We start from the raw sequence: 59576 nt of genomic DNA, 5'->3' as shown, positions 1-59576 counted from the left end.
ATTTAATAATGACATTTATTTATATTTTACATATATTATTTGTTATATAAAGTACTGCCAATTAGTTTTTCCATTTGTATGTAATTTTCTAATCTTGATCGATTTTGTAAAATCTTTTACATCAATGGAGGTTAATTGTTTTCGAATTCTACATAAACATTAAGTTGAATTGATATGGAATTTACTGGTGAGTGTATATTAACAAACTCAACCATTTTTTTAGGAGTACGTCAAAATTCTTATGTCAAAATGTTTGTAGCAATTATTAGCATACACCTATCTCTTAGTAATACCGGGGGAAGCACGTTTTTGTCATCATTATTAAAAAAGCTATTATTTTTTTTAAGAAAAAGTTTCATAAAATATTATTTTATTGTAGATATTTAATTGAGTTTAAAAAATAATTATAAAATCTAAATAATAAAGTAAGAAAATGGGATATGTTATAAGAATAGAATTAGTAATCATTGTATGTTAATATCTGTGACAAAATTTATTAATGGTTATAAATGTCAGTGAGTTATAAATTAATATTTATTTAATTACACTTGGGTTGTGAACTCATTTCAATTAGGAAAAATGGATGATAGTGTGTATAACGTATTTTAATAAAATATGTATGTTAATAAGTCAAGGTGGCGATTGAGTATTTTTTAAATATTTCTGGTAAGTTATATTCAACGTATTTTAAAGATGCAGGTTATATTAGAAAACTTATTATAAAACTGTGTGTGTGTATATATATAACATGAATTATAAATTTAGTGTTAAACTTTCGTTTTGAACGAAATTGGAAGACATTTTTATTTCTGCTGTATTATTTGTTGATAAAGAAAAAAGTTACTATAATAAGAAAGAGTTACAACAGTAATCAAAAGGAATTACAATCTTGGAGTAAAATTTTAAAAAAATGTTATAAAAAATTAAGTTGATATCAATTTTATACATCAGTATAGACGTATAGATATAACATTCATGAGTTTCATACTTTACCAAGATACAAAATCAAACGTGATATGTAAAAAAGTAACAGAGGAGACTGCATTTAAATACTAAAGTATATAAATATGAAGATAAGGACTTTTAGTATTATTAAAAATAAAATAAAAATGAGATTTTCAATAAGAAGAGAAATAATATTAGTAGTTTTTAAATTATTTTATTATTTACAGGAAGTTATATAATTTATGTTAGATAAAAGATTATATAAATTTCACTTAATAATTAAAAATATTCTTCAAAGTTTTAATTATTTTAATTCATCTAATTAAATGTTAATTAATCAATTACATTTTTTTATAATATTAATATAATTAAGTATGTTTTTCATAATTCAACCTTTAATAAAAACGGATTAAGATTTTTAGTTTTATTTATCATAACTTAATATGTTCTAAATTTATGATAGACCGAGACAAAATTAATCATATTAGTCTACTTTGCTATCCATAATTAGTATTAAATATTTATTTATTATTAACATTAAATGAAGTTGATGGTAGTATATTAATATTATTTATTAATTTTTCTTAGTTGAAATTTGACAATATAAAATAAAAAATTTATCAAACAAAACATATTATAGAAAGCAGTGGAAAAGTATAGATCAGATAAATATTTTAATTTTTTTTTCTCTTAATTTAGTAATAAATGAATATTATTATATTAATTTTAGTCTTCAAATTTGCCTAATATAATAAAAAAGTACGAGCAAATTTCAGCCAGCAATGCAAACAAATTCAACTAAATTTCGGTTAGAACCATCTGAAATTAATTCTACTAAATTTTGATCGAGGTTTAAATTTAACCAAATGAAACCAAGTTGACTTGGATCAAATTTTGTCAAACTTAACTCCAATCATAATTCGATTGAATTCAGTTAGAATTTGATTGATTGAAATTTAATCTAATTCAGTTGAATTAGTCCAATTGAAGACAAAAATCGTGTCAAGACGACCTGTATTAAAGTTCTAAATCGAACCTTTCCAAAATACTCACTAATTTAATTGGAAATCATAAAAGACCGTCTGTATCGGAAATTTAATACTATACTTTTCATGTTTAAAAAAAAAAACTATTTTGGTGCATAGGATTTTTGTCAACATTCTCACCTTATAACTTTTTTAATGGGAAGTTTTTGTTCTTGGTATTTTATATATCGAACTGGACTAAATCCTGTGGATTGAACGAAATTAAGAGCTCTACTTCTCAGTTAGTCCTATTAAACACTTTCAATGAGATAAGTTATTTATAAACTTAAAATTTATGATTAAAGTTTATTAATTAATAACTCATTTATCTCCAGCTGTATAAACTAGTTTTGCAAAACACATTTCAATGCATCATCTATTATTTCTCAAAATTACCAAAAGTATGTGACGTTTGTTTCATTATTTAATGAGCCTGAATTATAGTTTTAAGAATTCAATAAATTCCTGTTATATTAATTAATAGGATTGAGAAAGAATACAAAGTTAATTGAAGTCTCAAAGTTACAGACCCATTAAATACTAATTACACTTAATTATCTCCCTAAAGTCCGTTACATACAGCTAAGAAATAATACATATCTAAAACAAAAGTATTACCATATCAGCACCCTCATTTATTAATAATAATAACAATATTATTATTATTATTATTATGGTGGAAAAGTAATGTGTTTGACAGAAAAAAAAAAAAAAAGTTCTTATATGACAGGAGGAAATGAGAAAGTACAGTGAATGGTGATTGAGTGAGTGGGGTTATACAAAATGAAGTAACCGTCAGTTCCGAATAGCAGAACCGTTGTTTGAATTAACTCGTTAACTTTGCTGGCTGCATGGAACCTTCTCCTTCTCACTATCTCTCATCACTAACATCTATCTAATGCAACCAAGCGTTTCTTTCACAATGCCAATGCTCATTTAAATCTCTCTCTCTCTCTCTCTCTCTCTCTCTCTCTCTCTCTTCCTCACTGTTCATCTTTTTCTCTCTTTCTTCTCCCTTTCTCTCTCTCAATTCACCACCTTTCAAGCCATGGACTCGCACTGGAGCTCTCGCCAGACGTACCATCTCCACCACCCTCACTTTTCTTCTGTCCTTTTCTCTCTTTTTCTCATCTGGGTCGTCGTTATTTTTCTGATCACGTTTTTTACTCTCTTTCTTTCAAGGTTTGAACGCTATGTTTATGATTATCTTGTCAAACGAAACATGCACCGCACTGCTGAGGTTTTCAGGAACGAGACCAACCTTCATCTGGATGCCGCTGCTTCTTCGACTGATGGTATATATAGCATTTCTTACTTCTTATTTTTTCTGCTATGTTTTGTTTATTCTCGGTGCTTCTTCCTTTGGTTGTTGCTCTTCTGGGTGGATTTCTTCCTCTCTGCATGTTATCTGCCATTTTTTGGAAAAAGTTTTGTCCTTTTTGTTGTTCATGTGTTGGGTTTTGGTAGAAGAAATTACTGAAGGTTTTCATGGTAAGTGGTTATGTTGTTGGTTCTCTCATGAAATCTCTTTAATCCAATTCTTGTCCATCAATTTGAAAAACACGTTTTCTCTTTGTTTTTTTTTTTAGTTCTGGGCGCAGAAAAGGAGATAGGAAGAAGAAATTATTTTATGTTCCTGAACCACAAATTTTCAATTAACAGAAAAAAAAAAGTTAATAACTTGTTAGAAACTGTTTTACAAAATGCACAATTTATGAAAACAAGTAATCTGCCCGCATGGTCACGTATCATTTAATAACCATTGATTGAAAAGTCAAATGTTGAAATTGTTATAAAAGTAAACGTACCTGGGAAATATATTAATTAAGTTTAAAATCTCAATTCTTGATTTTTAATTTGAGAGTTACTGTTTCATCATCCTAAAATGTGGACCTTAGAGGAATCGTGTTTTTAGATGCTGTGATAGTTACATGTTGCAGGGAAATTTTAATAACAGATTAGTCAAATCCTCAAATGGATACAGTTTGATATGTCATCATATGTTGGTATATGACAAATATTTTAGAATTTAGACTACGGTTACAAAAGTAATTAAAGCATTTAAAGTATATATTGATATATATTAAATTATCACAGTCCAAAATTACATTTATTGTTTCCATTAAATGTTTCTCTCTCATGAGTAATTGCCAAACAAGATCATTTGAGGTGTTATAAGTTATAAAATCAATATCCATTTGGATATTCTTAAAGTATGCTATAAAGAAATCCTTTCATGTTAAAATTTACAGTACGAGTGGTCTAGATTTTGATTCATATGTATTTTCAACAGATTTAGTCATTGTTTTCAATGATGAACCATCCGTATTAATACTGGTTATGAAAAAAAAAATTATCCCTCTCTTTCTAAATGTTATAGGCTATTTATCTACTAAGCGAAAGATATCTATTGCAATATGTGTACAATTAATTAATTAAACAACAAAACTTCTATGTCTACCTCTCCACGACACCCTTTATTTATTTCTCTTTTGGTTGTAAAAATAGCATTTCTCAAAAGTAAAAAGAAGGTTCAGTGAGAATTAAAATTGCAATGGTTTTGTAAACTAGGAATTTTAACATGTTGGGTGTTCTTCAAAATATGATTTTTTTTACTGTATGTAATGTAAGAATGTCCTTTTTTTTTACGGTATTTTAACAACAAATGTTAGCACTTGCAATTATTAAACAACCAAATTTTTGAAAAATTTAATATTATTTTATTATTCGAGAGTTGAGACATCTCATTGAGTTTGTGGAAAAAGATTGACTTTTGGAATTGTAGTTTAGTTGTTTTGATTTTTGGATTGTCCAAATATCCTTTCAATTTAACAGTTACGAAGTTTGACTTAGTTGGCAAATTGAACGTCATGTGAGGAAACTTTGTCTGTTCTGTTTCTTATCTGTGCTGCTTTTCTTGAAGAAGTCTTATTGAGGGAATGATCCCATTATTTAGGGAATGTTTGGAAGAGTGTATTTAAGCCCTTTCACTACACCCAAGAAAACCCTGCAATGGCTACCACCACACACGACTGTTCGTAGCTGGTGAAAAACTACGATATGAAACAGAGGGTATTTGTGATTATTTTGTTTTCTTGATTAAAAATGTAAATATTTTTTAGTAAGAATTTCTTGGTGGTAGTTTCTCTTTAGTAATTTTTGTTCTTTCATATACTTTCTATTGCTTCTTTTAGGTATTAGTCTGGGGATTATTAATTGTTGTGTGGCAGTTTTTGTGACTGGAAAATGTGGGATTGATTTTTTCAGCTGTGGATGTCCCAGAAGGATTTTTGCTGGAGTGGTGGTCTGTCAACAATGATTTTGACTTCTTCAGACAAATGCATGTGAGTTACCCTCTTCTTCTTATTGTAGCCAACTCAAGTTGGTTTATCGATGAAATTATGTGATAAAATCTCACCTGGGATGGAACTAGTTGCAGGAAAAACATGGGTTTTTAGGAGGAATGCAAGGACGTAATGCTTTTCAAGAAGTAGGGGCTTCGATAAATGTTCAACCAATGTATCAATTTTCTAATAATTTTAATCCTGGTACGTTTCTTGCTCTGCTTCATTAGGCCACATTAGAGTATCTTAAATTGAATGACCTAGAAAATGTTGAAATCGTCTTGCCTCAAATGTGGTACTCCCTTTACACGACACCCATTTTAAGGGGGTCTTCAGTGAAAGCACCAATTGTCTGGAATTGAGCACAAGATAACTAAATCCAAAAACCTAGTTTATCAAGTGAGAGAGTCTCAAGACTTTAGTACTATATCAAGTAGCTCATACTACTTAATGTGGAATTTCTAACAGGAATAGTCAGAAAATTATGCATGACAAGAGTAGGTTCTGTCTACTTTAGCATTAAGTGTTGAAACTGGATGTTAGTTAACTGACAACAATCTATACTTTCTGTGGATGACAGTTATGTCTGTTAAAAATAATTAATAAATTTCTTCTTCTCATCTGATTTTTTACATAAAAAATCCCATCTCTAATATTTTACAACTTAGAACTTGAAAGATACTCATTTTTTCTATTAATTCACTTGTGTAAAGTATTTAAATAAGCTAAAGAAAGGTCATCAATATCATTTGAGCTTAAACATCTGAAAGATTAGCATGGTAGAAACCTTCATGATATCCTTAAATATGTTCTTGGTAGTTGATTATTTGAATAGAGGACAAGTAAAACTATTATTTCACTGATAACTTGGATGTTTCATAATAAAGTTTGGGTGACATATTCAGGGTCAATGCAAGCTCATCGTTCTCCCACCCCCCTCCCTTTACCTGCTACTCTCTTCTTCATATATATTTTTCTTTTTGTTGCAGTTCAAGCACTCAACATAGGAAGCAACTTGATGCCATCACGTGTAATGAACATTACTTCATCTAATATATTTTAGTTTGCTATAACTTCTATTGTTGGATATTTTAGTAAAGGCATTTTTTGGGCAGGTAACTGGTGAATGGCCAGTATTTTCCTCACCTTCTGCTCACCAAAAAGTAAGTGGTAAACTGCCACAATTTCTGTTCCCATTTCCCCGTCAAGAGGCGTTTGGTCAATTGCAACAACTTTCATCTTCACATCAAGACGTGGTGATGACACCAGTTGAGAAAAAAACAGAGGTTTCTAATGTCAATAGTGCAGGCGCAAATTCTGGATTTGTTGAGGTAATCTCAATTGAACTGGCTAAGTTAAAATTTACGCCCGATTTCATGTAATTATACTTCTAGTAGTCTCATTACCCTGGGAGAAATGTGATAGAGTTGCCAATGACTGCTTGTGTTTTTATAAATATAAAGTTTCTATACAATATTTTTACTATCAAGAGCTTAACTATTTATGTTAATAAAATATTTTTGCAGGAAACAGATCCGCTCATTGAGAATTTGTTAAAATCTTTTTGGTTGTTTGAACCAGATGAACCAAGCCTGTTTGACAAGTCAACAGTAGGACAGGTATTACATAATAGAATAATCCAAATTGGTGTATGTGTTATACAACTTGATTAATCATGTCTACTTTATATGGCAAAATTTTAACTCAATCTGTCGAAGTAATATACTCTATCATACACAAGGGATGATTTAGTGTATGCCTGGTTCAATTTAATTTGGAGAAATAATATACTTATACTTATCTCCTAGTTTCTTGAAAGAGCTTTTGGAAAAAAAGAAGTAATTATTCTCCAAAGAAAGTTGTACCCAAACGAAAGAATGTATTACTGTAAGGTATTCAAGTCAATTCATTACTTTCTTGTGGCACACATTCTTTGGAAATAAGACGTTTTTTGTTTCAAATAAAATATGAAATGTTTTCAAATTGTGAGAATTTGGTGATGTGTCTATGTGCATTGAGAGGTATAATCTATTCATCCTCTCAATAATTTTCTCTTCCCATTGTTTATTGGTTCTAGTTTGCTTCTCAATGTCTCATCAATGGAAGAATAGGTCACTAGTTATTGTTTGTCAAGCTTTAGTGTCGTTTGAAAGGCCACTTAAAATCTAAAATATTGGACATGCATGTGTTTCTATATGTATATGTAAACATAGGTTTGTTGATACCCTTGTATAATTTACTAAAATTAAAAATAGAGGTAGAAAAAAACAATTTTGGTATTCCCTATAATACAAAACTTGTATTATCTCGTGCTTTTGGCACTACAGAGCAGCAGAAATGCAGAGAATTTGGTGGAACGTGGAGTTGGAAACACTAGTATGAATACAATTGCTGGTTCAGCACAAGCACTAGAGGAGGAGGATAACAAAAGTGACACAAGTGATTGTTCCAGCAGTTTCGAATTTGTTCTTTCTGATGCAGATGCCTCATCAGGTAACTATATTTTTAAGGGAGGATTAACTAACTTGAATGCATTAGTTGGTATTATCTTATTGCAGTCTGTATAACTTAATTTTTACATTGACCTCCCTTATGATTAGGACTGATTACAATTTCATCCCTGGTGATTGAAAAGTTACACTAGCTCCCTTACTTTTATGTATTATTATTAACGCTAACAGTTGTATCCCTAATTAATGTTGAATTGTCCATACAAATAGAGATTAATATAGTCAAGTATTGAATTAACATATTAATTGCAACAAGATATTCTTATTCTCCAAATTCTGTGGGAGATCAACTATATCCTCCAAGTTTTAGTACAGACAAAGAATGAGTTTTTGAGGCAACAAAGCATAGCATGCAATCAAATTAAAGGATTCATCATTAACAATATTGTCAATAACGCGGCACCTTTGTTACTTAAATGATTTCAACTATTCATATTTACATACACACACACATACCTGTGTGTGGACTTTGCGTGTCATACCTTATTCCTGTTTCGTTCTAATTATGGAAAATTTGGCTTGCAGACCCTCAGTTGGAATCCAATGGAGAAACATAAATCAGTATCTTCAAGCATGGAATGTGATTTGTTGTCTGCAATAATGAATTCCCTTATGTAAGAGGATTTGTTACTATGATTTAATCAATGTGCAATACTGCAATGCTACTAAATAAGCTTTATTTTAGTTATATCCTTCTCTTCAGTTTTATATTGTACACTTATGCTAGTTACCTAAAATATCTATGTTGTTTCTTCTTTTGTCTTGTCCCTTTTGGGTGGAAAGAGGGATGAGCAGATATCGGATTTCAGGACTGGGAAATACTACATATCCATAGACTTTAGTTTCGTGTATGCTATCTAATAAAATTGTGATTCATTTGTTGAAATCAATTGAGATATGAGATTCTCTCTAGTATTGTATGATTATCTCTTTATAACATCATGTTAATACATTTATACATAGTGATGATAAGATTATTTGTAAATTCATGCTATCTGGTATTTGGTAACAAAATACAATATGAATATACATTTTGCGTACACATTACAGTACTTATAATCTTTTGGACAAGTTTTAATACAAGGAGGAATCAGTTTAGTTTGTCATATAGAAAACTTGTTTGAGAGTAAACTAGAAAATTCTTCTGTTAATTATTCCATAAAAGAAATATTTAATAAACCATTTAGACCAAGGATTAATTAACGTAGTTCGGTACTTTTTTGTTGAGAATCCAAATGTGAGTTTAAGTCTCAAATTAGATAAAAATGAGAAACTTGAGCACCATATAAGGTAGAAGACATATAAACCCATTGTTTTAAGATTTTGGGTTGAAGGTAGTGTCATTCTTTTATGCGGTTTGACTCAAGTCTCATTGGTGTTTTGTTTCTCCAATGAACCTACTTTCTTGACAAACCCATTAGTGGTATCAAAGTTGATGGTTAGTCTTGGTGACCAGCTCAGAGTGCAGTATGGTCGCATCGAAAGTCTTCCTAACAAGGGTTTCAGGTAAGCGTGTCCCATTAAAAATGAATGGCGATACGAAAAGGGGTACTGATGGTTGGGAATGCTTCTATCTTGAGGGGGGAACGTTCCACTGTGGAAGAGAGTCACCCTTGAGGGAAAGATTGTTGGGAATCCAAATGTGAGTCTAAGTCCCACATTGAGTAAAAATGAGAAAGTTGAGTACCATATAAGATAAAATACCTATAAACTTATTGTCTTAAAGTTTGGGCCTGAAGGTGGTGTCATTCTCTTATATAGTTTGAGTCAAGTCTCATTGTTATTGTGCCTTCCCAGTGAACCTCTTCCCTCGATAAATAGACCAAACACAACTTCCTTAGTTAAGTCATTGTCATTTTCTCCTCATTAAGTGTTACTTTAACCTTCTTCAGGATATATTTGTGGATGTCTACTCATCCACCTCATCATTTTTAACTCTGCTATGCATATTTCTTTCACCTACAACCATTTATGACTGTAGAACATCGATAATCTTTTAGCTTTCTTATAGGACATCCCTTTGATCTCAATATGAGCTTTGGGATCTCAATTTATGCTTGAATTTACTTATTTTCTTACACAAGAAAAGCTATCCTTTGGAGAGTTAAGATGTTCATATGACTCTCAAAGTCTCAAAACAAGGGAACTCTTCCAATAAACTTTATAACAATAGAGAAGATCGTGGGTGAATCAACAATTGAAGTGTCATAGATAGACCAAATCTTCGTTCGAAAAGTGAAGGATGGAATTTTAGGTACAAGTCAACAGGGAACTGTGAATATTTTGGCTTTAGGATAGTGATAATGGCTATTTTACCAAGACAAAAAAGACTATTTATGGCAACTAGTTTTTGTAAGGAAAAAGTGCAATGCAAATGAATTCATGAGAGATTATTTGCATAATAGCCCCATTGAACAAATAAATCCATGATACAAATCTCCTCTATTTCTTGATTTCCTTGACCTCTTACCCTGAAGGAAGTCTACTTTTAAGAATTATCATACTGATATGACTCTTGAAGCTTGAGAAGAAGGGTATTGTTCCAACTACATGATAATGATGGAGAATATTGTGCAGTCAATCAACAATTGAATTGTCATTTATGGAATCAACCTTAGATGGAAAAGTTTATGAAATTTTTGGTGCAACTCGAGATTTGGTTGGGTACTGTGAAATTTTTGGCATTGGAATAACAATTCTTCCCATTTCATTGTGATAAAGAAGTCGTAGTCTATCATAACTAGTTCCTCCCAACGAAAATAGCTCAACAAAGATAAATCCACTCGAGACTATTTGTAAAGTAGCTCCATTTAACTAATAGATGTACTAGTCATATTACCTAGCTCCTTCTATAGGAATTGAATTAGAGGAGGCCCATTTAACTCAATGGTGAGTAATGGCATGGTAAGGTGTAAGTCATCTACTCAAATCTAGTATGCAAAATCACGTGGAAACATATTGGAAGGCTTAAAGGTGCCTTGGTAAAGGAACAAGTACTCAATTCTAAGGAGTATGTTAGTATCTATGTGTAGATCTAAACTATGTAAATAAGCATGTGTTTGGGTACATGAAAAGTCACATGGAAACAAAGAAGTCTCAAAGGTTTCAGACAAAGAAGCCTTCAATGCCTACAAATAGACTATTAGTCAAGTTTGAAGGTAAATCAAGTAAAAAATCCTTAACTCAAGTTTCCTTGAAAAACATTACAAAGGGATTTTAATCGGAAGTATGTAATATTCAAGTCAAACACAAGGTATGATATAACGCCGTAATTAAGTTTCCAAATTTGCCAATAGACATTAGTAGCAAGTTTATATTGTTATTGCTTAGTGCAAATTATTATATAACCTTGGCCTACAAATTATGAATATGATATGAAAAATATTTTTTGGTATTCATAAAAGCAATAAAAGGTATATGCACAAGGTCAATGTGTTGGTGCGAAGACAAAACATGGAAAATCACAAGGGGTTTGTGATTATCCAATCCGAAACCTAATCCGAATAATGCTATTTTTGTCACATTAAATCTTAAGCAAGTCTCTTCAACTATGGCCAATTACCTTGGTGTAACCATCAATGTATCGGTTAGAAGTTGAGTAAAATTTTAATCGATCATTTTTTATCGTTAGGAAAGTTTTCAAAACAAGTAACAACTTTCAAATATTTGTTTGATACACGATGGTAGGCAACACATGCAAGGAAAAGAATTCACAGAAAAACAAATTAACAATGAAAAAGTGTCATTTTTAAAACCTTTCGATGAGAAAGATGGAATCATAATAGATTGTCTAAGGTAAGGTCCTTCCAAGGAAAATATGATGTAGATAAAGAAAGAACGAGGAATGTGATGAGTATAGATACACAATTTATATGGGTATGTAGTTCATTCTTTTACACTACTATCCTAAGACCTCCTTTGAAATGAACCTAAAACATTGTTGATGTGATGTAAATCAATATGTGAGATGTTAAGGTTGTTGGAAGCTTTCAATCACTATGGTAAGGAACATACTAGGACACCTCACCCATTCCTCCTTCAATAAACTTGAAGATTTGAATCATAGTTTTTAATGATTCTAAAAAAATTGTCATTTTTCAAAACTATCAACAACATAGATATAATCACGACCAAAGTCTACGACGAGGTCCTTCTGAGGCTGATATGCTATTGGTAAAGAATGCAATTTCTACTTTCAAGGAATGCTATAGATAAAGAAAGTCATTCATTCACATTATTATGAAGGGGCTTTCATTAAAATGAATCTAGAATCTTGTGGTGTCATGGTGAATTCCATATGCAAGATGTAAGGCTGTTGAGAGATCCAATCACCATGGTGGAAGGAATATACTAGGAAACCTTAGCCTGATGCTCCTTCAATATACATGAGGTATTGAGTCACAATGTGGAATGATTCTAAAAGATGTCACTTTTCAGAATGTATCAAGAGGGATGCAATCATGAAAATGTCCATGGTAAGGTCTTTCTAAGGCTTATATGGTGTAGTTAAAGAAGGAATTCATGGTTGTGAAGGAAATGGTACAAGTATAGATTCACAATGTATCTTTTTCCTTGGTCAAAATACTTTATCTAAATTGAAGCCACATTGTTGTGTGATGGTGAATCAGTACTCAAGATGTAAGGATGTTGAAAAACCCAATCACTATGGTAAGGATCATATTAGGAAACCTTGGCCTAGTGCTCCTTCAATAAACTTAAGGATTTTAGTCACAATGTTCCAATGACTATCTTGTAGAATATGTAGAAACTAACTAATCACAAAGCAAAAGGGATTTTTTAGTTTGGGTATTACTTTGTCCAATTAGAGGTTTGGAAAATAACCAATCACATACCAATAACAAGTTGGTCATCAAGAGTATGTTACCTTTTCTCTTAACAGAAATGAGAATGCTATACCATCATTATGTTGTATACCATCATTATGTTGTTTACTATCCCAACTATGTTGACACCACAAACAACATCAATCATATGCAATCACTAACCCTTAATAACTAGAGAATATTGAAGATGAACCAAAACCTTTGTCTAACCCAAAATAAGGTAATATGTGTTGTTTGAATTTAAAGTTACCATCAATCATCACTTATGAAAATAATGACACCTATATATGCTGGCTAAAAATTAATTGTTAGGTAACTTATGTGGAGTAATCTATCTTCAAAGCATACAAGTGAGAACTTGCCTAAGCAAGGACAAAATACATAGAATATTAAGTTTCTCAAAAGTAGTTTTTAACATGCATCTTTGGGTCTAATCTAACTTTGTGGGGCAGTTGATGGGAAGGTATCATTGGAAACTAGTTATGATTGTGATTTTATGTGCTGGCCATGCCGATGAACAATTATTGATGAAGTTAGGGTGATACCTAGAAGAACTCTGACACTTAACTTAGGCAACTATTCATTGAGTAACAATATTGAGAACGGGTCTTTGTAACTATGAGAAAGGACCTCATCATAGGTACATGGTGACCTTTTGGGATCATGCCCTTGGGTTCCCCCCTACCCTCCTTCACTCTCTGGACCTTATCTTACAACAATTGCACTAACTTGTGTCACAATTGATAGGGAATCTATATGTCCTACTACTATCTTGGGCATTCACAATATTTTTCTTTAGGCTGAACAAAGATGCAACAAACAATGTGTCCAATAAGAGTAGTATGTGATTGGAAAATCAGGTTTTGATACCAATTGCAATATAAATAGTGAACAGAAATAGAGAAGGGAGGGAAATATAAGGAGATCAAACTTTCATTATTTCTAAAATATTGAACTACCTTCAATTGTAAAGCAAGGGATTTCTGAAGGAAGTGTTCAAAGATGAGGATTCTATCAATAGGTCTGTCATTGGTTTTGTCCATGATTTCCTTAATAATGGTTTCCTTATTTGGTATGTGTGATTGTACATAGCTTTAACACATTTATCTGATTTTGAATTTTTTTAAGGAGGATATATTAACCGCTTTTGCAGCATTAATTTCTTTTCCGATGTTGAATAAGATATATATGGACAGTTTTTAAAACCATCAAAACCAAGATCCTCTTATTTTTGTAAAACAAGACATTTTTGTTTTTATAGTTATTGCCTTAAAGATGCACAAGCACCAAATCTAGCATAGTGGGAATGAATATGTCCTACTTTTTGTTAAGGCTTTCCTATGCTCTTAAGCAACATATATGGTATTGTTTCCTTTCTCTTTGCTCATTCCTGATTTCTCATTGGTTGGACTTCGTTTTTTTGTTTTTTCTAGAACACGAATCTTGTCAACAACAGAGGTATCAAGGCTAATTTGTGATGAACAACTAGCATGCAGAAAAGGCTTCTGAACTGTTTTGTCAACTAGGAAAGAAAATGCTGTGTCCAATTTTGTTTTGAAGTTTGCATAGATTACCAGCTTTCCCAAGTAAGCTCTTGATCACTCAGCAGAAGGAATAAAGGGAAATTTCCACAGTATTAAAAGGTGATTTGTTTTCCTGAACATGTTTTCAAAGCTTTTTTTCTTCTTCTTATATACTACAAATTTTTAAGGCTAATAATGTGGTGAAATTTTTACTTTCAGAAATTCCTTTGTTTGTAGTATATAATAGCTGAAGTGCGGGCTATTGCATTAGCAGTTTAGTTTCTTAGTTTAATCTTCAATAACAGTTTGTTGGCTTCACCATTTTGTTTTAGTTGTCATTTTGTGAATCAATCAATCTTTTGCACCCCTAATCAGCCTTCTTTTGTTGTCTTCAGTGCAGCACTTGGTGATCCTTCAGTTACCATAAGACTATTTTTTCTTTTTCTTCCCATTACATGCTGAAACAAATGAACAACAAAGAAGACATTAAAGAGGCTGACTCACTAAGATTCCTATTCTGTAAATCATCTCATTTGTAGCAGGTAAGCATCTCTTTAGAGCTAACACTGTCATAGTGGTTCTTTTTTGTTGACATTAAAGAGGCATAGCTCAAGGAAAACAAAGAAAATCCTAGCCTTTTGGAAGGAACATACTACATCAGCCATTATCACTGTAGAAATAGGAGGAGGGAGCAACATTAAAAATATTTACTTGTTCCTGAAGAAATAGTCCGCACTTAGCCGAAGTATCAGCAACCTGAACATGGGCACCCACAATCTGTTGGTCTCAGAAATGTTATTATTTGCTGCAACCAAAGAAAGTGCAGGATAAATCCTGTCAACCAATGTTTGTCCTTGTATACATTGGAATCTGAGTAAACTATGAACTTCCTAAGCCTCTACTCCAAGCAATATTAATACCATTGTGAATAGCCATATTGGTCATTTATATATTAGCGACATTTTTCTGTATTTCCGTTTGTTAGAATCTGTTTTATTAGCTGTGTTATTTTTGTCAGGATTTGTGTTTTATTTTTTTCTTATTTAGCAAATTATAATTAAAGTGTATGATGGAGATATCCCTGAATCATTCGGATTTGGTTGTCTAGGTGCTATTATTATACTTCCTAAAATAGCTTTCTAGTCTTGTATATATGAATTGTATTCTCAACATAATAGATTAAAAAATTCTACCCTAAATTATAACTTGGTATCAGCGCTCTCAAATTTTAGGAGCCGCCTCATACTGCACCCACCAAAACCCTAGATGGTAGCCTTCATTGCTGCCACCACCGCTTTCAAGACAACCTTCATTGTTGTCGCAAACCAAACCCTAGCCGCAGCCTTCATTGCTGTCAATCGTTTTTTTATTTTGGGTAGCCTTCATTCACTGCATTACGGTCTTTGTACTGCATGGACATGGCAAACCAAATTCCTAAAGTGGTGAATACTATGTCACAGCACACTTAGGAACAACTGAAGCACCTCAACATTGCCTACCGATGGAATGGGAAGAATTATTTGAAATGGGCCCAACTTGTTCGCTGAACTTTGAGAGGTAAAGGGAAAACTAACCACTTGACTAAAGATGCTCCTAAAGAAGAAGATCCCAGATTTACAAAATGGGATGAAGAGGACTCTATGATCATGGCATGGCTACAGAACTCCATGATCCCAGAAATCACTGATACTTGCATGTTTCTTAATTTTGAAAAGGAGATTTGGAATGCCATGGAGCATACATACTCCAAGGTAAAGATGCTGCTCAAATATATGATGTAAAGGTGAAGACTGTCACTGCAAAATAAGGAAACAAGATTGTTACAGAGTATACCAATCAACTCAAATCATTCATTATGGATGGAATTAGACCATTACAAGGTCATAAAAACCAAGTGCTCAGATGATTGAGCAATGCTCAAAGAGTATATTGAGCAAGATAGAGTCTGATTTCTTGGTGGGGCTTAACTATGATTTTGATCAAGTGAGAGCCCAGATCCTTGGAAAAGAAAAAATTCTAGGAATTAATGAAGTAGTAGCTATGGTCAGAAGTGAAGAAAGCAAAAGGGGAATAATGTTGGAAACCCTAGCCATGATAGCTTTTGGATCGGACATGATGGTAGACCCGAAAAAGGGGGAAGGTCTTCCTACATCACTGTCGCCTTGGATATCCTTCCTTTAGGGTCATAAAATCGTTATTCCACTCCCTCTTTAGCAAATTAGATGTAGCAAGTCTCAATTGTGAAGTGTGAGCTTGCTAAGCACAAACATGTTCCTTTTCCAGTTAGTAATAATACGAGCACTTTTCCCTTCTATTTAATTCATATTGATGTGTGGGATCCCTCAATTGTCCCAAATGTTTCTAGTGCCCGTTGGTTTCTTACCTTTATAGATGATTGTATTCGTGTCATGGGTTTGCTTACTAAAACCAAAGTTCGAAATCAGCTATGTGGTTCAATGTATTTTCTCCATGATAAAAAATCATTTTGGTGTTAGCATTAAGAGGATTAGATTCGATAATGCTAAAGATTAGTTTAATCATGGGCTTATTTCCTTTTTTCATGTTAGAAGTGGACTTTAAGTCTAACTCAACCCCACAAAACCGGCTTGTAGGGTGAAGTTTGCACCCACTTATAAACTATGAATTGGCCTTATCTTTAGTCGATGTAAGACTTTCAACACACCCCCTCACGTCGAGGTATATACATCTCGAGCGTGGGATTAGACATTTTTAATGGGTGGTCCGATAGCGGCCCGATAGCGGATGGAACAATATGTCCAGCAAACAACAAATACCATGTTAGAAGTGGACTTTAAACTTAACTCAACCCCACAAAACCGGCTTGTAGGGTGAGGTTTGCACCCACTTATAAACTATGAATTGGCCTTATCTTTAGTCGATGTGAGACTTCCAACATTTCAAAAAGAAGGTATCATTCATGGGATTGCTGAGAGGAAAAATGGGCACCTTCTAGACCAAACTCGAGCTCTTCTTTTTCTACATAAGGTTCCTAAAAGGTTTTGGGGGAGGCTTCACTGCGTGCTACCTAATTAATAGACTACCTTCTAGTATTCTAGCTTCCAAAAACCCTATGAAGGTTTTGTCCTCTTTTTATCCTAATGTGTCTACATCCAACCACCTTGTTCCAAGAATATTTGAGTGTGTATCTTTTATCCATATCCATAGCAATGATAGAGGTAAACTTGATCCTAGAGTCTTAAAATGTGTTTTCATAGGATACTCATCAACACAAAAGGGATATAAATGCTATCACCCACCATCCCAAAAATTCTTTATGTCGAGATATGTCAACTTTTTTTAGCACAAAAGTTACTTCAACAAAGATTAAGGGGAGATTGCCAAAAATGAAGATGATCTCCTTATGCTCCCTGACTTAAGTTTAGGACCAGAAATATGGACTAAAAGTGTAACAATTGAGAAGGAATCCACTAAATCCACTCAAGATGGGGCTGATGTAAGATTCGGTAAAAAAACTGGTATATACAAGGAAGACAAAGGCCATTCTAGAATTTGTCCATGTCCAACCATCCAATCCAACATTACTGGATGTAACTACTCCTAATCCTTTAATGTAGACTGAATCAGCCTTTAATTTTCCAAATGTACATGAACTCATGAATCCAGTTCAGCACCACTTTATGAGGAGCTAGATATTCCAATTACCCTTAGGAAAAGAGACTAGGAAATGTACCACCACGCCACTGTACCCTCTAGCCAATTACCTATCCTTTAAAAACTTCTCACCTACCCATAAAGCCTTCCTCACAAGCCTAAACACTACAACCACACCCATCTCTTTATATGAGGCATTGAGTGATAAAAAATGGAAACAAGCCATGGATGTGAAAATGGAAGCATTAGAAAAGAATAGTACCTGGGATTTGGTTGCTCTCCCAAATGGAAAGAAACCAGTAGGGTGTAAGTGGGTATATACTATAAAATACAAGGTTGATGGATCCATTGAGAGGTACAAAGCAAGGTTAGTAGCTAAGGGATTCACTCAAACCTATGGAGTGGATTACATGGAAACATTTGCTCCATTGCAAAAATGAATACACTTAGGGTGATATTATCCCTAGCAGCTATTTATGGTTAGAACTTGCAACAATTTGATGTTACAAATGTCTTCTTCCATGGAGAAATTGAAGAGGAGATTTACATGGAATTTCCCCCTGGATATGGTGGAAAAACAATTGCCAACAGTGTTTGTAAGCTAAAAATGGCATTGTATGAGCTCAAACAATCACCACAAGCATGGTTTGGAAGGTTTACTAAAGTTATGATAGGTTTGGGCTTTAAACAAAGTCAAGGAGACCACACTCAATTGACTAAACACTCTAAGTCAAGGGGAGTGACAATATTACTAGTTTATGTGGATGATATTATAGTGATAGGTGATGAGGAGGAGGAGCAACAACTCTTAGGCCAACATCTAGCCAAGAATTTTGAAATTAAGACCTTGGGAAAATTGAAGTATTTTTGGGAATTGAAGTGACCCATTTTAAAAAGGGAATATTCATATCTCAATAGAAATACATCACACATCACTGATTTGTTGAAAGAAACTAGTAAGACAAAATACAAGCCTTCAAGTACACCAATTGATCCAAACCTGAAATTGGGAAACACATAAGATATTGTATAGGAAATGTATCAAGGGCTAGTTGGCAGACTAATATAATTATCTCACACTAGAGCTAATGTTGCATTTGTTGTGAGTGTAGTTAGCCAGTTCATGCACCAACAGAAGGAGGTTCACTTACAAGTTGCACTAAAAATTGTGCAATATTTGAAGGGGACCCCAATCAGGGGAATTTTGTTTGAACGAAATGGGAATGTAAGTCTAGAAGCATATACAAATGCAAACTATGCAAGGTCAATTGTGGATAGAAGGTCACCTACATGATATTGCACTTTCCTTGGAGGGAATCTTGTGACTTGGAAGAGTAAAAACCAAAATGTGGTAGCTAGATCCAGTGTTGAAGCAGAGTTCAGGGCAATGGCACAAGGGATATGTGAACTATTCTGGCTGAAGATCATCTTGGAAGACTTAAGAATAAAATCGGATGAACCGATGAAACTTTATTGTGATAACAAATCTACTATTAGCATAGCTTATAATCTAGTGTAGCATGATAGAACCAAAAATATTGAGATTGACAAACATTTTATCAAAGAAAAATTAGACAGTAATCTGATCTGCACTCCTAATGTCTTCTCACAAGACAACCTTGCAAATATTCTAGTGAAGGGGTTGAACAACATCAATTTTGAGAGTATTGTTTCCAAGCTGGGAATGGAAAATACCTATTCACCAGCTTGAAGGAAGTGTTAGAATCTGTTTTATTAGGTGTATTATTTCTGGCAGGATTTGTGTTTTATTATTTCCTTATTTAGCATATTATAATTATAGTGTATGATGTGGATATCCCTGAATCATAGGGATTCAGTTGTCTAGGTGCTATTATTATATTTCCTAAAATAGTTTTCTAGCGTTGGATATATGAATTGTATTCTCAACATAATAGATTAACCGATTCTGCCCCAAATTATAACACCATTTGACTTAAGGCTCTGGTGTGGATTGAAACTACTTTCGGCCTTGCTTTTTAAATTTTCTTAACTAACAACTGGTTTGTTGTGCTATAGCCATTGATAGGTGGCTAGATATTTACCAGAAAGCATGCAAGTGTTGCCACTAACAGTTGCAGTGTTCAACAACCAAGCATGCCACCTAGAAATCAGCCATGCGTGTATATGTCCATGTTTTAAAGTTATATGATTTAATGAACTTATATGAGATGCTTCTGACATAATAATTCAGCAGAAAGTGATGTGCATATTTTTGGTGAGGAAAATGATGGAACATTGAGACTTGTAATTTCGGCAGAAAGTCAACTAAAGAATTACTGCACAGGACTAAATCACAAGCAGTTTTCTTCAGTCAAAATTGCTCAACTAGTCATGAGAAGGGTTGTCCCCCAAGTGCATCAGAGGAATGCAACTTTCATCCATGGAGAATGAGAGTTATCTTATTGAATATTATTGTATAACTTTTGGTGCCAATTTTGGGTTATTTATAGAACCATTTGCCACTTCTCTCTCTACTTTTGCTGAAGCCTGGTTTCCATTTTATGCTTCACTTATGATGATATTTTAATTTAATTCTTGAACTTCTGATTTGTGAAGATCAATATGATTTTGCTATTACTTTTCCAGACTGAGAATCTAAATTAATATAACTCATTTATCTATTACATACTAAAATGATGACAAATTCATATTTTATATACTAAATTAAGGGTTTACTTATTTTCTCCTCAAGAGAGTAGTACTAAACAATTGAGAAAGTGTAGGTATATTTTTATCTTAAAAAAAGAGGACTTTTTAATTTTGTAATTTATTCAGGATTAAAAGTATGTTAATTTTAATTTTTAATGATAAAAATAATTTCAAAAGCTTAAAAATTATAAGTGTGAATTAAAGAATTATCAAGCACAGATAAATATTTATACTTCTTCAATTATCAAATTTAAAATGAATATTCAATTAACTTAAAACTCCACAGTCTATACCTCTCAGGCCCCAAGTAAAGAACATTCAGAAAATAGAACACAACATGCAGATCCTGGTAATAAACTTTTGTAATAGGATAGGTTTGTAGATAATCTAAAAACTGAAGGTTGTTGCGAAGATCCCAAAATCAATGCCACCTCCAAAGCTACAAACTTTCTATTTATAAACGACCAAACTAAGTTCCAGGTAATTTAAAAGAAAATAAAAATTGTTTCTGCAATCCATTAAATTCCTTCCAAATTCTCATAAATTTTCCCATTGCTTCCTTCTGAATTTGTCAAATATCTATATCTATTTGTTCATTACTAATTTTGGGTTGAATTATGATTTTAGTTCCTGAAATTTGAAATAACTATGATGTTGTTCCAAAATTAAAAAAAAAATATATTTAACTTCTCAACATTTGAAAATTTTGACTTTAACACTATAATATGAAGACTAAAATAAATTTTGTAAAATTTAAAGTTTAGGAATTGAGGTTTAAAAATGGGTCTAATTTCTCAAAATTTTATATTTAAGGACTAAAGTAATGTTCTGAGAATAAAACAATTAAATTTAACGGACCAAAATCAGAATTACCTCAAATTGCAGAAAGCAAAATCATAATTTAACATCAAGTTTTTAATTCGTTTCTGAGTAGGTCTCTGCAGCAATTACAAAATAATTTGGAAATATTATTTCATCAATCAGAGTGGCGCAGCGGAAGCGTGGTGGGCCCATAACCCACAGGTCCCTGGATCGAAACCAGGCTCTGATAAAACGAAGGAATTTCCATTTTTTCACCTATTTTGTTCCATTACCCATAGGTTCTTGGTTTGGATCGAAACTCTCTCTGATATAAGCAGAGCAGCTTCCGTTTATTGATTTTTTCAACTTTCTTCCAATTATTTGTGCAATAAAATGAATTTTTGATTTTAAAATATTTTTATGAAATGCCAAAAGTTTCACTGGTTTCTTGTTTAATGGAAATGCTATCTAAATCTTTCATTTTCTTTTGCTACCTTTGGAATAAAATCATAGGATTAATTAACATGGTGTTTCTTTATGTTATACTAAGATAAATTATTATATGTTGTTATTTGATACACTTTATGGACATAATATCCTATAGATATAATTTTGCAAGTTAGAGTTCCCCATTTGTATGAACTCATACAAAAGCCCACCCACGAAAACAACAGATAAATCAAATGTTGATAAACAGTTCTATCAAATTTATATATTTTTCATTCACTCTGGGACATGTTCTTGCACCTTGAAAATCTAAAATTTGAAAAGGGTTTTATGAAAAAGAAAATTTTGAAATTCATCACATACCCCACTTGATCACTTTATAATTAACTTCGTGCATTATGCTTAGCTTTGTAGCCTTTATATGTAGCATCATGGGTATGTTTTCTTTCTTTCTATTTTTTTATGTTTTTCAATCACATCTATTTGACTGCTTTTGAATGTATTATTCCTCTCAAGTTGTTATACAGGATTTGTCTCCAACTTTTGTTTTCATATCTTTTCAATGTTTTCACCCTACAATTCTTCACTTTCAACGTTAATTTTACAACCATTTTACATTATCTTTGTTCATGATGAAGAGTAATTATGAACACATACTTCATTTTTCTATCCCATTAACTTTTCCATCATATTACACATTACATTTATCACTTTCTTTTTTCTTGGTTTCCATCACAAAAAGTTACTCTTGATTTTAAGATTTTCCAATTGGCAATCCTTTCTTTCTATTTATTTCTTAGTAAACATTTTCTCATCTCTTTATTGTTATTATATACTTTATAGTACATATTTTATAAACTATAGTTCATGGTAAACATTTCCATTATAATATACACTTTGCTTTGAATATGAATACTTTGAAAATCTCAGCTACATGTACTGAAAAACAATGAATTGTGTCATCAAACTTCTTTCTGGATCAACAATGTCAGGTCATTTCTTAACTCAATGTTCTGTTTTTCCTTAAGCAAGTGAAAGTTATAAGTTTTCCACATCCCTTTTTACAATTATTCTTTCTACACCTACTAAAAACAAGAGTTTTATTCTCTCTCTCTCTTTTCTATTTTCAAGAAGAGTTCAAAACATGTAATTCATTTTATAAGGCTATATTATAAGCAAATATAGGTGTTTATGGTCTTTTAATTGTTTTCAAACTTGGTAGGAACAATAAATAGTCACAGATAATCACCAGTGTATTATAGACCAGACATACTACAATCTCCAATTTATACCATTTTACCATAAATCCAATACATCACAGATACAACATGAAATGCAAACTAGTATCATATTTTAAACACAATAAACTTGCATCCAAATCACAAGTTCTTTTATTTAATTTAACTTGGTTCGCATCCTAAAACACCAAGTGGAATACGCATAGTGAAATGAAGCTGAGACAGTAACATCTTCATCTGGTCACTCCTTGATTTTTAATTCTCACTCCTGTTAGGTTTGTCTGAATTGAAATCCACCTGATGCACATTTATGTAATTTCATTAGAAAAATGAAAAGAAAAGATAACAGTCATACAGTAAAAGAGCAGATTCATCAAAATCCTATACAAGGTTGCTCTGTTACCTCAATGGAAGTAGCAGGAACCCAATCATTGGTTGCTGGGTTGCACATGCAAGAATGATGGCAACCAGTGTCATTATCTGGTTCAATGTGAAAGCTTTCTCCACTTTTCTCTACTTTGATAAATCCTGTTCCAGTCTGTGGATGACACACATATTCATCAATTCTTTAACATCAACAATAAACTATACATATTGTATTCAATATTTATATACAAGTCTTTATATCTTTTATTCATTCTTTTCTGAATCTGCAGCAACAAAAACTCCTTTTAGATTGCATCAATTACACAACATAAATAAATTTGATTAATACTAAATTCTTAAAAGTATCCCATACTCTAGAATTTCTTTCTCTATCTTTTCTTTGCCCATTTTCTCATGGTTCAATAGTCCACTATAAGGTTGGCTAACATTCAATATAAATTTTCCAGTATGAAGAAGCATGGTTTCAATATTTTGCAATCAAATTCACTATAACAAAAAGAAATTAAATCAATGCAGAGATCTATTTATGAGAAACAAAATATATTAACAAGAATGCAAGTGGGATCGGAGTGAATACCGTATGGTGGTGTTTGTCCACACTGTTTAGATCTTTGTAATACTCTGTTTCCACAAATTCATCTGCTACTTCACTCCCTTTGTACACCAGTTTCTGCACATAATTGAAGAGAAAAATATAAGAAATATTAACACAAAGTTCAGTTTGCCTTTGATCAAAACTTAAACATTTGTATATAATAATTTACCTGTATTAGTAAGTCGTTTAAAAAAGAATAAATTTACCATTCAATTAGAATTTTTTCCATGAGTTTATGTAAAAATAAGAATTTTCTTAGATTCATATCATGATTTGTGATCTCTAATAGATTATCCATGTAAAAATACATAAAAAGTACTACCCTTTTTCCAAATTATGTACAAGTAAAAGCTTTTTACCACAGATCTCTAAAATCTCTTTTTGTTTTCTATTTTTAATAAAAAAAAATGTTGATGAAGTGCAGAGAAAAACGAGGTTAAAATAGAAAATAGGAACCTTCTCTTGGGGATCATTCTCAAGGTGTTGAAAGTGTATGAATTCTGGAATAGAAGATTTTGGGGTACTGGAAAAAGCATCAACATATTGAGTTGAATAGTCACTGCGTTGAGGCTTGGTGTGGCGTTGTGGAGCGACTCCATCAAAATAGTCTCTGGTTTTGGCCTCTAAGGAAGCTTCTTCCTGTGCTGAGAGATGAACGTCACTCCTGTTGGGCCTTCTGTAAACCTCCATTTTCTTCCTAACCATGAATGTTCTGTGTGAATCTGTGTCTGTATTTGTAAGACTTGGGGGTTGGTGCAGATATTTTTGGATAAAGGTATGAAAAAATATCTGTACGAGGGAGGCTTTTCCTCATGCAAAATATCTATCTACCAATCTTATCCGTTTGGTGACGATAATTATTAAATACTTTTTATAAAAATATTTTGTAAGAAATTTTATAGAAATTATTATTATTATTTATAATTTCAACTAAAATATATTACTTTTAGTTCGGTAAAAAAATAATCTTACTAAAAGCTTCATTTTATCTGAATTTTATTAACAATTAAATATGTGTTTATTTTTTAGTAATTATCATGTGTATGATTTTAGAAAAATAATATTAATATACAATTAAATATAAAAGAGACTTTTATTTTTTATTTTTATTTTAAAAAAATTTTAGCTCTTTTATAAATATAATTATGATATAACCGAATCGTAAAACACCACTAAAAATCATATTTATAGCATTTTATTAGTTAATAATTCATTTAAAATGATAATATTATGCTTAAATATAACAGTATTTTTTTAATTTAATTTGGTATGATTGTTATGAATATAAACACCTATACAATAATTAAGAGTAAAAAGTGGTTTATGTAAGATGAAATTTAAATATTTTATTATTAAAATATAATACTTATAAAAAAATTAATTATTCAACACAATCTCTCAAAATTTATTTATTTATTTTATTTGACTTCGTTTTAAGATTATGAAAAAGAATTTGTTTGTCTTTAGAATTCACAATAAAGATAGTAGTATAGAGTCAGTATTTTATGTATGTAATTCAATTGGATTCAAGATTAATTTTTACTTGTTTAGGATTTGAATTTTTATTTAGTTTTTCTTTTGAGGTTTGTTTCTTCTACCACCATCAAATACCATCAAATGTTTCCTACATTATTACATACTTAATTTGTCTTTCCAAAAAAATGGATGTCAACATCCGTCTCACCTTCAACGGATGTCAACATCCATTTCACCTTCAACGGACGTCAACAAATGTGACCACATTCGTAAACTAAAAACTAAAAAAAAAAAAAAAAACTTAACAGATGTGACACATTCGTTTAACTAATAATATAAAAAAAATTATAATAATTAATTAAATAATAATATGTAAATTAAATTAATAATTATTATTTTATTAAATAAAATAAAATTAGTTTATATATAATTATGTAATAAATTGAAAAAAATTAAATAATATTTATATATTAATTTAAAATATAATAAATTAATAAATTAAAAAACTTAACTGTGACCACATCCGTTTAATTATTAATATAAAACATATTATAATAATTAATTAAATAATAACATATAAATTAAATTAATAATAATTATTTTATTAAATTAAATTAATTTAATTTATATATAATTATGTAATAAATTTAAAATAAAATAAAATATATTTATATATTAATTTAAAATATAATAAATTAATAAATAAATAAATAAACTTAACGGATGTGGCACATCCATTTAGTTATTAATATAAATGTTTAGTACCCGGTTTTAAAAATGAAGACATTGGGTCCTATGTTATGAAAATTGTATGAATAAGGTCTTGTCCGTTAAGTTGACAGCAACGACCTTAAGTCCATGCTGATGTGGTTGTACTTTTTCTCTTCTCTCTTTTGTTGTCCAGCTTTTTCTCTCTACTGTTCAGCTTTTTCTTTGATGATTTGTTGAACTTGTTTTTTCTTTGTGGACCTTATTTATATACTTTTCATAACATAGGGACACAATGTCTTCATTTTTAAAACCGGGTACTAAACAGAAATTCACCTCTTAACATGGGAACGAAGTAAGCATTTAAGCCATATAAAATATATTATAATATATAAATTAAATTAATAATTATTATTTTATTAAATAAAATAAAATTAATTTATATAAAGTTATGTAATAAATTTAAAATAAAATAAAATAATATTTATATGTTAATTTAAAATATAATAAATTAATAAATTAAAAAAAAACGTAACGGATCCGTTAACAGATGTGGCACATCCGTTTAATTATTAATATAAATATATTATAATAATTAATTAATAATAATATATAAATTAAATTAATAATAATTATTTTATTAAATAAAATAAAATTAATTTATATATAATTATGTAATAAATTTTAAAAAATTAAATAATATTTATATATTAATTTAAAATATAATAAATCAATAAATTAAAAATTAAAAAGAAAGAAAAACTTAATGCATTTGGCCAGATCCGTTTAACTAATTATATAAAAATTATTAAATTAATAAACTAAAAAAAACTTGAATCGGATGTAGCTACATCTGACGGATGTGACATATTCATTGAAGTATTTTTTCTTAAACGGATATCGACATCCGTTGAAGAAAAAATGTGGAGGTGTAGGATATTTTAAAATATAAATGATAGTTTTGAAATTTTAAAAAAATGTGATGGTGCAGGGAGCAATGTGGGGTGGTCTAGGGAGTAACGCTCTTTTCTTTTTTTATAAGTGTGGTATCATGGGAGAGTTAGAGTAATTGGAGTTTCAGTTTAGTGGCAAAACATATTATAAATAAAGAAAACTAGCTCAATTTCTTATAATACCATAAGATGATATATCTTTGTACAAGTAACTTGATCATTAAAATATGTTTATTTAGGTATGATGTTTTTTATTTGATTTTGAATATGGTTTGACTTGAATTTATCTTAAGATAAAATCGTCTATAAGACTGAAATGTCTAAACATTTTCATATGTTTTGAAGTTTAACAAACAATAACAAACGAAATAAGCATATGACACAATGTTATCTTTTGAAAAGTAATATAGGTAAAAGATAAGTGGTTTATGAAAAACCATTGTGAAATCTAAATACCTTGAGAAAAACTTAGTAAATGTGCCAATACATGAACAGACACACTGCTAAATGGTTTTCCTATTAAATGCGTCTAAATGGTTTTCCTATTAAATGCGTCAATGACAGTCTTGTTAAATGTACTCATGCTATACGCTGCTAAGCAAAGCTCAAACAAGCTCTCAATATGTCTTGATAGATAAAACGTTAAAAGATATTTTTTGAAAGATACGCTAAAAGTCTTAAATGGTGATTCAAAAACCTATGTTGAAAGACACCTTGCAAAATGCGCTTTTGAACAAAACAAAGATAACTTAAAGAAGTGTTTTCAATAAAAGCCTTACATAGGCTAGACAATACCTTATACCAAACGATTTCTTTCATCCAACGATGAAAACTTTATAAACTACTTGGTATCTTAGTCAAATGCTTAAACGATTAAATCTTGCATCAACAGAAGAAATTTTGAAATGCTTATAGTTGTTTTAAACGTGCATTAAATGTCATTAAATGCACAACGTCTCAAAACAACAAAAACGATAAGAAAAATGACATATTTTTTTGCATGTATATATACTCTACTCTGTGCAAATTACCTATGTCAAGTATCCACCTGCTCCATCATATATAAATCAGAAGTAGACGTTAGAGACAAAGAATAAATTCACGAAATGTTCTCTCTATCAGTCGCTCTAGAAAGTTTTGTTGGCTCTATCGAGGAGGAGGTTCCCTATAGGTTACACAAAAACCAATAACATTTGAGCCAACTATATAAGGGATCGACACCACTCTTTACCCAAAACCTTAAGGCAATGGGTTAATGGGTCTTTCACCTTTATATGTTGTTCTATTTTCTCATTTCTATCCAATGTGGGACTTGGACTCACACTTGGATTCCCAACAAGTTCGTACAACCTATTTTTATAAATAACTAAAAAAACATGTCTGCTCTGATAAGTTGACTTTTACCAACGGCTGCTGCCTACGACAAGGCTAAGAAGATCCGAAGATCAAAGCAAAGTACTATCTAACAGACATTTTCTTGAAGCCTATATATTGAAGAATGTCGAAGAAAAGAGCAAGAGAATGAGCACATGAACACAAAAGTAAATATATATGAAGAAAATCAAAGCTCAAAAGAAAAAGAAAATACTCTCAAGCTTCATAAAATCATAAGCTTACTATTGTAAGAAGAGAGAAAATTACGAGAGTCTGTTAGATTGAATTGCATTGTATACACATCTTCTCTTTAAGGGTAATTGTCTAAGGATTTGTAAGCAATCTGTTTGATTGCAAATTCTGAAGAGAATTCAAACATTTAATGCTTAACTTGGTGGAGTTAAATGGTAGCTAGACGAGTTTGTCTAGTGGAAACCATGAGTGGGTGAAACTCAACTAGACAATATATCGGGAATATACTTGGAGTGTTAGGTATACTAGGAGTGGTGAAGAATACTACATAACCAGAAGTTGGTGAAATTCAACTAGTATCGGGAAGATACCGAGAGTGTCTATGAATACCAAGAGTGGTGAAGAATACTACACAACCAGGAGCAGGTGAAACTCGGTTCTAGTTAAAGTAATGAAGGTTACTTGGAGTGACTAGGTGATACCAAAAGGAGGTGAAAATACTTAGTTGTAATCTTGTTAAAGATTATAATGGAACCCTCTAAGAGGTCTTAGAAGAGAACTGGACGTAGCTCGATGGAGTAAACCAATGTAAAAATACTTGTGTGTTTATTATTTCAATTCCGTTAAACGCTTTTCTCACCAACCCTACAGTTGCGTATTATCTTAACTACTATAAAAGCTTTTGTCACCAAACGTTATTTTTTATTAAGAGTTAGCTTTATCAAAACGCTGCAACAAACTTGATTAAACGATTGAAAAATATTTACTTGAGAATTTATACTTTGAACATATCTTTCAAGTCAAACATTTAACAATTTATATAAATCTTTTAATCCTTGACGAGGCCGTTAAATTATCTCCTTTGCAAAGTTATCCTATAACATTATTCAAATCACCCCTCCTCTTCTCCTTTTTTAATGTTTTCCGGGTACTTCATATAATATGTTGAGTATGATAGTCTAACTTCTAGTCAATTTGGTCAAATTGGTTCAGTTTAATGTTATATGGACTAAATAATCACTTTTTATATAAAAAAGAGAAGTGAAAAAATCAATTTTAAACCAATTTGAACAAATGATTTGTCATTAGAGTTTTCTTAATTGTGGAGACTCAGTGAACATTTATATAGTTGAAAAAAAATCATTTATTTAAAATGTATAGAGCTAAAAAAACATAGCTAATTGGACAAACCTTTAAATAAGACTTATAATGTTTTTGGTTTGTTTGGTGATAGACTTTTAGTCTTGGGTGAATAAATTTTTGTTTGGAGAGCTTTAATTGTTAAGTGAATAAGTTCTCACTCAATGAAATCGATTTTGTAAAATCTTTCAATAGTAATTCTCTAATAAAATCAAATTCTCGTGGGACAAGTTAAAATTTACTTGTTGTGTTGATAATTTTAATTGAACGAATTTTAATATATTCATAATTCGTCGAAAAAGCAAAGTGTTAACTTAAAAAAAAAAGTGTTTTATGAACGTCAAAGATACAAGTTTCTAAATATTTATAAATGTCAAAATTAATATATTGTATTTTAATATTATATTAATGCAATGAAAATTTTTAATTGTGATTTATTAACATTTAATTTGATATGAAGTATATATGATTAATATGTAATGTGTTTTGATTAAGAAAGTATTGGTAGAATGTGAAATGATTTAATTTTATATTATATGTGAATATAATTATTTTTAAGAAAAATATATTATATGGAGAGGTTTTAAATGTTGATAGTAAGTCAAGGTTTATATGACCTAAGTATATGGTGTGGAAAAAATTTGTTTTTGAGATAAATAATAAAAATGTATTCTACTTTTTTGAAATATAATTAAGTGTCTATAATAATAAATGTCAATAGTTGTTAACACTGGACTAAGATATATATTAAACACTTAATTTTGTTGTTGTGATAATATTATTAAATTGAATGTAAAAGAAATGAAAATATATTTTTCTAATAAACTTTAACTATGCAGAGGGTTTAAAGTTTGTTTCTAATGAATTTACTTTTTTTGTGGTGTTATTTTTTAATTATAACGATGATATGTTAGAAATAAGACACTTCTAGAGTGATAAGAGATAGAGAAAAAAAGTTTTATTTTATTCTAAATTTTTTTATTGAATAATTATTACATAATATTATTATTATTATTATTATTATTATTATTATTATTATTATTATTATTATTATTATTATTATTATTATTATTATGAGACATGGAATTGTATCCATTAAAATCTAAAAAACAACTTTTATTTTTATATTAATTTTCAATTATTCTCTAGCGTCCAAAGGTGAAAATTTAAAAGATAATTAATAGATAAACTTAAAAACTAACTTTTTACTGCTCTACATTTGTTATCATTTATTGCATAATGAACAAAAAAAATTAAAACTAAAGCTGTGAAAGTCGTTGGTTTTAGGACATGCTGAGTGTCAGTAAAAAAAAGTGTATTCTTGTGTTTCGCAATATCAATTCACTCTTACTTTTACACATTTTGTTTCTGTTATACACATTCGTATAATCAAACCCTAAAGACATTTTCATTACTTCTAATGATATATTTATCTTCTTTTTTATTCACTTTCTTGCTGTGTGAAAAATGCAAAGTTGTAATTTAGTTGTACTTTGACGACGAAAAAGAAAATTGGATGGAAGCATTTAGATAAGGTGTCTGACCCCATATGACACCTACTTCGAAAAAACACAAATCTTTCAAAACATAAAGAGAAAATTCGTACGAAGTTCTTAATTACCACATTAACCCTTATGTTAATATCTTCATAGTCAACTAAAAACTCAGAATTTCTGAAATATTCTCTTCTCCCTCTAAGATTTTGTATTATTTTCATCATTTTGATTAGTTCATTTTTAAATATAAGTAATTCTTTCAATCTTCAATTCTGTTGTATTTATGTTTTTTACTTGAACATGAAAGTAACATTTTGCAGAGAATTAAAAATGGTAACAATAGCAAGAATGAATATTTTTTAGAAAACATTGCAATTAATCTTTAATTTAATTTCATCTGATTTTTTTAATTAAAAAAATAGGCAAAGGATATTACAGCTAAGAAAATTTATTGTCTCCACACGTTTCACTGTATCCTCTTATCTCATCACATGCTATGCTATCACTACCAATTGCTATAACCACCTTCTTCCCCACTTCCACTGTCTTATTTCATCCACACATTGCTATACATGTAGCCACCACCAACACCACCACTCTAATAACCGTGACTCACGGCTCTTGCCACCGTCTGCCTCCGCACGCTGCCAGTTTACTCCGGCAACAGGTCAATCATCTCCCTCTGCTTATGGGTCCCTAATAACGTCACCCTACCAAAGCCATTGCATTGCTTTTGCTTTTCAATTTTCTTTTTCCTTTTCTTTTCACGTTAACTTCAACACAATCCCCACTCTTGAAAACTGTGTCTCACAATTGAATTCTCACCGGTATCTCACATTCCATCACATTCTTCCTTTAACAAGAAAACCATATGGAGAGCGATGTGGCTAAATGAGTGTTTTTTAATTAGCTTATTTTAGTGTATTTTTATCATTATTAACTAAATCTTATTGAAAAATTACTATTTCACATATACTTTGAATTAGTAATATTTTTCGTTTTTATAAAATGAAGAAGTAACATTTTGTCTAACGGAGGAACTGAAATTAATTAACAGTGACTTAATATGAAAAAGTAAAAATCTACTTCTCGTGTATAATTTTAGTAATTTCAAATAACCAATTATAAAAATAAAAGAAAAGAAAATCTAATAATAATGTTCTTTAATTAAAAACGTAATTAAACAGTTGCAATATGATTAATGACGTGACATGGTGATGGTGCGCACCCTCCTCGTGGGTGGTCTGACACTTCACTTAATCCAGCAAAGTCACACTAGTCTTATACACACAGCACGTGTTTCCAATATCCATTCCTATTTTTTTTTATCTGTTATTATTATTATTTATTATTATTATAATTATATAGAGTCACACTGTAACTGGTCCTACTCACGTTCACTTTCTTGCCACCATTTCTGAGCTTGACTTCCCTCTCAGTGGCGTCTCTGTCAAAGTCCAACACAAACGCATCTAGACTGACCCATGACGCGAAAGGTCTCGAATTTCTCCGATCTGATCCAAAGGGTCACAGCATCCTGCCTCCTTCATCCGCTGGCCACCGCAGCCTCCGGCAAGGAGGACGATAACTCACCCTACGACTCTGAGGAGAACAGGAACGAGGAGTACGAGGATGAAGAAGAGGAGGAGGAGGAGGAGTACGAGGAAGAGAGAGCGTTGGGACCTTTGAAGGCTCTGAAAGTGAAGCAGATGGAGGGGCTTATGGAGGAGGTGTTCGAGACGGTATCGTCGATGAAGAGGGCGTATGTGAGACTTCAGGAGGCGCATTCTCCGTGGGACCCGGAGAGGATGCGTGCTGCTGACGTGGCGGTGGTGACGGAGCTCCGGAAGCTGGCCGTGTTGAGGGAGCGGTTCCGCCGGAGCGGGGGCGGGGAAGGGAGGAGGAAGGGGAGGAGGAGAGGTGGTGGGGTGGCGTCGGTGAGGGAGGTGGTGGCGCCGTACGAGGCAGTGGTGGAGGAGCTGAAAAAGGAGGTGAAAGTGAAGGATTTGGAGGTGAAGAATCTGAGGGAGAAGCTTGATAGTGCTGTTGCTCTTACTACTAATGGGAGTGGTGAAAAGAAGCCTGGGAGGTCCTTGTCTAAGAGGAGGCTGGGAATTCAAGGTACATTAAGCAATATACATGCCACTCTTTTTTTAATATAATATATTTATGTATATATCATGGAATATGGTGTTTAGAATTAGATGGATGGAATATTGAGAAGAATAAAAAGATTGAAAAGTCTCTTTTTGTTATATTTCGTTGCTTTGACTTGGAAGTATGTCACTTTTGTTCGAAGTTCTTGCATCTGAATGGTTTGGCGTTTGGCAAGACTCTCCTACATTGCATGATCTGGGGTCTCAGATGCTCCTTCGAGCTAAATCAAAGTGTGTTTAGTTGAATTGAAGGTGTCAACTATGAGAAATGATTTTGCTCCAAATCTGACTTTAGAGTGTGTTTGTGTAAAATTGGCAAACTTGATCTTCAATTAGATTGATTTGATATGATGTGATTTATATTTGAATGTTTTTATTCTAAAAACAGGCTAATATGAATATTCGATGTAAACATTTTTATTCAATGCTGAAATTTCTTTAAGTTACTTCATCACTGAATCATCTTTTCATCGTCTGTAAATTTACTAAATTACTTATGCAGCAATTGCAGCAGTACCAACTCCAGAATTGTTTGAAGCAGCAATGGTGCAAGTGAGAGAAGCGTCAAAGTCTTTCACATCTCTGCTGCTGTCTCTGATGCACAATGCACATTGGGACATAACAGCTGCTGTTCGTTCCATTGAAGCTGCTACTGCCTCAACTGACAAATACCACAATACTTCAACCACATCCATTGTCTCAGCTCACCATGCCAAGTATGCCCTTGAATCCTATATATCAAGGAAAATCTTTCAAGGGTTTGACCACGAGACTTTCTACATGGATGGAAGCCTCTCCTCCCTCCTCAACCCTGATCAGTTTCGACGTGATTGCTTCACTCAGTACCGGGACATGAAGTCCATGGATCCTACTGAGCTTCTTGGAATCTTACCAAGTTGTCACTTTGGCAAATTCTGTTCCAAGAAGTACCTTGCCATTGTCCATCCAAAGATGGAGGAGTCCTTGTTTGGGAACTTGGAGCAGCACAGTCAAGTCCAAGCAGGGAACCATCCCAGGAGTGAGTTCTACAATGAGTTTTTAGGGTTGGCCAAGACAGTGTGGTTGCTTCACTTACTGGCATTCTCGTTGAACCCTGCACCAAGTCAGTTTGAGGCAAGTCGCGGAGCTGAGTTCCATCAACAGTATATGGACAGTGTCGTCAAATTTTCAGGTGGGCGAGTGTCAGCTGGTCAAGTTGTAGGCTTTCCCGTTAGCCCTGGATTTAAGCTTGGGAATGGGTCTGTTATAAAGGCCAGAGTTTATTTGATAGCGAGAACATAAAAGTTTTTTTCTGAGGGGAAGTTCTTTTTGCACCACTTTTTTTCTGGTTCCGCCGCCTCACTTTTTTACATTCCATAAATTAGTTTCTAGGATACTAGGAATTGCTTTTTGAAATGTAAAAAAGAAAAAAAAAATAGAAAAGGTGTGAGAGAAAAAGAGGATGCAAATAGAATCACTCTTTAGGGAGTCATGATTTGAAAAAACGGATCACAGTGAGCTAAGTTTTACCTAGCAGGATTCAGGGCTGTTAATGTAATATGAAAATTCCGTCGGCTAGGCTATTGATTTTCAAGTGATTGTGTCTGGACGGAAGTGATTATGAAATTGTTCATTACGAAATCTATATTGGCAAACTATTCTTTCTCTCTCTGAATATTTGACTTTCAAACGAGATAGAGACAGAAAGGAAACTTGTTATATTCCCTAAGTCGAAAACTATCCGGGATTTAAATAAAATATGTTATTAATGGTGATACCCCATGATATTTGAATAAAGTAATGAATTATAAACCTCTAGATATTAGTTTGCATACATGTTTCATTTAATTTGTCTATTCAATAAGTCGGGAAATAGGCAATTTATTTCCCAAAAAAATGTATCTGCATCAATCCAGTACAGTGTAGGTCTTTCAAGTAAATGTAATTTCAGGTCTATTAATTGGCTAAGAATGTTTGAAACTTTGAATTGTGGCCTTCACATGGCATAAGCATGAGACAATCATATACAGAGGTAATTTGACGGTTTATTCATTGACTAAATATTTTAAGCATGATGTCCGTCCACAAGGAAGAAATGGGGAATGAATGTGGAAAGACCACCTTTCTTGTAATAAATTTGCCGTGCATCTGATAGCACTCAACCGAGAAAGAACACTAATTTTCCTTCGTCAATATCAATCATGAAGTAACAATTATCCTCTCAAAAATCTTTTCGCCTGCCACATGAATCAAATAGCACTTTCAGTATCGACAAGCAAATTCATAGTCATTAAAACTTCCTGTTAGACGAAGCAGTTCCTCAAAACAACAAATGATCCCATGATGCAAAAAGCAGTCTTTCTGCAATATTCACAGGGCTAGTTTAATGGGAAAACTCACAGCTGTCTTCATACAATGTGAGTCTTGAAATGTGATTTGAATTCTCTTAAGAAAGCACGACATTGGTAAAATTCAGACATTTGATTCAGATTAAGGAGACAAATAAGTTACAAAAAGCTATTTTCGCTTAAGACTTGTAATGCTAGAAGCTGAAGCAGAAGGGGAAAAATTCATTGAAAATATTGATTACACTACGGTAAACCTTACGTTCACTTGCAAGCTGCGTAATTGAACATACACAGTGGCTTAAACCTTAAAGCAGGGCATTTGTGAGTGGATATCAGGGTGCAATACGATATATAAATTACAATAGATAAATCTAACAGCATTGCCAAGATAAAACGTGTATCTTACTTGTTCAAAAGTAAGAAACATAATCACATTCCAGGCTCCTACTCGACCAAAATTTGGAAGGAAACCTTTATAGAAGGCCAAAAATCCCTGCAATACATTTGTAACATGAGTTCAAGCTGCAGAGAAAAGGACAAACTATATGCAGACCTCACGCCAGCTTACTATCAAATGAACACGCCAGGGGCAAATGTGAAAATAATTTTAGATTGTTAAAGGATCATAACAATTTAAAGGATCATAACAACAAAGATTGCGATATGGAAAATCATATTCATTGAATAGGAATTAAGTACGTTGCTCAATAGCCTCTTTAATTATGCACCGAAAAGTTTGCGTCCGCTCTCCCAAATCACCTCATACAAGTAAGGTGATAACCATAGTAATGAATCTTTCAATTTATAAAAATATTGGACAACCAAATAAAAATATAGCAAGAAAAAGGTGACAACTATTATAATGAATCTTTCAATTTCACTTGGTTCAAGATTTTAAACAGCAATTATACATAAAATCAAATAAGGAAATTCATAAACCTCATTAAGCAAAGTCTTGAGAAAGCAGTCAAATGTGCTTTTGTAGGTTGAATCCCCCATCATCCTGGATTTCACCTGAAAAATTATGGGCATTGAAACAAGTAATCCAGTAGCTTCATAAAAGAGTGTGCTTCTTCATACAAATTTTACCAATAGTGTTAAGGAATCTAGAAATAGTCCTAGAATTTCAAAATACCCAGTTACTTATAATTTCACCAGAATGTTTATGGAGGAACATAGACAGAAGTATTGAAAGCAAATTGCCCTTGAAAAAAGTATTTGGGTTACGTTTGGTAAGATCCAGTAACACTGTCAACTTTAACTCTACATCATCCAGAACCAAAATGTTAAATCAAAGTATTCAAATTGTACCATTGACTATTTGATTCCCCTTACTTCTTTTCTAGCCTCTTTTTATTATAAACACAACTTGTTGCTATCGAAGTGTTCTTCTTAAGCATAAGTGCAAACTGAAGACAAAAAAAGGGGAGAGGGATGTTGTAGCACCTACCACATCAACGGGAGAACCAATAAATACAGCAAAAAGACCTGCCCCTAAGCCAGCAAGAAGGTGAGTATAGACATTGTCCATGAACCCTGGAATTTTCAAAATCGTCTGCATAAGTATAAAGAATCAGAGCAGCATTGCAATTTGTTGGGGAAATCAGTCCAAATTTCCAAGCATTAATGATAGTAAGTGGAAAGCCAAGGATGCATGTTTGTAGACTCAAGGTGAATCCACTATCATAATGAGATGTATATGAAAAGTGGATTAAAGATAACAAAGTCTCTTTATTGAAGGAAGCCGCCAACCTTTATTATATAAAGGGATTACATGAAGTGAGAAGTTACAGAGAAAGAGGGGTGGTCTTGTATATGCTTTTGGCTATTTCTCTTTTTTGTGGTATTGTTTTGTGTGTCTCATATCTCTGATCCTCATTGTGTGTGAGAGGGATTTTTTTCCCAACAAAATTAAATTGTGCAAGGTTGTACTTCCAAGTATAGCAAAAATACAATTTAGAATACTCAATAATGTGATTACCCGTTTCACTTTATCATAGCTAGCTAATTCAGCAGCATTTATAATTGCATTCCTTGCTATGTTTGGCCCAAGCCCAGTCCACAAGGCCCCTATTCCTTCCTAGTTTAACAAAAGAAAATATAGAGAATTAGACTCAACTAGTAAATTTTCAATATAATCAAAGAAGCAAGACCAAAAAAACTCATAAGAAAGGCTTACTTGTCTCAATATAGTTAAATAAGCATCTATGGCACCAGAATAACGCCTAGGTACCCCAGATGGCAGATGACCTTCGGATTGAAGCCTAACTTTAACAAGATCAGTTGGATTAGCAATCGTGATTGCTAAAGCACCTATCATGGGTTAAATAAAAGAGATTAGTGACTGCAATATATAATATAATAAAAAATGTAAATTCAATAACTTCTATTATCCAAATTATTAGCCTTTTGTTTTCCAACTTCCATTATCCAACTGTAAAGTCAATAACTTCACCCTAAATTTACATTATGCAACTACTATTTCACATTTATGATAAAGTATTGTGCTACAATATGAAGATGAAGTTTCTTGATAAATAACTAACAAATAAAAAGCATAGCTAGAATTTTAATTCATGTAAATGGGAAAAATGAACATAGTTCAAGCATCATTTGCCTTTTCTTTTATAATTTTTTTTTTCCAACTGGAATAAAAGAAGATGCTAATTTCCCCACAAAGGAGAGAAAATCAATTAATGTTATGCAATCTGAAATCTGAAATGATGCATTAGAACTGTTCAGAAGTACTCACCAGTGAGCAGAGCAGCCAGGATCATATGGTATATTGGAACCTCTCCAACAAAGGCACTACCAACAAGAAATGTTTTGACCTGTTCATGGTGCAGTTCATATGTACAACCCATGTTCCTCCAATCACAGACTTATTCAATGAAAGTTAGATATATATACTCACAGGATCATATAATCCGATTCTTAAGCCTCCATATAAACATTGGCGATGCAAACCAGGAACAATTCCTTTCCACAGAGCTGATATACCCTCTTCTCTAGCAATGGTCTTAATTGTGCTTAGCATGCCCTTGTATTTAGGTAAACCCACTCCATCATCAACCCCTGCCTTCTTTTGTAGTTGAAGTCTGACCTTAGCTGTGTCCAGAGGAATGGTACAAAACTGCACAAAACTCAACCACAAAAGAATTATTAGAATTACTTTCTCATAGGCAAGTTTCTAGGTTAAATTTCTATAGCAGTAGTTTGATACAATATTGGCATAGATGCATCTAATTATGAATAATGTAACTTAAGAAAGGCAAAGATGAAACTTGTAAAAAAGTTTGAAACACGGTAACTAAATTTTTTAGAGGTTAAAAGATGGGCACAGTCATTGTAAAAGTTCTTTTACACTGTTAACTAATTAGAAATCATCATTGATATGACATTTACTATGGTTACTGCCAAAGTCAGCCAAATCACCATTCATGGTGGTTCATAATTGATAGTGCATTATACATAATTAATGGATATACTATTTTATCTTTCACAAAAGGAAAAAAAATTACTAAAGAAGAAAATTAGAGTAAAACTCTTGCAAAAGAAAAACCTTTAACTAAGAGAATCAGTCAGGTAACCAGTCATGCCAAACTATCTGTATAATAAGAGCATCAAGGATCAACAATAACATGTACAAGTGCACACACCTTGGTAAGATGTCGACTCACATTCACCTAAAACTGGAACCAGTATGTATGTTCTCTCCGTTCACTAGGATCTCTCTATTCTTCCGTCCAAAAATACTCATTTTGTGAGTAGTTAGACTCCACTTTTTAACTTGATGTGCCAGGTCGTATTCACTCTGTTCATGATCCTACTTAAAGTGTTTAATATCAATTCAAATGAACTGTCACTTTAAGCAAATTTTAACTGAGGAACCACTCAGTTATTATTATCATCATCCTCCTAGTATTATAAGAATCAACAATTTTTTGTTATAACTCGATCACAGCACTAAACTCTCTACATTTTATGCAGACACTATTTACTCAAAACTAAATGCAAGGAAAGTTATATAATTCACATAGTCTTGTGAACATCCCACACAATTTGACTTTTCACAAATTGTACACAAATACACAACCAAATGAACTTGATCAACTCAAGTCACGCAATCCTGACATATCATTCCTTTGGTTGATAAACGTACGATTCAGTTTCTATCCATAACAATAGGATATGCGAGAAGCTATATTACAAGATCCAAATGCCGAATCGAAATCGGTTAGAGAAGGAAGGTTACCTCGGCGAAACAAGCTGCGAAAGCGCTGCACAAGAAGGATACAGCGAACGAAATCTGGTTCGGATCTGACATTGTTCACGTCACTGGAAAGAAGAAAGGGTTTGGGTGTGAGAGTTTAAGAAGTTGAAGGAGACTAGTCGTAGCGTAACCACTCTTCTTAAGGAGACTCTACTTCAAACCAGTTCACGGTTAAAACAGTGAACAGACGGAGAAATGGATGTGAGTAATCAGAAAGCTATGCTACACTTGGATAATATAGTTGTTGACAACTGTCTAATTACAGTGACTATTTTGTTAAAACTATTTTCATTTAATTTGGAAAAAAAAATCAAATTCTTCATTTTTCATGGAAATAAGTTATAAAAAACTTAAGTTAAAAACAATATAAAAATGTCTATTGTATAAAAAACAATACACTAAACAAACTAAAATACTATTTTTCTCCTTAAAACTCATTGTCAACACTTGATATTGTTCTATCTTGAAATTGAAATGTAGAGTGAGATAAAATGAAATTTCAACCTAAACCAATTTAATCTCTAAGATAAGTTTATTAGGTCAAATATTAATTTTTCTTATATACTAGAACAATTAAATTATTAATATCACTTACACCACCGCAAATTATGAAGTGTATGCATGTGCAAGTAAGAAAAATGTCAAAAACTTGTGTTTCTTAGCCATGAAGTGGGAGACCAACTTTTTTAATTAAAGTACCAGCAGTGATGGGACCATGCTTATCACGTAAGAAAGTAAACTTTAAGAAAAAAAATAATCTGAAATATATACAGTATTAAATTATATATAAAATGATTATAATAAAGTATATATTTTAAGTACTAATTAAATTAATAATTTACCAAAACATGATATATCTCAAAACAAATTATATATAATAGAATTTATACTAATTTTTTTTTATATTATTATTAAAAATGATGAATTTTGTGAAATAAAAAAAATGATATTTTAGAAGTGGTGGTTGTTTAAAAATAGTGAGACTCGATTATTTTAATATTAAACGGTTTTATTATAAATAACTTTGTTATAAACGAATTTTATTATTTTAAAACGTACTATCTGACAGGGGAATAAAGAAGGAAATAAAGGGAAGCAAAGAAGACCGGTTAGCAATTAATTAGAAGGTATGGGGAGTATAAATAAGGAGTTAGTTGGAAAGGGCGGGATTATTCAATTTGTATTTTGTGAATTTACTGGAACTTAGAGTGGAGGAAGATCAGGCTTCCTTAGGAGGGATTACTATACAATTGTATTATTGGTTCATTGAATAAGAGAAGTATATTCAGAAGTATAATCTTTTGGTGTGGTTTAATTGCTTTCTTGACTTCTTGAATTAAGAAGTCCAACAATATTGGTCCGACCTGCCGGATCTAGATCAGAGGAGAGACAAGATGGAGAATAGGGTGAGCGCACTGGAGGGAAAATTCGATTCCATGGAAGCGACGTTGGAGGAGATTCGAGCAGAGATGAGGGGAATGGCTCGAAACGTGAATCGCGACTGAGGGAGACGAAACGTTAATCGCGACCGTGGGAGAAGTGGGAACCAGGGGAGGAGTTCTGAAGGCAGTCATTCGGTGAATGGAAGTCGGGATATGGAGGGGGATGAATCTGAGGAGGAATTAGAGGAAGAATGCGATGACGTTCAGAGGAGCTGGATGAAGATAGTGGAATTACCTACTTTATAAGGGACCGATCTGACGGGATGGATCGCTAGAGCAAAGAAGTTTTTCGAACTTTAGAGCGTGACAGAAAAAGAGAAGATGAAGTTGGTGTACATCTGTATGGAAGGGGGAGCGAACTATTGGTTTCGCTTTTGGCGGAAGAAGGTTAAGAAGCCTACCTGGGCGACATTGACGGAGGCGATGGTCAGGAGGTTCGGAGGTAGACACCGGGGAACGATCTTCGAAAAATTGGCGGCGGTGCGACAAAGGGAATCGGTGGAGGAATATGTGCGGGAATTTGAAATCTTGGTGGCTCAGGCGACTGGCGTGACAGAGGAACAGCTGCTTGGGTATTTCTTTGCGCGACTCCAAGAAGAATTGAGGGATCTCGTTCGGCCTTACGATCCTCGCGACCTGTTAACCGTGATGGAAAGGGCTCGACACGTGGAGCAATCGAGATTGGTGGCGAGTGTGACCGGAGGCGGTGCGGTGAGTAAAGGAGGACCAACGTGGGGGAAGTATGTAACATCCCATAATCTCACACTTGATAATTCATAATTGATATATTGTAGCATTACATTTAAGGTAACATCCCATAATCTCACACTTGATAATTCATAGTTGATATATATATATATATATATATATATATATATATATATATATGTGTGTGTGTGTGTGTGTGTGTGTGTGTGTGTGTGTGTGTGTGTGGGTGTGGGTGTGTGTGTGTGTGTGTGTTTTAAACTCAGATTTCAACTACAAACTCATAAATATAACTCGAATTCTTCTAATTTATTCTTCTATCTCTTTCTTCATTGGCACTGAATCAGACGACATTCCTTCATCTGCTCCCGTATAACGAATTATACGATCATCGCACATACACAAACACAAACAAGTAGGGTGACCTAACATGCAACAAATCATTTATAAAACATGCATAATTACTTTGATACACTCAACAAACCTCATATAATAATTATGTCAGACACCCTCATACCATCATACAACAATCGCACCATAGATACTCATCCCATCATACCACAATCCCTAATAGACACTCATCCCACAATACCCAATAGACACTCATCCCACAATACCCAATAGACACTCGTCCCATAATACTCAATAGACACTCATTCTACAATACCCAATAGACACTCATTTGGATGATAGGTTGATGAGCGGTCACGGGAGGTTATGCACTTGTGATGACTTCTACTTCTTCTTACAAATACACTTCCAAAATACGTCATACCATCCACAAGGTTAGTCCTCAACACTATGTCCAAAATCGGCACCCCTCTCACCACATAATTCATCATTCTCTACTTGAGACTGGACGATTATTAGAGTATCAGGATAACCTCCAATAACAGGACCCTCAACATCAACATATACACTAATACCATATCATTACAGAATCTCTCCACGAGACTCATACCATGCTCATATTCCTCAACTCATATTATACCATTACAAAATCTCCCCATAATACTCATATCATGTTCAGATGCATAAATTCAAATCCAATATAATAAAATACAATCATCACAGAAATCATACAAAATGAATATATCACAAAATAAATTAACAATACTAAAATATCACTATAAATGGTCACCGGAGAAGAATCAAATGTTTGACGAATCAAACTCACTATAAACGCTAGTACATATGACTAGTCACAACTTACTGGATTTGACCAGGGCTGCTCTATGACCAGGGATGTACCAACTCTGGTTTTTAAGATTCCTCTATCCTACCATCACAATTATAACCTTAATATAAACGTTCTGGGGAACTAAGGAGTTGAATCTAGCATAGCCGGTTAGACATCTTCTTATCCTTCCAAAAAGATGAATCCATCACATATTTTATATCAATTGAGTATATTGCATAATAGTTTAACAGTACTTAATCTGTTCAATATCCTCAACACTATGTCCAAAACCGGCACATAGACCAGGACCTCCTGCCCCTCTCACAACATAATTCATCCTTCTCTACTTGAGATTGGATGATTATTAGAGTATCAAGATAACCTCCAACAACAGGACCCTCAACATCAACATATACACTAATATCATATCATTACAGAATCTCTCCACGAGACTCATGTCATGTTCATATTCTTGAATACATAAGAGTGGATAAGATGAATTGAAAACCCTCAACAACATCATCATTCCATATATTTCAATCACGTTTTACTTCTTTTGATCCAATTGATCAATACATGCATTCATATTTACTTTTTGTTATTTGCATTTAAACCTACAAGAATTTGTTTTACAAGTCTTATTTAATCAAGAAATCATACAACTGTTTAGGCCGTGAGTCCTTTGGGAAACGATACTTGGTCTTATCATTTATTATCACTTGATACGATTCGGTTACACTTGCCAAGGGTTAACATGCATACATGTATTTTTTTTGTACTCTAAACCCATTGAATGTAGAATTTTCTTCACATCGTAATTATGATTAGGTAATGTGTTATTTTCCAAAAGCATCTCCTTCAACAACTCCAACAATTTTGTGAAACTTTTATTGGTCCAACAATTATGTGAAACTTTTTTCAATCCATCAATTTATTACTTTTGAACTAAATTATTTCAAAGTTACCGAAAATTTTGTAAAGTTAGCGCATCTTAAGTACAACTCGTCCTCTAAACCGGATTTCAAATAATCATATAAATGAGTTTTTCCAAAATTTTCTTCACTAACATTATGTATCATATCCTCTAAATGATCACTCATTCATGTGTGCTTGTGACGTTGTAGGATTGTGTAATACTTCTCCATGTCAAGTTCAAATTATAAAAGGTTTAATAGCCTATTTTGTCCTCAATTTCGCTCATCTATGTCAAATTAGTCCATCCTTTAAAATATGTGTCAATTACGTCCTCACTTGATAAAATTTGAAGTTCCTTCCGTTAAATATATACAAATTGTGTTAAATTTTTTCTCTCTCTTCTACTTTTTATCTACTTTTCTGTGGAATGCATGTTTTTGCAGTTTTTTTGTCAGATTTATCTTTGTCTTCTACTTTAAGAAAAGATTTCTATTTAGTTATTATTTTTATACTGCATTTTTTTTAATTGTGAAAAATTGATTAAAAATAAATCTAAATAATAGTGTGATGCTTTTCACTTAATACAAATTTAACTGGCAACAACCGAACTAAAAAGTGAAAAACGGTTATTCAGGAATAAATACATCTTGTAAGTAATGTATATAGTGTATATGTTTTTGTCCTGATAATCTTTATGGCTATTTCCAAGGTATCCTTGGGCTTATTCTTGGTCTTCTTTCTAAGCATTTTCTTTAACTCTGCATTTGTTGCATCTTCATCGGACTCCTCCGATACCATTTGCAACCTCACACCATATCCATCATTATGCGAATCTAACTCACCTTATGGCCATGGTGACATACACGAATATGGTCGTTTTTTCGTAGACAAATCCTTGTCATCCTCAAAGAAGATTCTTTCGTTACTCTCTCAATACCTTAAATTGCCATCCAAGTTCTCAAACTCCACAATCCTTGCCATGCAAGATTGTCATCTTCTAGTTGATCTAAACAAGCGTTTTTTCTCCAAGAGCCTAAAAACCATCAATTCCACTGATGCCCTCGGTGGCTCAGAAGCTGAAAAGTTCCACACTTTTCTTAGTTCTACACTGACCAACCAAGAAACTTGCTTAAACAAACTTCAAGAAACCACGTCAAACCCCGACAAAGACCTACAAACGCATCTTTCCAATGGAACCAGGCTTTATAGCATATCTCTTGCAATCTTCAAGAGGGGATGGAAAGCCAAGAACAACACAGAGAAAACTTGAAAGAAATGATCACATCATGTGGGAACAGAAGTTGTACGAGCTAATCAGAAGAAAAGGAAGAAAACTTCTTCAGTTGGGTGCAGACAACGTTGTAGTTAACCAAAGTGTGGTGGTAAACCCAGACGGTTCTGGAAACTATACGATAATGAAGGATGCAGTGGTTGCTGCTCCAAATAACTCACAGGGTAGTAACGGGTTTTTCGTGATTCATGTGGTCGGTGGAGTGTATGAAGAGTACGTTTCTATTCCCAGACAGAAGCAGTACCTGATGATGATAGGAGATGGAATTAACCAGACCATAATCATAGTGTGGTTGATGGTTGGACTACTTTCAATTCTGCTACATTCGGCGGAAGTAAAGTAGGGAGAAGAGGAGTAGAAAAGTAGGGAGAATGGTCGTGGGGTGGAAGCGAGTCTTGCATACAGAGAAGTGAAGGTTTTTATGTATGGGAGTGTGATTTTAGATGAGTGGGTATTTAGGTGATGGAAAAGAGAAAGAGGAGAGGAGTTTAGTGGTTTTTGGAGTTTAAGAAGGAAGGAGGAGGGAGGAGGAGATTGTATCGGAAAAGTAAGAAAAAAGTGGGGAGAGAAAATTGTAGAATGGGATAATTAGAGTTTTGTTCTTGATCTTTAAAAGAAAGAAGGTGCCTTGGGCTGGAAAAATTGGATTGGAGTAAGCAGAGAGAAGAATGGAAAGTAAAGAAGAGTATGCATGGGAGGTAAGGGACTACGTGAGTGATATGGGAGGAGAGAGTATTTGAGTGATATGGGAGGAGAGAGTATTAGAGTCATATGGGAGAAGAGAGTATTTAAAGTAGAAGAAAAGTATAAGGGAGAGAAAAATAGTTAACGCCGTTTGTACAGATTTAAGGGATTTCATTGATGCAAATTTTATTAAGTGAGGACGTAATTAACGCACTTTTTAAAAGATAGACTAATTTGACATTTTCGAGCGAAACTGGGGACAAAATAGGATATTAAACCATTATAAAACTATTGACTATGTAAAAGAAGAGAAGATGATCGTACATTGTGCCCAACTCCTAATGTATTTGATTTAGACAACGAACACAAGGACAATAATATGTTTTGTTCACAAATATTTCGGGTTATTGAGTATATTGCCAAAATTGAGAAACTCCCTGTTAATACTCTTTAATAATGTGACATTAATTCATCTAGGTTCAATTTATATTATGTTTGTAACAAACTCTATCATTCTCAAAATTTTAGTTCTTACAAGGTGAAACCCTACCCATTTGAGAAACAAATATTTTTCATTATTGATGACTCTATCTAGACGTAGAAATATCATAATAACCATCAGGACATACCATTATTATCACTGATCAATAAAGACTCATGTTGATGACTCAAAAGATGCATGCAAGCATAACAATGCTGACATGCAAACATATACAAGAAAAAACCAAGAAAAATAATTGAAACTCAACTTACTTCAATGGAGAAACTGATGAGTCCGAAAGTTCGTCACAAGGATTAATCAGTTATTCAATTAGACTAACAGAGGATATAAATTCTTAAAGAGAAGCCAAAGAACTCTATAAAAATCATTTTTAGAGATATATGTTTTAGAATAATAAAACTCGTTCATAATAAAATAATTTATATTAAAATTATTTAATATTAAAATAATTAAATTTCACTATTTTTAAACCATTATATCTTCTATAACCTAAATTTGTAGGTCTTGACTTTTATTATTGATTCATTAATTGTTAATATACCCGTATCTAAACAAATATTACACATACTTTTAGAATTTTAGCTTAAGATTAAACGTTACATGTAATATTTTTATAATTTTTCTAGTAACAATTAATTTATTTTATGTTTTTAATAGATTTATTGAATTTATGTCTCTTTTTTAATAAAAAAAATGTTAGGCTTATATTTTGTCCTCAATTTTGCTGATTTTTATCAAAAAGGTTATTCATTTGAAAAAAGTGTTAACTTGGTCCTCACTTAGTAAATATTGCATCAACATCATCCCTTCCGTTAAATAGAAACAAACGGAATTAATAGATTGATGATCATAATGGTAATATGTTACTTTTAAGTGGTATGCGTGGTGACCTGCTAAGTAATTAGAGATTGAGGTGGATAGTACAGACTCTGGGCCTGCAACACAATTAAAATTCTAATTATTATTATTTTTTCTAGCATTGCAATTTAAGTATCCAACTCTGAATTCAACTTTGGGCTTCCATGCCCAATTAGGTTCAACTGTCCAACCAGGATCACTAGTGACATGCTGGACCACCGTGACTCCTCATCACCGCCAAGGAATGGACACTTCCAGTCTAACCCGGACCCTCTTCCACGACCAAGAGAAACCCAAACTCACAACAACCATTAAGTCTATCCGCGCAAAAGCCCTCTGCATCAAACGAATCAAGAATTACAGGAATAACCACGACCTCAATCGAACCCTAAACCGTAGAGAAGAACAAAATCTCCACCCATTTGCAAGAACAGGGAAGAACCAAAGATTCCCAAATCAACACTCTTGCCCCCAAATCACGCAACCTGCATAGAAGATTCAAGAAACCCAATTTGCAGACCCAAATACCCAAGGAAAACCCTAATCGTAAGAACCAGATTCCAAAATCCCCAAATTCCAGATTTCATAAACCCTAGTCAAGAACAGAGCATAGAGAAAGAACAAAAGTCCTCTGCAAAGTCAAATCAGAGAAGGAGAAAATGAAAATCCAAAAAGGAACCCCAAGATCCCCCAAACGAAACCCCAAGCCAACACCATGCACTGCCACAAAAACGCCCACTAACTAAGACCCTTGTTGCTGTAGAGATGCCGGCGAACGAACCCACACGTCGTGGAGATGAGTCGTGTCTGAGCCACCGGACCTAGCCTCCCTCCCTGTGAAACGAACCAGAATGGGAAGAAGAAGAAGAAGAAGGCTACTTTGCAAGATCGAAACAGCAACGAAGATGAGGGACAAGAAAGGTGTCTCCCTTCTCTACCAAAAACAGCAACGAAGATGAGGGACAAGAAAGGTGTCTCCCTTCTCTACCAAAAATGAACTCAAATCGAAACGGAGAAGACAAAGGCTTGCTCCTTACCATGCTCATTGCACGAAGAAGAACCAACCCAAACTGGGTTTGATCGAGAGAACATAAAAACGAGCCAAGGGTTTTCAAAATCCAAAAGCTGAGAAAAGAAAATCTAAATTCCTAAAAGCATGAGTCATCCATTTGAAAGTTAATTTAGATTCAATCCTATGTATCATATGAAGATTTAGGAATTAATTCAGAATTTCTAATTAAAAGTCATTAAATGGAAAACATTAATCCAAATTAATTATAATTAAAGGAAATACTAAACACGTCACCACACATACCACTTAAAAATGACACGTTGTCATTATCTTCTACTAGATCATCAATCCATTAACGTCGTTTGTTTCTATTTAACAAAAGAGACGACGTTGACGCTATATTTACTAAGTGACCAAATTGACACTCTTTTCAAACGAAGGACTTTTTTGAGAAAAATCGGCAAAATTGGGAACAAAATAGGCTATTAAGCCAAAATGTTATTATCCTAACATCCCAATTTTTATAGTGTTCAACTACTGTATGATATATTACATATTTAATATTATAAAAAAATTAACTCGAAAAAAAACATATAACCTGCTATTACAATTATTCAGAAATAACATATAATTGTAATATATATATATATATATATATATATATATATATATATATATATATATATATATATATATATATATACTATTTTATACTGTAAGAAGATATACTACACTAACCAAAAGCGTAATATAGACTTTATAAACCAAAAAGAGAATGACAAACGTCCTACTCTAAGTTTCAGTTTTATCACCAACTAGCTCCTACTTACTAGAGACACCCCGTAAGCTCATACCATTAAGGTAATAATTACAAAAGAGAAAACAAAAACACACAAAGGGACAAAAACAAAAGGATAAACTAAAGTACCAAAAGAACATTCATACATTTTAAAACAATGATATCACATTAATAAAATAATTCAAACAATACAAAAATAATCATATTAACTTTAAACATCAACCATCAAGATAGATGTATTGATGTTGGACTCATGGGGAACAACTTGTCAATCATGTGTGGTGGAACAACTTGTCAACATCAAACTACCATTCCATCAAACTACCACATACCAAGGTTAATCTGTCAAACATCTATGGTCAATACATGGCCATCAGACCAAGGACCTCCCGCTACTCTTCACGACATAATCACCAATCTCTACTTGAGATTGAGAATTATTAGGAGTGTCAGAATCATCCTCCAATCCCGGAGTCCCTACTCCAGTACATCACACAACATAACAATCATAAGGATTTCCCCAGGAATCCTTTTCACATCATACTTAATCCACACTTTTCATTTCATTTAAATATCATCATACATATAACACATACTAAATCCATATACACATCCATGCTTATCATCCATAAAAAATTCATTAATTCCATACAAGTAAGTAATTAATCTATATAAACCAACTCAACCAAACAAGAAATCAAAAGAAGAGAAAACTTAAATACATAACATCTCAAACAAATATACATTAAAGAGTGTAAAAAACATCTTGAGTTGTATTGATTCAATTCTCATCACTAATCCCCATTTTTTGGTGTATCTAGATCATTTACTATAAACTTATGTGTCAAAACAAAATTTGGAAGATCATAGAAGCAAGAAGAATTGTGATACAAAAAGCTTAGCAAAGGCTCCTAGCGTTAAGCAACGCATCCTTGTCGTTGAGCATCATTCTTCTCGCAAAGGTGGTGCTTGAGCGCCACCTCTATGCAACTGACCATCATACCTATCGTAAAGATGACACTCAACACCACTAGGCTACCGCTTAACCCTATACCAAAAAACAAAAAACTTCAAATTTGATTTGGTTGAACCTGAGACCCATCCAAGTGACCAATTGGTAACACTAGTATTGATTTAAAAGCATGTTTATGACTAAAATTGAGTATCAATTTGCTTATTTAGTCAGGATTAAGGTACACTAGCCAAACCAACAACTTAAAAGCTCACATATTAGATTCTACATGTTACAAACCATATTTTACATGATACAAACCATAATTTGGTGAACTAAATGACTAAACAAGTTTTAAATTGCCCAACAACAACCCACACCTCAGGTTTCTCTCCAAAACAACTCTTATAGAAATTCACCTATAAAAACTTCCAAATTAGACAAAAAACCAGTCCAACACTCTTCAATTTTTCTACATCAAATTCAAGCTAAGTTTTCTAATTATACCCTTAAACATAACAACTAAAGTTATAAAAAATAGATAATATTCAACAAACATTCAGAATAATACATTTCTAATTTTAGATCATGCATATTTACATCAATTTCAAGCAATTACACCACTATACAACAAAATCTCAAGAAGCTCAATCTCTTTAATCAAACTCTAGCATACCAACTCATATTTATCAACATACTAAAACCATAGAAAAGAGACATGTAGCTTTCTTTACGTGATAGGAGTTTAAACAGCTCGAAAGGACCTAAAACTACTTCCTCATCTTAGAGAGCTTTATCTGCACCTACCAACTACGAAATTATGATCAAGGAACATAGTTATAATCACTGATCAACAAAGAGTATACCAGAAAACTGAAAAGACATGTGTGAGAGAAAAATTCTCACTTGTATGGAAAATACATATGACTCTCTAACTTATCCTTTTAAGAAAATTGATCGGATAAATTAAAAGACATTGTCGTAATAATTACTTTGACACTCTCTAATATTCAAACAGATAACTCAACTCGTAGAAGAGCTATTAAAAAAAAAATTATAAAAGAAACTACTTTAAGAAAATTGTGTAATTTTAATCAAACTCATCTTAAGACTTTTATTTATACTTTCAACCTTTAATATTAAAATATTTAAATTTTATTACTTAGGTCACATTATCAATTTTAAAACAATTATAATAATTATTCAATTATTACCAACTAGTGATTGTGACAATTAAATGTATACGTGATTTTCTTATCCAAAGTAAATATACATAAAATATATAAAATTCTAATAATAAAAAACATACATGTGAAAAGAATTGATTTTTGTAATTACCGACAACCGTTTTCAGTATACACAGCTTTGTTATCAATTATACTATCAATCAATATAATTAATTTATTTTTTAATTCAATAATTATTTTCTAATCTGATTAATTTTTTTTTATAAAAACACACATGCTTATTTTATAATTAATTTTTTGTATAAACAAACACACATGCTTATTTTAATAATGTAATAATAATACAATGAGGTAAGCACATTGCATTTAAGAACAAAATTGATTCAAGCTATGTTGACGTTTATACATTAAAAATAATATTCTATTGTTGTCGAATTTTTTTCTTTTTTATTTTAAAACTATTAGAAATTTCAGTATATCAATCATTTTGGTTCAATTTTGTGAAAAAGTAAAATAAAAATTGAAAAGTTTTCCATTCCCCGCCATTCCCCCAAACGTCCTGGCGGGAATCCAATTATTCTCCCAAATCCCGCCAACTGCTTCCAGAAGCTTCTCTATATAAAAACCCTTCCCCTCCTTTTCTTTCATTTCCACTCTAAACCCCCAAACTTTCTCAATATCAAACCCTAATCCTTTCTTCAGAAGATAAAAATGTTGGAACTCCGTCTGGTGCAAGGTTCTCTTCTGAAGAAGGTCCTTGAATCAATCAAGGAGCTCGTCACCGATGCTAACTTCGATTGCTCGTCTACCGGTTTCTCCCTTCAGGCCATGGATTCCAGCCATGTGGCCCTTGTTGCACTTCTCCTCCGATCCGAGGGTTTCGAGCACTATCGCTGTGACCGCAACATGTCCATGGGTATGAACCTCAACAATATGGCTAAGATGTTAAAATGTGCCGGCAACGATGACATCATCACCATTAAAGCAGATGATGGGGGTGACACCGTCACTTTCATGTTCGAAAGTCCCAGTATGTTTCTATTTCTCCGACGTTTTTGAATTTATTGGCTGAACTTGTTGAGTTAGGGTTATTTTTTAATCATCTATATGTTTTGGTTTTGCTTTTGTGCATTTGGTGTGCGAGAAGCAGATTTAGCTTGATTTGTTATGTTGATGAACTTGTTGGGTAGCCTAGTGAGATCCATGTTCTTAAATTGAAACTGAGCATGTATTATTTATCATGTTTGATTGTAATTACTTTTTGAAGAAATATTTCTATTTTAAAAGAGGATTTTGAAGTTCAATTTTAATCTTTATCTTTTACACAAAGAGTGTGGTTTTTGGCTAATGAACTGGTTATATAGGTTTGATATGAAGTAAATTTGGTTTAATTGTTGGGTTTTACAGAGAGTGTGATTTTGGCGAAAGGTCTGACTATATAGGTTTACTGTGTGGTGGTTTGTTTAACGGTTCGGTATGTTTCGTGCTTATTTTCTTTGACAGTATGATGCTTAACTATATATTCTCACATATAGTGATAAAAAGGATGTTACAGAGTGCTATGTGCGACTTGATGTGATAAAATGGACAGAGCTGAAATGAATCTTTAAAGACGTGCTTGTATGAGTGTGATCTCATACTAATATCACTTTCTTTGGATGTGATTTGAATTTGGTCTTGTTGTTTTACAGCGCAAGATAAAATTTCTGATTTTGAAATGAAGCTCATGGATATTGATAGTGAGCATCTTGGGATACCGGAGGCAGAGTATCATGCCATTGTGAAAATGCCATCTTCTGAGTTTGCAAGGATCTGCAGGGATCTCAGCAGCATCGGGGATACTGGTAATTCGCGTTGTTTGGATTTGTTAATTTGTTGTTATATTTGGAAAGCTATGCTGATAACGTAGTGTCACGTTGGTTGAAGTTGTCATCTCGGTCACCAAGGAGGGTGTGAAGTTTTCCACCAAAGGAGATATTGGATCTGCAAACATAGTTTGCAGGCAAAATACTTCTGTGGATAAGGTGAGATGACTATTTTTGTTTTATTCTTTGTTCTGCTATTATATGCATACACAGTAAAACATGAATTTAGTGGGCATTTTTAATTTCTTGATTGATCTTGCAGCCTGAAGAAGCTACTGTTATTGACATGAATGAGCCAGTGTCATTGACATTTGCATTGCGTTATATGAACTCTTTTACAAAGGCAACACCTTTGTCCAACACAGTTTCCATTAGTTTGTCAAATGAGCTGCCAGTTGTTGTTGAATACAAGATTGCTGAAATGGGTTATGTCCGGTTCTATTTGGCTCCCAAGATAGAAGAGGATGAAGAAGAGAAACCTCAAGTTTAACCACTATTTGATGTTGGGTTAGGTGATTAGGATTTTTCATCCGTCGAACTTTGTAGTTTTCTTTAATACATTTCTCTAGAAGACACTTAAACTTTGAGCAGTGAATTTAGGATTTAAGTATTTTACCCCTATTGTTGCCATCAGGCCGCTTTATTTTGCCTAGATTTTGTTGTTCAGAACAATGTGAAAGTATAACAATTAGCTATGCAAATTTTCCCGCTGATGTATTTTTAGTGTCTGGGTACTGTTTTCAAAATGTTCACAAAGTACTGGTTTATCTAAGCAGAACATGAACATATGGTATGTTAATAAGATGAAAAACAACAGTTGAAATAGAGGCTGCCTAAATATCTAGTATTAATTTGAGGCCTGTAGTGAGAATTCGCCAAATTTAATTAACTTCGATTAAAATTTATAGGTTAAAGTATTAAGAGTTAAAAGAAAGAGAAATTATTGCAGGGTTTTAGAATATTACTACTTTAATAAAATTCAAATGTGGTACTTAGGCATTAATTAAGAACATCGGATATGTGTGGTGTTTTGATGTAAAAAATTTACAAACTATTAAAAATGGTCTAAATACTGAAGTTCTGTGAGTAAGAAATTGGTCATGTTGACAAAATATGCCAACGTAGAGTTGAACAAAAGTAACAATACATGAATCTTCTCTAGCTATTGCAATTGTGATTGCAATTACCTCTTTGCTCGAAGAAGGAAAGCAACAGCCACCGGAGCCATGTACATAAGAAGGTTCATAGGATTGATATTTTCCCTGAGAAACCAAAGAAATAATGTCAGCACTGACCTGGCCAAAAAATCTCAAAGATACTATGTTGTGAAATAAATATGGATGGCACTCATTTAATTAGCAGCAGTGTTCAAATACAATGGCTCCAAACTTTGAGCTCATTATGCTTCAGAAGACAGCAAGACCCCTTCAAGCACTGTTTTTAGTGCTCTGGCTGCTGTTGCACTGACGCACATTATGAATCCGAATAGATGAAAACTTGGTTCTCCTTTCATCCATGCAAGTGAAAAAGAAATAGGAAAAATCAACACCTATAGCTTGTTACTCCAACCAGAACCCCAATTTCATTTATATTTATGACAGAAACAACCTACCAAGTTAAACATTAAAACAAATAATCTTCGATATTGATTAATATCACATACAATCAATGATCTTCAATTACCTAATAACTTCTTTTTCTCCAAACTAAGACAATTTCGCCCATTCTCAAAATGAACAGGCTAAAACTAATTCATAAAACAACACGTTTAAAACGATTTTTCAAAGAAACAAAAGAAAGTCTTACATACTCTATATAGACTCAACGCTTAAATCCTCTCAAACATCACCAAATTAACACCGCACACATATACTATCACATTTTCGGCTTCACAAGCACAAGCGGTTAGTTCCAAGTTACAAAGGTAATAGTGGAGTTAGTAAAACTGGAGTGTTAATAGTTTCCTTCAAATGTCCCCCTAAAGCCCATGAGCCCAAAGAACTGCAAGGAAACTAAAAACAAGGAAATTTGTTTTGCAGTCAATACGTTTCTTCTGCACCCCCATAATATTAAAATCCACACTTTGTCATTCAGTTTAAATCGCATCTTTGAAAATCAAATTCATCTTTCAGATTGTATAATTAAAAAAATTATATTGTATTTCAAATTACATAATTTTAAAATTTTTCATAAAAAAATTAAATTTTAAATTGTGTAATTCTAAATAGAATTATATATATTTTTTGGACCTGAAGTGATTTTTAAATTGCACATTTAAAAACAATTTTTTCATAACAAAGTGAATTATACAATCTATAAATAACTTTTACGTAAAAGTTTTTCTAAACTACATAACCTAGAAATGTTTTTATTTTTAATTTTTATTTTTATTTTTATATATAGAAAGACCACTTTTGAAATTACACAATCTAAGAGTGTAACAGAACGCATTGTTAAAGTGGAATACAAATGTTTCTTTCATAAATCCACGACATAACACACGAATAAAGGGATGACAAATAGGAAGGGAATAACCGCCGTGAGAGGTGGAAAACAAAATATCCTTAAAGAAGTATATTCCCTTTCATGTGTATTTTTCATTTACTGTCTCAACTTTGTTAGTGTTCTCTTAATTGCTTCTTATCTTATTCATTGACATATTCATACATACAGTCTTTTAGCTCAAGCCAACATTGCTGGCTTTTGAATATCAGAAATTTCAGAATTTAAATTTTTTTGGCCTTATTTTCTTTTGATTCTAATATGGCTGACATCAACCACCAAGACTACCATTATGAACCTTTTGTAATGAAGTTAATGTATGAATTCGTAAAACAAAAATCCAGCGGCAAAGACACATATCATGGCATAAAAATAAAGACAATTCTAAATAAAATATAAAAAACAACTTTCCATATTTGAAATTTGAAAAAAATAGATATTATGTTACACGGTGTATTTAGAAGTTGCAAGACTTATTCAAAGGTGAGATTAAAACAGAAAAGAGAAAAGCAAAAGAATAAGAAATAGAGAGCAAAAGGTAAAAATTTGAGTATAAACATTCGGTTAACACCTATATAAAAGTGAAATTTAAACATGTCTTAATATTAAAAAAAATATTTTATAAGAAGATATTTATATATAGTAAATTAATTTTACCTCGAATTCATATAAAACTTTCAATTATTATAGTTATATTATTAATATTTCCCTAATCAAAGTTAAAATTTTGTGACTTTTTTTAATATACTAATGATAATTAATTATTATTTAATTAAATAATGCATTTTTCTATTCGTGTAGAGAAATTAATTCGGAATAACGATTCTTTAACATGATTTTCAATATTCCAAAACTCTCCTTAAGAAAACAATTATTGAATAATCAATTTTTCACTGATTTTTTTTAATTTGTGCTGTAACATTAATATAATATTAAGCAACTAAAAGTAATTTAAATATGTAAGTAGATAATTTATAATATTTATGAATTATTTTGAATTTTATTAAAAAATTGAGAATGTTATGATATATATGTAATGAGATTATTGTATTCTAATTAAAAAATAAATAAATTTTTCAAAGGAGTTTTAGAGAAAAAAAATCAAGTTGAGACGTTTTTTCCCAACAAATTTCTCAATATGAATAGTAAAATGAGTAGAGTTAGTTAGATAGATAAATGAGAATATAAGTTAAGAAAAGTAGAATTTTGTGAGAAAGTGTATAAAATGATTCCGCTAATATATTATAACATATTTTGGAGAGACAACTCTAAGTTTTATTTTATAACAATATATCATTATACCACAATAAAGTTTAAATATATTTTATTATTAACTTATTTATTTTTAATATTTAAGGTATTTATATTTATTAAGAATTAAGAGGAAAAATAATCATATTTATAATTTTATTAACTCTGTTGCCATTCAAAAAATTATAAATAAAGGAAGTCTAAAAGTACCTTTTAGAAATATTTAAAAAGGAAAAAAATATCTTATTTGTAATAGTAGGTATGTTTTTTTATTAATAAAATTCTTTTTTAAATCTTATTTCATATTACTATTGTATGAATTTGCAGAGGTCATTAATTCTTTCTCAACCATATCCTGTGGTTCTCTTACATTCGTTACACAAAAACCTTACACTTCCATAATTAAAAGTACACTTTTCGTCAATTTTTTAATAATTTAAAACCTTACACTTCGACAATTAAAAGTACACTTATAGTTAATTTTTTAATAATTTATTTGTTGTGTACATATAAGTTGATTTTATTAAGTTTCGTACTAGACTCTCATTTCAATATATATTTAACTTTACAAGAGGTTGACTTATTTGAGGTTGCAAGAAACACATATCACCTGTAGAAAGAAGTCGCAATTCATTACATAAAGTGTAATTAGATAATTTTTCAGATAATTGAAATACAATTATAAATTTTATGATACTTTATGATTTTAACTTGTAGTGCTCACGTCAATCAGGAAGCTTTGAATGCAAATATTATGTAATGAGGCACATACAAATCATATATGCAAATGTCATTGACTTACAAAATTTTGTAAGGTGAAAATTTTATAACTAAAATCTTAAGCTATTATAATTATAACTTAACTCAAACGACTCCTTATGTAGATATTCTGTAACGTGTCTCTAATGGAGCAGCAAATCATAAAGGATGTTTGAGAGCGGTGAACTGCATTTCTTTTAAGTTTTTGTAGATTGTTAGATATATTATCTTTATTTTTTATCTTTAGTTAGTTTGTTAAGAAGTAAACTTTAAGCCTAATTCAACCCCACAACACCGGTTTAAAATCCACTTCTTAATATGATATCAGAGTTAGATTAAAGTCTATCATAGCAAGATTTGTGTGAACATATTGTTCCACCCGCTATCGAGCCCCTATCGGGTCACCTATTAATGTCTAGTCTCACGCTCGAGATGTATATATCTCGGCGAGAGAGGTGTGTGTTGGAAGTCCCAATTGATTAGAGATAAAGCCAATTTAAATTAGTTTTTGTGAATTGAAAATTAGTTTACATAAGTTAAATTAAATTATTTTTTATTCTATCAAACTGAATTGAACTACATTGAATTATATTGATACTAAGTGAATTGAACTCTTATGTACCTTAATCTGTTTCTAAATTGTTATGTATCTTAATATGTTTTTGAATTGCTCTAATTTTGAATTGAATTACACTAATTTTAAAAATATTTTTGGTGCAGAAGTTTCAAGACTTCATCTAAGTTGTTCATCTCATAAACATTGTTCATTTCCTCAATCATGGGGTGCCCAAACATGACTTTCCAGCCTATACTCACACTCAAACACTAAAATCAAGTGAAAACCAGTTGATTTATGCCAAAAAATTAAAAATTTTGACTATGGTCACCTAGGTTACCACAATTGACTCCTCCAGTACAAGTTTCTGTACAAATCTTGGATTTTGTTCGTGTAATCGTTTACCAAGCATCTGTAAATGATTACAAGTGTATTTTTTGGTGCAGAAGTTTCAAGACTTCATCTAAGTTGTTCATCTCATAAACATTGTTCATTTCCTCAATCATGGGGTGCCCAAACATGACTTTCCAGCCTATACTCACACTCAAACACTAAAATCAAGTGAAAACCAGTTGATTTATGCCAAAAAGTTAAAAATTTTGACTATGGTCACCTAAGTTAGCACAGTTGACTCCTGCAGTACAAGTTTCTGTACAAATCCTGGATTTTGTTCGTGTAATCGTTTACCAATGAGTTGTAATCGATTACAACCGTGTTTTTTGGTGCAAAAGTTCCAGGACTTCACCTAACTTCATCATGTCACAAGCATTGTTTCATTCCTCCATCAAATATATCAGTACACTACAAAAAAGAAGGGAATTACCGAAGGCCAAAAGCCCTCGTAAAATGCCAAAAGCCATCGGAAAAGGGTATTTACAGACAGCTTATCGACGGCCAATGAGCCCTCGGTAAATCCCTTGTCGCTAACAATTACCGAAGGCTTCTGCCCTTCGGTAATTACCGAGGGCCAGAAGCCTTCGGTAATTACCGAAGGGCCAACAACATAAACAGACCTGCACTAAATTTTGTTGTCTAAACCAGACTTCACCTTGGCATTTT

General features: G+C 32.2%; 5 protein-coding genes, 1 long non-coding RNA gene and 1 other non-coding gene across 11 annotated transcripts; 4 read left to right on the top strand and 3 right to left on the bottom strand.

Moving 5' to 3' along the window:
• Positions 1-2806: 2806 nt before the first annotated feature.
• LOC108343389 (uncharacterized) lies at positions 2807-20356 on the top strand. 4 transcript variants are annotated; one of them, XM_017581641.2, is made up of 12 exons: positions 2808-3047; positions 3153-3265; positions 5238-5314; positions 5404-5518; positions 6304-6344; positions 6430-6645; positions 6841-6933; positions 7642-7807; positions 8350-8438; positions 14102-14311; positions 14587-14733; positions 19862-20352. In XM_017581641.2, exons 1-9 carry the CDS (start codon positions 3019-3021, stop codon positions 8379-8381), a joined length of 882 nt encoding a protein of 293 aa, XP_017437130.1. In that variant the 5' UTR covers positions 2808-3018; the 3' UTR covers positions 8382-8438; positions 14102-14311; positions 14587-14733; positions 19862-20352. The 4 variants fall into 4 exon arrangements, with proteins under 4 accessions (XP_017437131.1, XP_017437130.1, XP_017437129.1 ...); XM_017581640.2 differs by having other exon boundaries at positions 14587-20356; XM_017581644.2 differs by having other exon boundaries at positions 2812-3047; positions 5410-5518; positions 14587-20356.
• A 1117-nt stretch (positions 20357-21473) lies between these two features.
• TRNAM-CAU (transfer RNA methionine (anticodon CAU)) lies at positions 21474-21545 on the top strand. Its single transcript has one exon. It is a non-coding gene; the product is annotated as a tRNA-Met (tRNA).
• Positions 21546-23012: 1467 nt separating this feature from the next.
• Positions 23013-24752, bottom strand: LOC108342173 (uncharacterized). Its single transcript, XM_017579894.2, has 4 exons — positions 24419-24752; positions 23945-24037; positions 23384-23518; positions 23013-23277 (listed from the first exon to the last, which is right to left on the bottom strand). Exons 1-4 carry the CDS (start codon positions 24665-24667, stop codon positions 23236-23238), a joined length of 519 nt encoding a protein of 172 aa, XP_017435383.1. The 5' UTR covers positions 24668-24752; the 3' UTR covers positions 23013-23235.
• Positions 24753-31817: 7065 nt separating this feature from the next.
• LOC108341026 (protein GRAVITROPIC IN THE LIGHT 1) lies at positions 31818-35077 on the top strand. 2 transcript variants are annotated; one of them, XM_017578629.2, is made up of 3 exons: positions 31818-31968; positions 32741-33422; positions 33960-35077. In XM_017578629.2, exons 2-3 carry the CDS (start codon positions 32786-32788, stop codon positions 34736-34738), a joined length of 1416 nt encoding a protein of 471 aa, XP_017434118.1. In that variant the 5' UTR covers positions 31818-31968; positions 32741-32785; the 3' UTR covers positions 34739-35077. The 2 variants fall into 2 exon arrangements, with proteins under 2 accessions (XP_017434118.1, XP_052735113.1); XM_052879153.1 differs by having other exon boundaries at positions 31830-33422.
• Positions 35078-35258: 181 nt separating this feature from the next.
• Positions 35259-40264, bottom strand: LOC108341021 (mitochondrial uncoupling protein 2). Its single transcript, XM_017578625.2, has 9 exons — positions 40040-40264; positions 38699-38917; positions 38537-38615; positions 37964-38097; positions 37766-37864; positions 37235-37339; positions 36724-36798; positions 36191-36277; positions 35259-35673 (listed from the first exon to the last, which is right to left on the bottom strand). The coding sequence occupies exons 1-9, from the start codon at positions 40109-40111 to the stop codon at positions 35650-35652; spliced, it is 894 nt and encodes a 297-aa protein (XP_017434114.1). The 5' UTR covers positions 40112-40264; the 3' UTR covers positions 35259-35649.
• A 7394-nt stretch (positions 40265-47658) lies between these two features.
• Positions 47659-48932, bottom strand: LOC128197411 (uncharacterized). The gene is made up of 2 exons (XR_008249943.1): positions 48672-48932; positions 47659-48568 (listed from the first exon to the last, which is right to left on the bottom strand). It is a non-coding gene; the product is annotated as an uncharacterized LOC128197411 (long non-coding RNA).
• Positions 48933-52221: 3289 nt separating this feature from the next.
• LOC108341971 (proliferating cell nuclear antigen) lies at positions 52222-54166 on the top strand. The gene is made up of 4 exons (XM_017579671.2): positions 52222-52614; positions 53276-53428; positions 53511-53608; positions 53712-54166. The coding sequence occupies exons 1-4, from the start codon at positions 52296-52298 to the stop codon at positions 53937-53939; spliced, it is 798 nt and encodes a 265-aa protein (XP_017435160.1). The 5' UTR covers positions 52222-52295; the 3' UTR covers positions 53940-54166.
• Positions 54167-59576: the final 5410 nt, after the last annotated feature.

The sequence above is a fragment of the Vigna angularis genome, chromosome 6, assembly GCF_016808095.1.
Source record: "Vigna angularis cultivar LongXiaoDou No.4 chromosome 6, ASM1680809v1, whole genome shotgun sequence".
Lineage (NCBI taxonomy): Eukaryota > Viridiplantae > Streptophyta > Magnoliopsida > Fabales > Fabaceae > Vigna > Vigna angularis.
This window is presented reverse-complemented; position numbering and strand designations above follow the sequence as displayed.

Excerpts from the sequence above, each read along its gene's own strand:
- LOC108341026 (XM_017578629.2), top strand. The coding sequence starts at position 32,786 with ATGACGCGAAAGGTCTCGAATTTCTCCGATCTGATCCAAAGGGTCACA. Across the intron at positions 33,423-33,959 it reads GAGGAGGCTGGGAATTCAAG|CAATTGCAGCAGTACCAACT; the intron begins GTACATTAAGCA and ends TTACTTATGCAG.
- LOC108343389 (XM_017581640.2), top strand. The coding sequence starts at position 3,019 with ATGGACTCGCACTGGAGCTCTCGCCAGAC. Across the intron at positions 6,345-6,429 it reads GCAACTTGATGCCATCACGT|GTAACTGGTGAATGGCCAGT; the intron begins GTAATGAACATT and ends TTTTTTGGGCAG. Across the intron at positions 6,934-7,641 it reads ACAAGTCAACAGTAGGACAG|AGCAGCAGAAATGCAGAGAA; the intron begins GTATTACATAAT and ends TTGGCACTACAG.
- LOC108342173 (XM_017579894.2), bottom strand. The coding sequence starts at position 24,667 with ATGGTTAGGAAGAAAATGGAGGTTTACAGAAGGCCCAACAGGAGTGAC. Across the intron at positions 24,038-24,418 it reads AGAATGATCCCCAAGAGAAG|AAACTGGTGTACAAAGGGAG; the intron begins GTTCCTATTTTC and ends AATTATGTGCAG. Across the intron at positions 23,278-23,383 it reads TTCCTGCTACTTCCATTGAG|GTGGATTTCAATTCAGACAA; the intron begins GTAACAGAGCAA and ends AATGTGCATCAG.
- LOC108341021 (XM_017578625.2), bottom strand. The coding sequence starts at position 40,111 with ATGTCAGATCCGAACCAGATTTCGTTCGCTGTATCCTTCTTGTGCAGC. Across the intron at positions 38,616-38,698 it reads GAATCGGATTATATGATCCT|GTCAAAACATTTCTTGTTGG; the intron begins GTGAGTATATAT and ends CACCATGAACAG. Across the intron at positions 37,340-37,765 it reads GCTATGATAAAGTGAAACGG|ACGATTTTGAAAATTCCAGG; the intron begins GTAATCACATTA and ends ATACTTATGCAG.
- LOC108341971 (XM_017579671.2), top strand. The coding sequence starts at position 52,296 with ATGTTGGAACTCCGTCTGGTGCAAGGTTCTCTTCTGAAGAAGGTCCTT. Across the intron at positions 52,615-53,275 it reads TTTCATGTTCGAAAGTCCCA|CGCAAGATAAAATTTCTGAT; the intron begins GTATGTTTCTAT and ends GTTGTTTTACAG. Across the intron at positions 53,429-53,510 it reads CAGCAGCATCGGGGATACTG|TTGTCATCTCGGTCACCAAG; the intron begins GTAATTCGCGTT and ends CGTTGGTTGAAG.